This window comes from Pinus tabuliformis, chromosome 2_2 (genome assembly GCF_031772625.1).
Source record: "Pinus tabuliformis cultivar Carrire ecotype Pingquan chromosome 2_2, CPIR1, whole genome shotgun sequence".
NCBI classification, from domain to species: domain Eukaryota; kingdom Viridiplantae; phylum Streptophyta; class Pinopsida; order Pinales; family Pinaceae; genus Pinus; species Pinus tabuliformis.
In genome coordinates, this window is record NC_142300.1 from 733,684,493 (window position 1) to 733,756,581 (window position 72,089).

Genomic DNA, 72,089 nt, shown 5'->3' on the forward strand with positions numbered 1-72,089 from the left:
CTTTCTTCCACCCCACTATGTTCTTTTTTCAGAAACTGTGTGTTCTACAGGAGGCCCTATGTTTTCTATAGGAGGCTCATGTAGAAATCACCGAGAGTGAGAAATCGTTCCAAAAGCAGTACTGAGGGGCTGGGAAGCTTAATGAAGAGCATGTAAAACCTCCTACAACTATCCACTGTCCTTGCCATCCATCCCACACTTGCACCACATCATCATCATCATTTTTTCCTTCCTGTCACAGGGAAACACAGAAACCAATTTTTAGAAAAAAATACAAAAACTAAAGGGAGTAGCACCTCAAATCTCACCTGTAGCTTACCAAGTACCTCTCCATCTCCATCAGCATCTCTGGTATCATCCTCACCGCTCCTAGCAAAAAATGTCAACTAAAATTTTAAAGGGAGAAGCAGCTACAGGAGCCCCTATAGGAATTCCTCTAGCAACCGATCCCATTAAAATCAAGCCACATCAGCAAAACAAGTTCAACCATGAGATTGAAGGAGACATATGAAGCTAGATCCAGCCAAAGGATACCTACACAAAATAGCTAGCCACACATCAGGAAGTAGAAAGCATGCAGCAAAGGAAATACATGAATCTAGTAAAGGAAATACAAGCATGCAACAACAAAAGGAGCCAAAATTCCTCACAACACATACATTTGACTCATAGGTAAGTGACTAACCCACTCCTCTGTTGCATTGGTGTAATTGAAAAATATGCATAAGCGAATGAGATGGTTAGGTTTGAACGAGAAAAGGTGGCTAGCTAACTAGCCACCCTCATCCAGTTGACTACGTTCATCCGAAGTTGCCACCACACGTGCATTTAGTGAAACTCAGAGAAAAATCCCAAGGATAGGTAGTGGAGGGTTTTAAAACTCCGATGCAATGATAGAAGGTGATTGTGGGAAGAAAGCATGATGACAAGGTGAGTGGGGACCAACGGTCCAAATATGGAAACATACATTTTTGCAAGCTCACCCCCTCATCGGAAATATCTAAAAGAAGAAATAAGTACTCCTCGAAACTCCTTCACCACCTTTTCTTTCATTTCATCCTCATCCACTTAGTTGCAGCAAGCTCTTTGTCACCACCACAACCTCGAAACCATCATTCTCCATCGCTTTCATCCATCCTCCTACTATTGGCGCTCTACAGGAGTACTTACAGGTTCTATAGGAGCACCTGTAGGCAGTTCTACAAGTGGGGCAGTAAGCTATTTTTAAGGAGAAAACACGGGGTTTTTGCTTGATTTCTAGCTTGAAGAGGTAGGTTCTGTGCATACCCACCTTGATTATCAATATGTGCAAGGAATGATACAATTTTAAGGAGGAATTGAGTCCATAGAAGAAGAGGAATTACATAAAAAATAATTCTCCCTATTTTCTTAGAAAAAGAAAAAAAAAACACAGTTTTTCTCTATTTTCCTTTTTTCTTCAAAATTCTTGTCTCGATCATTTGGTGTGCAAAGGGGGTATAAGAAAAATGACAGGGGTATTCATGAGGAAGGAGTCCACAAATTCAACCGGGCTCCATGAACATCCCCAGCTAGTAGCCATATTCACCAAAGAAAATTGGATGCCATTCTTTGAGAAATTCTGAGGGTTTGATGAAGAAGTTACTAAGGAATTTTCCCTTTCTTTAGTTCCTCACCTAAGGACCCATGCCACTATTTCTTTTAGAGGTCTCTCCATGGAAATCACCCCAGAATTTATCAGTAGGGTTACTTCCCTTCCTCTTGGATTACCTTGGAGCAAAGATGAAAAACCAATTGGACAGTCTGCCAAAAAAACCTTCTTCAAAAACAATGAACATCTTGTAGAAGACAAAAATGGCATTAGAAGGACAAGCATACCCTACCCTTGGGATGAGGTCAGTTACCAAATCATCAAATATATTTCATGTGAAGGGAGGTATATCATAGTCTATGGCTACCATTTTAGACTTCTCCATGAGCTAAGATATGGCATCGACACTCCAACACCCCAGAAACTTAACATCCCCTATTTTCTCTTGCAGTCCCTCATAGAATCCAACATTAAGTTGAAGGCGGGAGGTCTACATCAGCTAGCTCACCATGCGTTAATTAAAATGTTAGTGGAAGAAGCCCTCCATACCTTCATAATCCCAATACCATGGGAGATTTTCCAAAACATGACAGCAAAAGATGACATAAAGGCCCTCACATATGATATCAGTCCTTCTAATAGTGGGGAGAAGGGGAATAAACTGAGGAACAAGAAGGAGAGGAGAAAGAAACCAAAACAAAACAGGAGGAAACAAAACTGACAGAGACAGAGAAAAAGAAAGAAGGAGGAGAGAAAGGGGAAGAAAAGACCGAGGTGTCTCCTGAGATCCTAGAGAGAGAGGCAGCAGCTACTCTCACTGCCCTCAGCACCCTAATTAAACCAAAACAAAGGAGGATGAGGAAGACCTCAATGTATTTCAGGGCTAGGAAGAGCACAATGATAAAACAAGGGAAACCCTAGAAGGATAGTCACATGGGAAGGAAGAAGCAACAGAGGCTCAAGAACCTAACCCCCAACCTAGTTTGGGCTCTTACTACAATCTTCTTGAGGGGTGAAGAATCATTCCACAAAAATTTGCAATCCCACTTTTCTTTGAGTTGGAGAAAGAAAGGATAAGAAGCCATAGGTGGATGAAAATTGCCAAATCCAAGGGAGTTGAGGATATTGGCCATATGGAGAATCAACTCAGAGAAATGGGTAGAGAACTACGTGCTATCAGACATAGAGAAGTAATCACAAGAACTCACCTTTAAACAAAAAATGAATTGCTAAAAAGATAGCTGCAAGAAAAAGAGACACAATTGGCATGCATAGCCAGCTGGTCCATGGAAGCACTGCAATGAAGAACACCAGCAAAATCATATGGATTATACCTCGAGGACCAATGGCTGCAATTTCAGATAAAGACTTTGGAACAGAGAGGCACAATGCCTTTCCAAGATTACAGATAGTTTATGGACCTATGTGACCAAAGTTCATCAGAAGACAAGGCAAAAATAGCAGAGTTCTATTTGCATAACATGGCCCTCACCGACATGAATGTGTGGGACCCCAATGCTAGGCTAGGGGACCTACAACTAATGGCCATGGCATCATGGATGAATCATGAGGAATTAAGGGTAGCAGAGATAAGGAAGTTGATGATAAAGGAGCAGAATGAGCCCATAATGATCAGAGCAGAACCATCAGATCCCATGGATCTCATCAGCATAGACTAGCTGCTTGCAAATAATCCCCAAATTTCCCCTAAGTATATCAATGATCAGGCTCAGGCCATTGCACATTTTTAGGACATGGAAAGGTTACTTGGGGATGACTCTATTCATGCTTGTATGAGGAGGTGGAACATCCTACCACACATTTTGTAGATTAGGGAGTATCACTCACCAACAAGGATGAAAGAAGCATTAAGGAGAGTGCCACTATACAAGCGCTCTATGCAAAATTTGAAGGTCAATTGGATTGGCCTCAAATTGAGTCACCCACTGCTGCTAGACGGAAAAAAAGAGGAAGAAGAGAAACAGTAGTGGGAAGAGGTGGACAGAAAGGTGGGATTCCATGAAAGAGAAGATGACCTCACATCAGAAGCATGGGATGTCAGGGAGGTCATCAGGGCCAGGAGATGGACTAAGTTGCTCAGAGGATGAGCAACACCTTTAGTAGGGGGTGATGATGAGCCCCATAAATGGGTAATTATATGGGCTCATTTTTCCTCCTAACATAGTTAAATAAACCATTCTCTTAGGTTATTACATGTTTTTTTATTATATTTATGCTTATGGAGTGAGTTGGGTTCGTTATGTTGCCATGGAGTCTAATATGTGTTTAATGCATATTTTTGTTGAATTTTGAAGACAAAGTCAAATATTTAATGGACAATTGTAAGAAATAATTTGAAGTGGACAAAGGAGAGGATTTATAGGAGGGTATCCCCCTCATTTATGACTCCCCACTTTGAATTCTCCTTCATGCAGCTCGGAGCATAAACAAATAAATCAATGCACTAGGAGGCAACCGAGCAAGTGGAGGATAACTTATGTTTATCTTGAGTTTTGGGAGCCAAGCCTCCGTAATTTTAAGGAAGCTATTGGGAGCTTCAGTTGTATAAGTAGAAAGGCCTAGGGCCTCATTCAGAAGTTAGTCAAATTATTGAATTTTTGTTGTAGCTTTGCTCTGCTCAACTTTGAGCTTACTTTTGTTGACAGTTTCATGTAATCCTATTATTATTTTGATAAAAAAGATGAGATCCTTTTTGAGCTAGCACTGAGTTACCTCAAAGGGTTGAAGCTCTTGTGTTAGGGCCTAATCCAAGCATCCAAGCTCCTCTTCTTTGTATTTCTATGCTTTTTTTCAATTTATGAATTAGTTGTTGTTAGATGAATTTCTTTCTTGGTAAAGAATATGTTGCTTTTGGTGATTTAGAAGGTTGTTTCCATTTGAGTTTTCCATAGCAGGTTGAACAGTGATATAAAGAAGATATAAAAGGCAATCAATAGAGCCTTGGCCTCCTTTCCTCCCTTTGGGACCATGAACTGAGGCCAAGACCCTCTTCCTGCCACAAAAAAACACAGATTTTGCTTCTGCATAGGATTTCTAGTGTTGCAGTTTGTTAGAAGGTTAATGCTTTACTTTAGATCTCTTTCAGCATTCTCATTTCTCTCTTGCAATAAGTTTCCTTCCATGCTTTCTCTCATTATAGCATTTTTCAGCATTTCTTTCCATAGCTCATAGTCTAGATTAGCTTGGTGCAAAATTCTGTTTTTGATGTACTTAATTTCCTTGCTTGATTGATCTCCTTATTTGATTTTTAGGTCCTTTTGTAGCAAATCTCTCTTCACAGCAAGTCTGCCTACTAGCCATCACATTCCCTCCCTAATCTATGCCCTATAGGTCACCCAAAAGTTCACCTCAAATCTGCCTTAGTTTTCTGTGTTTTTCCATGGAAATTCTTCCTCTCTCCCGACCATATTTTCCTCTCCTAACAATCCTTGGTGACCCTTAGATGCCTTAACACATCACCCCAGCCTTTAGCGACCCTTTCCACCCACTCTCACACCTTCAAAACCTTCAAAATTTCTCTCAGCATCCTCCTGTAGACCTCTTGTAGACCTCGTGTAGACTTCCTATAGATCCCCTGCAGCCTCCTCTAGATTTTCCTATAGGGTTCTTTTTGAAGTCCAATTGCAGGAAAAGCCTCCGGAAGGCCACTTGAGACCTCCTAGGACCCATCCACACCATCCTACATCCTATCAAGTCCCAAAACCGCCCTCCATTGCCACCTAATTGCTGCCACATTCACAATCAAATAAATTACATGCATGACAATTTCACATAAAAATGCAAAAAGATGTTTCTTTTCTCATTTACTTCTAGAAATAGCTTGAGTAGATGTTGTTTACTTCAGGAGTAGGTAATGGCATTCATTTTCATGGTTTTTCATCTCTCTTTCTGCAAAAGTAGGATTAGTTAGTTAAGTAGGGTTTGCTAGGTTTACTTTAGATTTCAGTCTTGTTTTCCTTTCTACAAGTAGAGTAGCCACTGTAGAGTAAGCTTTCCTTTCTTTCATCACATATAGAGCTTCTTCTGGAATTCATAGAAGTTGGCTTGAGCTCCTAGTGATATTGTGCCAGCTAACCAAGTGACAGCCTGCAGTAAGAACTAGTACTTGTGCATATAGCACCCTCGCTTCCATGTTTGTTACGAACTACTAGGTTGATAAGAGTAAAGTAGGAAGCCCAGGAGTTGTAGCATTATTGCTGCAATACTGGTGCTCACCAACAAGGTGCACATAATTGTTAAAAATATGAGATATTTTTGAAAGGTCTTGATGTTTTATTAACACTGGCCATAAGATGTTGTGTTGTAGGTCTAAACAAGCACTAAAAGGAAGAAGTGACATGAGTTAGATAGCCAACAATTTGCAAAAGAGAGGGAGCAGGTAGGCTCTTAGAAGCCAGGATGATTGTGAGAAAACCCAGAAGCAAGATGGATTGCTGAAGAAAGAGAGAGGATATAAAAAATTCTCTAAAGAGGGGATGAGCAGGTGAATTTGTAGAAACCTGACAACTTTCGACGCTGAGTCATAGTTGTGTTCTCGAGGAAGGAGGAGAGGTTCTACCACAAATAATGGGAAGAAGGATGATTTCCAAAAATTATCAGTTGGGTAGAAGTTGTTAGGGGGAAGTTCCATAGGTAGTGTGGGAAGAATTGCCAAGAAAAGGTTCTAGAGAAGGAATAAAAATACCAAAAGGCTAAGCTCAGGAGGAAGCTTGCTGAGGCATTGGTAGCAGGTTCAAATTTTGTTATGAGGTAAAGTCTAGTTGCATCTCACATGTGAACAATGATAATTTGAAAAGAGGAAGAAAGAAGAGGTCAAATGTCTACAGAACGCCATGAGATGGGTTCATAGATAGGTCACATTCAAGGAAGACTAGAGGCTGAGACAAATAGAAAAAGGAGAATGAGTGATGAAGAAATTAAGTAGGAGATAACTAAGATAAAAAAAAGAACACAGCCAAATGAAGCGGTAGTGACAAAAACAAACAAAGCGACTAGAGAAAGAATTGATGAAAGAGTTAAGAAATGGAATTCATGTTGGATGAGAAATGTAATCATAATTTTGTTAAAGACTATTAGAGAACCTAAACTTGAAGAAGAAATAGAGTGCATTTGTGCACCAGAACAAGGATCCATCCTTGGAGAGGATGATAGTGATGAAGATGATAAGATGGAACCTTTTGAGAGTCTCACACCATGTGTGGATAGTCAACATATAGGCCATGATGATTTTGATCTGAATAATGGGTGTGTGAATGCAGCAATTGGTACAGTTAAATTAAGAGGAATTGGTAATGTTCTATGAAGGGAGGATGAACAATCACTAAGAACTCTCCAACAGGTTGGAAAGAAGACAAAATTATCTTGGGAAAATTATCAAAGTGAAATTATGGAGGAAAAATAGATTGAAAATCATTTCTCTATAAACACTAATGATGTTGATGAGGAAGATGTTGTTGTAGAAGAAACATGTTTGATGAACTTCTTGAGGGTTTAAATGTTTTATGAGGGAAGGAGGCTAGAAGCAACAAAAGAGACTTCAAGGTCTCATATATTTAAGACTAATAATTGGTTTGTTTATATAGGTAATGAAGATATGCATGATACGTTGAGTTGGCTTGGTGATAACTTAAGTAATGAAGTATAAGGAGCTTTGGAGGAGGACATGCAAGGTGACAAAGAGGTGAACAAGAAAACATTGCAACAGAATTAAAAATTTTAGGACATTGGTTAGACAATCCAAAGACAGTTGATTGCAGAGTCCAAATGAGGACGAGTTCAAGCTTTCTATGGAAGTGTTGCAAAAAAAGATGAACAATAATGATGACATGTTCCAGTAGATAATGAAAGACATGATTAAAGAAACTCCAAGAAATTTTCATGTTGGTGTGTTAGTGGAGGACAACAACAAATTCCAGAAAAGAAATAATGATTTGTGCCAAACGGAGAATAGGATAGATATTCAAATAAGGGAAATGAGGAGGCCGATGAGGAAATATCCTCAACCTAAGAGGTATTTATGGCAGAGAAAAATGAAAGACAACATATTGCGGGTGGTGGAGCAAGTTTACGTCAACAAGGAAAGAGGACAACTATCACATAAAGTTTAGAATCTTGGAAGGGTGACGAAAACAACAACAAAGAATAAACATGCCAAATAGAAGGATCAACAACAACAACAACAAAAGGTATGGGATACAGGAAAATTTACTTCACCGGCACATGGTTAGGAGACCATGGTTTTCTCTTACATTTGAATAGGATACGAGTCTTGAATTTTGAGAAGAATATTCATTCTTCTATGTAAATAAATTTTATTTTCCCGATTCTAGAAGTTGAAGAGATACAATTACTTTTTTGGTCAACAAAATTCTAGGATTCTTGTTGAGGAATTATAGGATCCAAGAGTTATCTTAGGAGTTTTTTTAGAGACAAGTTAGAAAATTTCTAGGATTTGAGACAAATTCATGTTTCATCCTTGTTTCTATAAAGATATTGTAAACCTATTATGTAAAAATATGGCCAAATGTACAAAAATAAGGCTGGGGAAGGATAGACCATAACACAAGATGTTATGAGTATAAATGTAGCTAAAGGTTTTATTATTGAAATGAAGTTTAATGTGATTGTCTTTGTATTGTGGACTCCAAGTTTGTATAAGAATGTAGAACAAAGAATTGATTCATTAAGAATTATGTGAATGAATAATTAAAAAGGGTCTATCTATAAATAGACAATCAAGTTGATTTGTATGGATGGGATCGATTGAATTTGGTGGAAATCCTCATTGAATTAATAACAAAGGAAACCCTCAGTGGTCTAATTGAAGACTCATTGGGGATTATAACATCGTTGGTGAGAATTTCATGTAATAAAAGTTAAAAACAATAACCATAGATGAATGTGACACATATTCCAAGCTTAGTGTTGGGCTGGACATTATAGGGGGTGTTCATTTGGTTGTTTATGGATAAGGAAATTGTCAAAGGAAATGGCTAAGGCTTTGAAAAGGAAAAATGGTATTTTTGGCACAATTATTTATGAAACTAATGGAAACTAGGAGAAAAGGGATGTGAAAGGTCACAGACTTCATGTGAGGAGAGGAAAATGAAGGAAAATAATGAAAAATGAAGAAAATAGAGGCCTCATTCATAAAAAGGCTTCTGAGGGTCAGTTGGTAACCTTTTGTCAGTTCAGTTTTGGAGCACTCTCATTATTCTCTCTCTCTCATACTCTTGGATACTTAGAGTTTTTTCTTGGAGCACTTTGGCATTGGAGCAAGAGAGGAAATGAAGGCAAGATGAAGCAATAATCAACCAGGAGAAGGCAAGATCAAGCAGCTACAATGGGCTTCATTGTAGGTATCAACTTGCATGTGTATTTTCCTTACTAGGTTTGGCATGCGTGGTATTGCATATGGTTCTCTTCTTTCATGGCATGGGTTTTCCCAAGTGTAACAGTGTTTTTCAGCCTATCCTAGCCATTTCTAGACAATCATGGTTTGATGGGATTCTCATGTTTGGTTGAGCTGGATTGTTAAATGGATTTGAAGTTAAGTTAGGTGGATCTCTGAAATGATAGAGAACATGGCCTAATAACCCTTGAACTAGACTGTGGGTTGTGGTAAAGCCATATTTTGTGCTGCTTCAGATGGACTAGGAATCCTTGTTAGTGAATAGCAGGATATATGGTAAATCCGAGAGGTGGTTTTCTCTTTGTTGGGCCTAGTAATCCCCAGTTTAGGATATGTGATAAAGCCTAGAGAGAGGGTCCTGGTTTAGGGCCTAGTGATTCAGGTTTGGACAGCCGTAAAGCCTGATAGACTTGGAGATAGGAAAATTCCTCACAGTGTAGGTGGAGAAATCCAGTGGCATCCACACTTGTTTGACCTAGTGATTGGGTGGAGATCATTGTAAACCTTGTTATGATGTGTTCATTGTGTTGGCCTAGTGATCCAGGATGGATTACGATAAATCTTGTTTTTGTTGATGAGGGTGAGGTGGTTTAGCCTTGGTATGCCATGGTTGATTTCTTTTGGTTTGAGTCCCACATTCATGCTTGGAATATGGCACTAGGGTGAATGGATGAAGAGATATTTGGCTTAGCCATTCTAAGGTCGGGTGGAACGTGGTAGTCCCATCTCCAGTTGGTTCATTCCATTGATTAATGAGAAATTCATTCCCTTGATTTTCATGTGCAAATGTACTAGTGTATATAGGGATTTGATGGTTGATATGTTTATGGTATTTCTGTTCCTATTATGTTGGTTACATGCATATTTTATGAAAACAACTATGTATGGCTCTTAGCATGTTTTTACTTGTATATGAATGGATAATGTGTCTATGACCTAATAAGTGATAAGGAAGCAAATGACATGAGGAAACAATAGTTCATTGTGATTCTCAGATAAGTATGAGATCCCTACACTTAATTATGTTGTTTACACCTGTAGGTTTCATGTTGACAATATGTTTGATGAAATACCTGTCATGGCTAGTTGGGGTCTAGTTAAGTTCTTGATCAACTATTTACTTTTGCAACATATTTTCCTTGTACCTTACTTGATTTTGAACTTTCATTCCATTCTTGGCAATGGCCTGGGCTATGGGCCTGAAAAAGTGGCTTAAATCCCGAAATCATTAGTATAAAACTGGAAGCCTATGAGAGTGAATTTGGGTTTCTGGTCGCTCCCTTTCCCAAAGCATGAGAGTGTCTATAGCCTAAGAGGTCCATAACAATAATGGGACCTAGGGACAGGCTACCACAATGGCTAACTTGTCTCTTTAGGGTTCTATTTGATGAGGTTGGATGACTATATGTGATGTTTCGTTGATTCCACTTCCTTAAGGTCACCTAGGAGGTCAAATTTGATCATAGTAGTCTCTCCCCTCATGTTTAGCCCAACTGGCATGGTCTCTATGGATAGGCATAAGAGGAGGGTGTTACAGAGTGTTATCAGAGAATGGTTCAACTCTCAGACTGGATGGGTTGAATGTGTTGGTCATGCATGCATGTCAGATGCATGTGTGTCTCTTACACTTATATACTTGTTGCATTTTCTTGATGATGAATTAGGGTTGTAGTATGGTTATCATGGAGAATGTGATGTTGATCTTTCAGAACGTATTTGTCATAAGTGTGTAACTGATTTCATATGGATTACATGTCACTCACTTGTTGATTTTATGTCGCCTACTTACATCCTTGTATGTTAGGTTACATCCTTGAGTATTTTGATTACATGCTTAAGTCTTGTAGGTTGATTACAAGCATTGATCGATTATGCTGAGCTACATGCATTTATGCATAGCTGTAGTTGATTTGGCATTTCTTATGCATATTGTTGGTTTCATGTAACAAAGTGTATAATGGAGTAATGGAAGTTGTCATGCATGAAATCATGGCATGCATTGTTGATATGGCCATGCATTGATGACTGGATCCTAGTTAGAGTTATGTTTATGTGTTGAAACATTTACTTGCGTATGTCGATATGCTGTTATGATTATGTTATACATGTATCACATTGATTTGGTGATTTTGTAAACAAGGTATCCTCCCCGAGCTATACAAAGGTATGTTGGTTTATTGTGATTTGGTTTATCTTACATATTATGCATTGCAGGAAGAGAAAGATGAAATGGCTAGCAAAATGAATTTGAAGAGTAGTATGGTGTTGGGAACTCTTTATATTTGGCAGTTACATTGAGAAGTTTGGAGGAAGAGATAAGGAGTTGTAAGGTGTATAATCACCGGATCATATAGGCACAACAATAGTAATAAGGGTTACAATGACAATAGTAATGGGGGAATCACTACTATTATAGGGACCTAAAAATCCTTAACATGTCATTTATGGTACATATCTTATGGTATGCATACTATGTGTATTACTCTAAAGAGTATCACTTATGTACAATGTTTATGGGGAATCACTTAGTTGTGACACTTATGGATCTCTGGTATGGTGTATTGGGTATAAATTAGTCACAATGGTATAAAAAATAATTCCATTCCATCAAATTTTACATTACTAGCTTTTCAAATTCCACAAAATTAGGGTTTTGAAATTAAACAAATCGAGGGTTTTGATATTCCATTTCAGTAGAAATCAATGCACATTTCCAACTTGCAATGCAAGTTCAATATGGTATCTTTACCTATGTTTTCTAATTATGCACTCAAATTTGAACTCAATATGTTGGAGCTTTCACACTCCACACTACTAGGGTTTTCAAATTCCATAGAACTAATGTTCTCAAATTGCAAAAAACTAGGGTTCTCAAATTCCACAAACCTATATTTTTCATATTCCAAAAAGCTAAGGTTTTGAAACTCTAAAAATAGGTTTCTGAAATTGCACAACCAATTTTACACCATTATGGACAAAATTCACAAAATCTCCCTAAATGGCTCTTATAAGTGAGTTATAACTTTCTATAAAATTCAAACTATGACTTAAATGCAAAAAATGTTGTTAAAAAAATACTCTTGACCTTACAAAATTCATTTCCACTGCTATGTTTCACTTTCAAACCCACCAGAAAACTATCATAATATGTCCCTAAATTGATCCTAAAAGAAACTAATAACTCTCGATAAAATTCAAACTATGACTTGGATGGGAAAATTTTTAGTCCGATTTATCTCCTGACACTGTTATGGAAACCTCCCGATATGACTCCATAGGTTAAAAATATTTTTATTTGAGGAAATTGGGTTTGCGGTTTTGTTCAGTAAGGATCAATTTAAAATTTACAAAAGAGGTTGTATTTTGCAAAACATTCACTGAATAAATTGAGGGTAGTGTAATTTTATGGGCCTTAGAAATAACACAAATTCTTGATCTAATGAAACTTTCTTATGTTACTCAGTTCGGTTTTCATAATGTGTCCCTAAATGGCTCTTGGAAGCAAGTTGCAGTTTGCCATAAAATTCAAATCACAACATGGTTGAGAAAATTGTCAATTCTATTGGACTCTTAGCACTAAGTTATAGTTATATAAAGCCCCCACATGACTTCATACATTGTAAATTTATTTATTTTAGGATCTCTAGATCTAGGTTCATGTTCAGTAAAGAGAAATGTAAAATTGTCACAAGGAATGTGATATTATAAAATTCTTGATTGAGTAATCATGAATAGTGTGCTCACATGGGCCTTAACTAAACAAAAAATTCAAGTCTTATAAAACTTATTTTTTCTCCTCAATTTTGTTTTTATACCCATTGAAAAAAATTCAAAATGTCCCTAAATGTATCTTGGAAACGAGTTGAAACACACCATAAAATTCCTACTAGGACTTGAATATGAAAATTGTCAGTTCCATTAGACTTGTGGAATCGAGTTAATGGTATAGTCACTCCCCCAATGATTCCAATATAGATATAACATTTAATTATATGACGATCTTTAGATACAATATATTCTTAGTAAAGAAATTCAAAATTTTTACAACAGGGTGGATTTCGCAGGGTAGTGTGCTCACATGGGCCTTGACCAAAAATAAATTTTGGGCCTAAAGAAACTCATTTTGTCTACTTGGTTTACTTTTTATACCACTAGTAAAATTCAAAATATCCCAAAATGACCCTTTAAATTGATTTGGAATTCATTATAAAATTCATACTAAGTAAAATATGGGAAAACCTTTAGGTTAGTCAGACTCCTAACACCATGTGACAATTAGCAAATTTATGTTGGAAATACTGATATGGGGATGAATTAATATTGCTATTCAATTATTTCAATTTTACTTCATAAAGCATTAATTAGCAATCTGTAGGTGATACACTGAGCTAAAATTTAATTATGTGCCAAATGTCTTACATAATGTTCTCTAGAAATATCCTAAGAACTTATTATCTCTATCTGAAACAATACTCTTCACAATTCCATATAGTGGTATCACTTCTTTAAAGAATATATTAGCAACATGGCCAACATCAATAATCTTAACAAAAGGAATAAAATGAGCCATTTTTGGAAATCTATCTAAAACCATAAAGATAGAATTCTGAGTTCTTTGCAGTACCAAAACAATATCCATACTCACTAAATCCAAAGGCCTCTTTGGGATTGGAAATGGGGTATATAATCTAGTGTTCTTGATTCTTTCTTTAGCATATTGAGAGGTTTTGTATCTCTTTACAAAAGTATGCACATCAGTCCTCAAATTTGGCCAGTAATAATGTCTTTTCAATAGAACATAAGTCTTGCTCTATCCAAAATGTTCTCTAAGGCCTCCACTGTGTTTTTCCTTAATCAAATTATCCCTCGTGGAACAATTGGGAATACACATCTAGTTTTTCTTCAAGAGAAGTCCATATTGGATCCTATATTCAAGCCATTGGCTTCGATTTTGAGAAGCTCAGTTATTAGAAGTGTTAAAGGCTTCTTTGAAATCTACAGCCTTCGCATATAACTCCTTCATAAAATCAAATCCCAACACTTGAATTTGACTTTCCTGCAACAATAATTGTGTCATGCTCAAAACATATGTAATTTTATTAGATTATCCATTGATTCATTTTAAAACAAATGTAAAATTCTGCAAGTACTTGACACACTTAATGTGTTTTTTATTTAGTTTAGGATGTTGCACAATATATTGGAGGTCATGATTATAAGTATTTAAAATAAGTTTCGTATACAAAATATAATGCCTCCATTTCCTAAGAGAATGAACCAATGCATATAATTCCTTAGCATAGGTTGTATACTTCCTTCTTCCCTCACTTAATTTCTCACTCTAATAAGAAATTGGTCTTTCCTCCTGGCTGAGTACTACTCCAATCACATCATTGTTGGCATCACTTTTCACTTGGAAAGGCTTGTTAAAATATGGAAGTGCAAGGACTAGTTGTTATGTAATATTCTTCTTTAGCATCTGGAACCTCTTCTCAACTTTAGCAGTCCAACAAAATTGCTTTTTATTCTTCTTAATTGTCTCCACAATTGGTACACTTGTTTCGTTGAAGTTGTTGGTGAATTTCCTATAAAAACTTTCCAAACCATGAAAACTACTGACTTCAAAAATATTTCTGGGAGAGGGACATTAAACAATATCCTTTACCTTTCTTAGATCCAGCTTCAACCCTTCTTTGGAAATTACAAATCCTAAATATGCAAGTTCTCACTTTAAAGAAATAGTTCTTCAAATTTATAAGTAATGTTTCCTATTGTAATCTCACCAACACATGCATTAAGTGTCAAAGATGTTCCTCCTTTGACTTGTTGTAAACTAATATGTCATCAAGATAAAATATTGAAAACTTCCTTATGAATTTTTTCAATACATCATTCCTTAGTGTCATGAATGAACTAGGTGCATTGGACAATCCAAATGGCATGACCATTCATTCATATAGTCCCTCATTAGTTTTACGAGCATTTTCCCTCTCTGATTCTAATCTTATGGTATTCACTTTTCAAATCAATTTTTGAAAACCAACTGACACCACTTAAACAATCCAACAGATAAAAAATATGTGGCAAGGGAAAATGATACCTGATTGTAATTTTAATCAAGTGTCTGGAGTCTTTACACATGCACCATCCACCATCCTTCTTTGGACTCAATGTTATAATAATTGTGTATGGACTAAGACTCTCTCGAATGAGGCCTTTATCTAGTAGCTCTTGTACTTATTTCCTGACTTCCTCATTCTACTTAGGTGTCATGCAATAAGAAACATTATTAAGCATAATTTATCTTGGTATCAGATCAATATGATTGCTAATGCTTCTTATAGGCAGTAGCTCACTTCATAAGTCATCCAAAAAAAAATTCATGGTGTTCCTCCAACAATTCTTGAATCTTTAAAGGAAAATTAGAAATGGTATTGGAATTAATAACTATTCTTCTTTTGCAAATAATAACAAAATTTTCCTCCTCTCTCTTCAATTGTTGTAAAAAAAAATTCACGCTCATCAACAAGGATTTAGGATCATTGGTTACAGAAGTCCCTTCTTCTTGTAATGGAAGCAAGGTATGGTTGATGTCATTCGTCTAAAAATTATGTATTCTTCTTACCATCATGTACAAGACCTCTATCAAACTACCATGGCCTACCCAACAAAACATGACACACATCCATTGAAATCGCATCGCATAATATCTTATCCTTATAGCAACTAATCTATAGCTTTAATTCACATTTCGCGTTCACCAAAATTTGATGCCCTTCCTAAAACCAAGGCACCTTATAGGCTGTTGGATGCTTTTACTTCTTAAACTTAAACTTTTCTACAATCTATATAGACACCATGTTTTCAGTATTGGCATTGTCAATCACAACATTACGACACTTCCCTTGAACTTTGCAAGAAATTAAAAATAAGGCTATCCTATGTACTGGCTCAAAAACTTCTTTTCTCCTATTGAATAAATGCATTTTTCATCATCAAGGCCTCTCATGTCTCTCACACATTCTCATCTTCCTACACCTCTAATTTCACTTCCACTACCAAAGTAGCGATATCATTAATTTTGCCCATCTCTCTATTCTCTGGACAATCATACGCCATTTGTCTAAGGTTACACCATATGTAGCAATGAAACTCTCTTCCTTTGCCTCTTCCTCATCCTAAAGAAAAGGAGCTTAAAGCTTTGAATTCTCCCTCTTATTATCATTGTGGACTTGAGATACTAGCTCCATCTCTTGGTGCAGTAGATCTCCTTTTGTTTGTTTGTTTCCCTCTTCCTCTGACAACACTCGTACCTCTTCCAACTTGCTTCCTTGCAAGTTTTTCTTCAACCTTCATATCCAATTGATATTCCTTATCTAATGCCTTGAATGTGAGTACACTAATCTCATCTTGTATGTCTAGTCTAAGGCAATTTATATACCTTGTTGTATTCTCTCTAGACTCTTCTACATATCCTAACCTCATTTTCACCTTGTAGAATTTTTTTGTATACTCTTTGACTGTCATAGCTCTCTGCCTAAGGTTCTGCATACTCCTAAACAAGGTAAGCTAATAATACTTTGGCAAAACCTTTCCTCTGAGTTTCACCACCATCCTATCCCATCTTTTAGTCTTCTACTTTTTCTTTCTCCTTCCCTCTACCTATACACCATCCCACCAGAGAGTTGCATGAACCTTTAACTTACAAAAAACTTGACCTTCTTCTCCTCATCCATTTCTTCATATTCAAATATTCTTTTCATCTTTGTGATCCATTCCATAAGCTCCTCTAGATTCATCCTTCCTATGTAAGAAGACAAATCTGGTTTGGGTTTCCTAACAAATCCAAAAATTTCTTTCAACAATTTAGCATATACAGGTTCTTCTATTACTTCCTCTCATTAATATTCTTCCTCTTCTAGACTCACATAACCCACTTCGGGTTCTCTCTGCAAAACAGTCTCCCTGAAAATTATTCATGCCTCTAATTGCTGCATCTCCCGCAATATTTCTCTACTAGAGACTGGCCTTTGTATTTATCCTCTTGCACCTCATCCAAATCCTTTATCAACTCTAGGTGGCATGATTCCTTATTTTCCTAAAGCAGAAACAGTGTCTCCTCTGATACCACTTGATGCAAATATGAGTCAAATTTTCTTGGATTTGGCCCTATTGACGAACAATTTCAGAGAGAATTACCACAATTTTGCACTTCCTTCAATTATTTCAAGACTTAGATCTCATTAAAAATCATAGTGAAAGATCTATTAAAAGTGGGAGGAATCGAAGGGGTAGAAAACTTTGTTTGATTATGTATGAATCTAAATATAAGAATATTCTCCCTAATTTTATGCTCATATACCCATGACCTTGGAGCCTGATGCTTTATGAAAATTCCAATTTATAAAAGTTATGGGCTTCTAACCTTCTAGGTATGGGACCCATCGCATGGTTCCCAACTGACCCAACTTCCACTTCATCCACTTACAATGGATGCCCTTCTCTTACCCTTTCATTGAACCACTTTCCACTTGTCATCCACTTGTAATGAAAACCTCTGCCAACCAGATATTCACTTTTTGGTCCCACTATAATGTTGACTCCTAATTGAAATTACTTATGGGCTTTAACAATCTAGGGCAACTAGAAAATTCCCATATCATGCAGCTCTATCAACAAACAAATCTCTACTACCTGGAGGTTTTAAAAAAAAGGAAAATCGTAAATGTTATGGGATTATGAGCTTCTGGGATTTTGGACCTCTTCATTATCAGTTTTGTCCACTGCTACTCTACGGCTTCATTAAATGACAAACTTCATCAAAAACGAAAATTGACTAAGTTTTGGTTCCTTTAGTCTTATAAATATGTGGGGTTCTATACTCCAACTCTCCTCAACTCCTCTAATTCCTCTCACTTCTCTTGGACATGCGGCACTCTTTTGAGCTCCTCCTCTCTCTTCCTTCTCTCGTAGTCCTTTCTTCGCACCTCCTATAACCAAACAATATATAGATATATATATATATATATATATATATAGAGAGAGAGAGAGAGAGAGAGATTGTGTATTTCACTTTCCTATGATAATTAAACTTAGAAATAACTACTAGAGCATGCACATAATTTAGTATGTATATGAAAAAATATTGTAGAAGGATTGGCTAGAATTAAATCAAGAGCTTTCGCACACCACTCTCTATTGCATATTAATTAAAATCAAAGAAATATGAATATTACAAGTGGTTCAATCCAAATGCATAAATGTAGGATCTAAAAGACCAATTTAGAGAAAAAAAAAACTACAACAATTTTGCAACAATCTTCCTAATTAAAAAAATTACATAACGAATTAAATAAGTTCTCTCATAAAAAAATCACTCAATGAGAAACCAAGTCCTCTTGTAAATGCTTTTCACCCATTGGTCAATGAGAATAATGGATGCTCCTATATCATGCTTCCAAGGAACAAATATTTCATGACCTCATGTCCCTAAGTTCTTCATCATATTTGCCACATTTTGTATCAGTGTGGCCGTCATTCAGGTTCCATCTCAAATTGGAAGGTTTTCCCACTTAACTAAGAATTCAAAATAATCTTTGTCCCTGGTTTTCATCATAAATATCTTGTCCAAAATCCTTTCCGGCTACAAACTTGGTTCAGCTACTAATAACTTATTTTCCCAAAATAATGGTTGTTGGTTTGGATTATCATTTGTTGGTTGTTTTGTTTTAGGCTCATACCTGTAGAAATATGTTACATTAAATAGTGCTGAAATTTCAACTCCATGTGCCAATTCAAGTTCATAAGCATTAACAAAGAATTTATTCAAGATCTTGCAAGGTCCTATCTTCGTAGATTTTAATTTTTTGTACTCACCTTTTGAGAATTTTTTCTTTTACAACTATTCAAGTACAAAATCTCCCACTCCAAAATTATGCCCCCTTATACTAGGATCTATTTTTATCTTATATTTAAGACCGTTGTCAGGAATTTTCTGCTTTACCTGGTCATGGATTTCTCATATGGCTATATCAAAGTCTTCTCCTACTTCACTTCTCTTCTTTATTCTTCCTAAATTTATGAGCTCATGCACTCCTCTTGGGTTCATTCCATACACAATATGGAAATGGCTTTGTCGAATGCTTCTATTGGGAGTGTCATTTTATGCATATTCAACATGAGCTATATTTTTGTTCCACTATTTAGGATGATCTCCAATCAAACTGCGTAGAATGTTTCCATAACTTATTTTCAGTACTTCAGTCTAACCATCAATCTGTGGGTGATATGTTGAGATAAAATTCAATTTTGTGTCAAATTTCTTCCATCATGTTCTCTAGAAATGTCCCAAGAACCCAGTATCTTGGTCTGAAAGAATACTCTTGGGAATTCCATGTAGTCTTATGACTTCTTTAAAAAACAGATTAGTAACATCGATATCATCACTACGCTTAGCACAAGGAATAGAATGATCTGTTTTTGGAAATCTATCTACAACCATAAATATAAAATCATCATCTTTCTAAGTTCTTGGTAGCCCCAAAACAAAATCCATACTAAGTGAATAACAAGGCCTCTCTAGGATCGGCAATGGGGTATACAATCTAGTGTTCTAGTTTCTTCCATTGGCATATTGATAGATTTTTCATTTATTTACAAAATTCTTCACATCAATCCTCATATTTTTCTAGTAGTATTGTCTTTTCTATAGATAATAAGCCTTTACGTGCCAAAAATATCCCCCGAGGCCTCAACCGTGTCTTTCCTTAATTAAATTCTCCCTCATAGAACAATTGGTAATACACAATTATTTGTTATTAAAGAGAAGCCATCTTAGATAATATAATTAAGCCATGGACTTGGATTTTGTGAAGTTGGGTTCTTACAAGGTTCAAAGTCTTCTTTGACATATGTATCCTTCTCCTACAATTCCTTCATAAAATCAAATCCCAACACCTAAATTTGACTTTCTTGGAACAATAAATGTATACTATGCAAATCATATGCAATTTAATAGATTATCCATTGATGTGTTTTAAAATAAATGTAAAACTCTGCAAGTGATCTACCCACCTAATGTGGTTTTGATTTAGTTTAGGCTACTACAAAATATATTGGAGGCCTTGATTATGAATATATAAAATAAATTCCCTAGGAAATAAATAATGCCTCCATTTCTTAAGAGCTTGAACCACTACATAGAATTCCTTATCATAGGTTTTATACTTCCTCTTTGCCTCTGTTAAGAAACTAGCTCACAAAAAGATAGAAAAGTTAGATGAATGCCTTAGAAATCAGCCTCTTTGAGGGGGCAACCTCCTTTACATTACACATGAATAATTCTTAGATGATACAAACAAGAAGACCTTGTTTCTATCTATAGGAGTCTAAGGGGTCATAATATAATCAGAGCCGGCATAAAAATAATAATGTAAGGGCACAATAATAACAATATGGGGACTACATGGGGACAACAATATTATAAGGGGGCTATACTAATAACAACAAGGGGTTACACCAATAGTATAGGGACCTAACATGCCCCTCTCCTTGAAAAAGTGTTGTCCTCAATGCTTGAGTATTTCTTGATGCTTCTGTTAAGTCCCCATAATACTAGTGATGCCCCCATTAATATTGTAGTTGTATCCCTTATTAATAATGTTGTACCCCTATTGCCCCCATAAATTTATTAATGTGCCCCATAGAATCCCTCTATTGTTATTTTTGTACCTTTATATTATTATTATTAGATCGGCTTGGTTATATTGTGACCCCTTAGACTCCTATATATAGAAAGGAGGTTTTGTCATTTGAATCATTGAATAATTATTGTTTTGTGTAATGTAAAGGAGGTTTCCCCCTTGAAGAGGTTGAATTCTAAGGCGTTCAACTGTCTTTTCTATCTTTTTGTGAGCTGGTTTCATAACATTTGGTATCAGAGCTTTGGATTCTAGGGTTTCACTGCTCCAAATAGGTCATCGTGGAATTTTCGCTATAACTTTTTTTCTGCGACGCTTCATAAGTGAAAAATAAACCCATTTGAGACGAAATCGCACTGAACCTCGGGTCCGAATTTCAGAGCTTTGTGCACTATATTTGCAGAGATATGATCTGAGGAAGTTGGTCTTTTTGCAGACTCCTGAATTACATTCCAAATAGGTGACTGGGGGAAAATCATCATAAATTTCTCTCTGAGAATCGAATTGAAGTTCTGTAACAAGGTACAGAAAGAGGACGCACCATAGTTTCCTATATATATTTTTTAGAGCCAATGGTCAAAACAGTGACACGTGGAACTTCCTACAAGTTCGCTCTTCTAGAAAGGTCTATAATCAGGTCATCTTGGGAGATTGTGCATAACTCTTCTTTGGAGAATCCAATTTTGATCAGACTTGTGGCATTGGAAAGAGGATGCAGAGGGCTACTGCAAGTCGCAATTTCAGAACTGGATGATCTGAAATTACAGAGATACATCAGATTCAATATCAAGCTCCTACAAAGTGAAAAAAGGTGTGTAGTTTTTTTAAAATTTTTGCATAAGCTTGGTTTGAAAAAATAGTTTGAAGGAATTCAAAGGGCATAATAAAGCATTATTATCGGTAATTGATGCCCCGAGGAAAGAAAATGCAAACACCTAGTAAGCAACCTGAAAGCCCTAGCATGAATTATGAAGAAGAGGAAGAAATGCAACATGATATATCAAAATTATGAGACCAAGTGAAAAAAGTGTCACTTGCACAAAAAGTAAAAAAATCTAAGATGGATGGTTTAAAGAAAGACGTAGAAGCTAAGATGGATGGTTTAAAGAAAGGTGTAGAAGCTAAGATGGATTGTTTAAAGAAAAGCGTGGAAGCCAAGATGGATGGAATGGAAGCTAAGATCAATGGGATGGATGCTAAGATGAATGGCATGGATGCTAAAACGGATTGCATGGAGGATAAGATGGAAGAATTGAAGATAAATTTGAATAAGTTGCTACAAGAAATGGTCACTAATGGTGAAAGGGTAGTAAAGGAAACTCATGATGAGAACAAAAGAAATGTTAATCATGATTCCATAGACTCTAATGTTGGATCAAAGACCCACCATATTCCAAAAATCGATATGAGGAAGTTTGATGGCAAGGATCCAGCAACATGGATATTACAAATGCAGCAAATTTTTGATCTCAATAATGTGCAAAACACACAAAAGGTACATATTGCAACTTTAGATTTGGAACCAAATTAGTTTGTATGGTATCAATGGCTTTGCTCTTATAAACAAATTATCACTTGGGCAATTTTTACGGAAGAATTGACTGCACATTATGAGGATACAAAAATCAACACTTTTTTTAGCCAATTGATAAGTCTCAAACAAAAGGGTTCAATAATGGAGCACATTGAGGAGTTCCAAAAATTGAACATAAGGGTAAAAAATAGTCTAGAGGAGCATAGGATTGATGTGTTCATGAGGAATTTAAAGGATAATATCCAACACGATGTTCACCTTTGGGAACCTGATTCATTAGAGAAGGCATTCAGGTTAACAAGAAAAATGGAAAGCAAAATTATGGAAACCAAGAAGCAATTCACTCACAACTATGAATATGTAATTATTGTTGCCCCTAGCCTTGCACAACCTATAAGGTTGAAACCACAACAATTGGAAGAAAAAAGAGCAAAAGGGCTTTGTTACAGTTGTGATAACAAATACACTAAGGTCATAAGTGTGCTAAGAAGAAATTATTCTACATAGATTGTGAAGAGGAAGAAGAAAAGGAGAAAGAAAGGTCAAAAGAAGAGGATATACTCTAGAAACAAATCCTAGATAAAGAAGAAATGAATCTGACCATATCTTGTAATGCATTGTCTAGAATTACCACTCCTCAAACCATCAAGATAGAAGGACAAATCAAGAAGAAAAAGGTAATAGTGTTGATTGATTCACGAAGTACCCACAATTTTATTCATTGTAAGATAACAAAAGAATTGAATTGCTTCCTATATCTAGCACCAGAGTGTCAAGTGATGGTTGCAAATGGAGGAACGATAAATTTCTATGGAAAGTACCATAATATCAAGCTATCCATGGGAGAATATGTATTGAAAAGCCCAATGCTTTCCATTCCAATGGGAGGTCTTGATGTTGCACTAGGAGTCTAATGGCTACAATCCCTGGGTACAATAGCTTTTAACTTTCAAGAACTTTTCATGAAATTTTATGCGGAAGGAAAGGAAGTTGAATTAAGGGGTATTGCAGGGAAACTAGGAAAGATAATAAGCTCTAACGGTATGACAAAGCTTCTAAAAAATGAAAAACGAGGTGTAATTGCACAATTATGTTCACTAGATTTTTCCACATCAAAGTCATCTATTTCTCCAGATCTCCAAAAAGTCTTGGACAGTCATTCCAAGGTATTTGAGACTCCCAAAGGTCTACCACCTATTCGTGATCATGATCATGCTATTCATTTGATTTCAGAAAGTGTTCCTCCAAACATCAGGCCGTACAGATATCCCTATGCCCAAAAGAGTGAAATTGAACCTATGGTTGTAGAAATGCTTGAGGCTAGTATAATTCAACCTAGCCAAAGTTCTTTCTCTGCTCCAGTAGTATTGGTGCACAAGAAGGATGGATCATGGTGCATGTGTCCGGATTATATGGAACTCAACAAGCTCACTATTAAAGATAAGTTTCCCATTCCTGTCATTGATGAATTATTGGATGAATTGCATGGATCAATTTACTTCACCAAGTTAGATCTTCATTCAGGATATCATGAAATCAGAATCAAGACTCAAGACATTCTGAAAACAACATTTAGAACTCATGAGGGTCACTATGAGTTTTTGGTCATGCCTTTTGGCCTTACCAATGCACCTTCTACACTTCAAGGTTTGATGAACTCCATATTCAAACCCTTCCTTAGAAAATTTGTGTTAGTATATTTTGATGATATACTAATCTACAACAAGTCTTGGAAGGATCATGTTGAACACATTGACAGGGTGCTACAACTATTGGAGGAGAAACAATTAGATGCAAAAATATCCAAATATTTCTTTGGAGTACAAGACGTGGAATATCTGGGTCATGTTGTATCTCATAAAGGATTTAAGGTAGACCCTAGAAAAATTAAAACCATTAAGGAATGGGAAATCCCCACATCCATAAATCATTTGCAAGGATTTCTCAGGTTGACAAGGTATTATCGCAAGTTTGTTAAGAATTATGGGAAAATAGCAGCACCTCTAACAACATTGCTAAAGAAAGATGCATTTTCACGGACTCCAAAAGCAACAAAGGCCTTCGAATATCTTAAAGAGGCAATGTGCCAAGCACTGGTCTTAGCTACACTAGACTTCACAAAAACCTTTATTACGGAATGTGATGCTTCTGAAAATGGAATTGGTGCTATTTTAATGCAATATGAAAGACCCATTGCTTTTGAAAGTCGTCTAATCAAGGGAAAGTATTTACACAAAGCTATTTATGAGAAGGAAATGTTGGAAATACTACATGCACTTAAGAAATGGTGACCCTACCTAATGGGAAGACACTTCAAGGTAAAAACGGATCATGATATCCTTAAATACTTTTTAGAACAAAGATTATCCTCTGAAGAACAACAAAAATGGGTCACAAAGATGTCGGGTTATGACTTTGAAATCACATACAAAAAGGGAGGCAAAATGTTGTGGTAGATGCACTCTCAAGAAAGGATGAGGATGTGGAAGCATTGTTGTGTGCCATTTCTATTATCCAACTAGATTGGATAACTGAAGCAAGGGAGGAATGGAAGAATGACGAAGAAGTGTGGGAACTTATTCGAAAGTTACAACAAGATTCCAGTACATCTGATACATTTAGATGGAAAAATGATTCGTTATGGTACAAAGATTTCTTATACCTCTGTAAGAATTCCCAACTCAAACAAATGATTTCTATTATCCAACCAGATTGGATAACCGAAGCAAGGGAGGAATGGAAGAATGACGAAGAAGTGTGGGAACTTATTCGAAAGTTACAACAAGATTCCAGTACATCTGATACATTTAGATGGAAAAATGATTCGTTATGGTACAAAGATTTCTTATACCTCTGAAAGAATTCCCAACTCAAACAAAAGATTCTTCTATAATTGCACGCTTCTCCCTTAGGAGGGCACTTAGGATTTTTAAAAACTTACCACAGGGTTAAGAAGGAATTTTTTTGGGATGGCCTTAAATCGGATATTCAAAATTCTATGGTGGAATGTTTGGTATGCCAACAAAATAAAGTTGAAACAATTAAGACACCGTGTCTATTACAACCTTTATCCATTCCAAGCCAACGTTGGGAGGAGGTTTCAATGGATTTTATCACAGGTTTACCCAAGTCTGAGGGAAAGAGTGTCATCATGGTGGTAGTTGACAGACTTAACAAGTATGCACACTTTTGTGCATTATCACATCCATTTAAAGCCAGTACAGTTTCTATGGCATTTATGGAAACAATTCAAAAGCTACATGGAAACCCAAATATTATTGTAAGTGACAGAGATCACTTTTTTACAGGAAATTTTTGGACAAAATTATTTTCTTGTCTTGGTACTCATTTAACTCATAGCTCATCTTATCATCCTCAATCTGATGGGCAAACAGAGATAGTAAACAAATGTTTGGAAGGATATCTTTGTTGCTTTGTATCTGATAAAGAGACACAATGGGTCAAATGGTTGCCTCTGGCTGAATGGTGGTATAACACTTCCTTCCATACTGCAACAAAAATGACCACATTTATGGAACTTTATGGATATCATCCACCATCCATCACATCATATTTAAGAGAAAATTCTAAGGTGCAAGCAGTGGAATATCACATCGATCATCAACAACAAGTTCTCCAACTCTTAAAAGATAACCTCGTGTTGGCGCAGAATAGAATGAAACAACAGGCACATCAACATCGCAGTGAAAGAAGTTTTGATGTAGGCGATTGGGTATTCCTATGACTACAATCATATAAACAAATGTCCCTCAAGCAAGCTAAGAATGATAACAAATTATCACCAAAGTATTATGTTCTGTACAATGTGTTGCAAAATATTGGTACTATGGCATACAAATTGGAGCTTCCTGCAGCTTCTCGAGTGCACCCAGTTTTCCATGTTTCATGTTTAAAGAAGGTTATAGGCAACAAGCTCCCAGTTCAAACAATATTTCCAGAACTTGACGAGGAAGGAAAAATTATATTGGAACTGGAAGCAGTCATAGAAACAAGAACTTGACAACTATGAAATCGATCCATTTTAGAGTATCTCATCAAGTGGAAGAACTTCTCCGCTGAAAATTCCACATGGGAGGATGAGAATTTTATACTGAAGCGTCTAGAACTACTCAAGCGTTGAGGACAACACTTTCTTGAAGAAGAGATGCATGTTAGGTCCCTATAATACTAGTGATGTCCCCATTAATATTGTAGTTGTATCCCTTATTAATATTGTTGTGCCCCTATTGCTCCCATATTGTTATTATCGTGCCCCATAGAATCCCTCTATTGTTATTTTTGTGCCTTTATATTATTAATATTAGGTCGTCTTGGTTATATTGTGACCGCTTAGACTCCTATATATAAAAAGGAGGTTTTTTCATTTGAATCATTGAGGAATTGTTATTTTGTGTAATGTAAAGGAGTTTTCCTCCTCGAAGAGGCTGAATTCTAGGGTGTTCAACTATCCTTTCTATCTTTTTGTGAGCTGGTTTCATAACAGCTTCTGTATAAAATTCTTGTCCTCGCATGTGGAATCGTTAGCTGGTAAGTTCTTCCACTTGATGAGATACTCTGAAATTGATCTATTTCGTATCTGTTGATTTCTCGGTTCTGTGGTTGCTTCAGGTTCCAATATGATTTTTCCTTCCTTGTCAAGTTCTCACAATAATGTTTGAAATGGGATCTTCTACAACTATTGAATGAGTTCCCACTCCTTTGGGCACATGGATATATGTAAAGCCTAATGTTTAGAGGAACACTTCCTGGAATTAAATGAATACCATGATCATGATCACGAATAGGTTGGAGGCCTTTGGGAGTCTCAAATACCTTGGAATGATTGTCCAAAACGTTTTGAAGATCTGGAGAAATACATGATTTCAATGTGGGATCTTCTAGTGAACATAATTGTGCAATTACACCCTGTTGTTCTTTATTTAGAAACTTTTCATGTTGTTAGAGTTGATTATCATTCCAATTTTCCCTTCGATACCCCTCAATTCAACTTCCTTTCCTTCCCAAAAAAATTTCAAGAAAAGTTCTTGAAAATTAAAAGTTATCATACCCAAAGATTGTAGCCATTGGATTCCTAGTAAAACATTAGCACCACCCATTGGAATGGAAATCATTGGGCTATTCAATACACATTCTCCCATGGATAGCTTGATATTATGGCACTTTCTAGAGAAATTTATGGTTCCTCCACTTGCAAACATCACTTGACACTCTAGTGCTAGATATAGGAAGCAATTCAATTCCTTTGCTATCGTACAATGAATAAAATTATGGGTACTACCCGAATCAATCAACACTATTACATTTTTCTTCTTGATATGTCCTTCTATCTTGATAGTTTGAGGAGTGGTAATTTCTTCCAATGCATTACAAGATATGGTCAGATTCATTTCTTGATGCTCGATGTGATATTTCACTTCTTGAACATTTTTCTTCTTGATATATCCTTATATATTGATAGTTTGAGGAGTGGTAATTCCAGCCAATGCATTAGAAGATATGGTCAGATTCATTTCTTCTTTCTCGATGTGATATTTCACTTCTTGAACCTTTTTTTTCTTGATATGTCCTTTTATCTTGGGAGTCTGAGCAGTGGTCATTCTTTCCAGTGATTTACAAGATATGGTGGGATTCATTTCTTCTTTCTCCCGAGTGGGTTCCTGGTGTATATCCTCTTCTTTTGATGTTTCTTGATCCTTTTCTTCCTCCTCTTCATAATCTATGTAAAATAATTTCTTCTCAACACACTTATGTCCTTTAGTGTATTTGCTATCACAATTGTAACAAAGCCCTTTTTGTCTTTTTTCTTCCAATTTGTGTGGTGTAAACCTTGTAGGTTGTGGAAGGCTAGGAGAAAAAACACTTCCATAATTATAGTCATGAGTGGTGGGATTCCTTGTTTCTATAATTTCGCTTTCAATTTTTCTCGCCAACCTGAATGCCTTCTCCAATGAATCAGGTTCCCAAAGACGAACCTTGTGTTGAATGTTATCCTTTAAAGTCCCTATGAAGACATCAACAATTTTCTTCTCTGGAATATCATTTAACCTTTTATTCAATTTTTGGAAGTCCTCAATGTGCTCTGCCATTGAACCCTTTTGTTTGAGATTTATCAATTGGCTAAAGAAGGTGTTTCTCTTTATGTCATCATAATGTGCTATCATTTCCTCCGTGAAAATTGACCACGTGACAAGTGGTTTACTAGAACAAATCCATTTATATGATAAAAAATGATTTGGTTCTAAATAACTGGATGCAATATGTACCTCTTGTAATAATGGTACACCATGTAGATCAAAATATTTCTCCATCTATAGTATCCAATTTATCGGATATTTGCCATCAAAATTCCTCATCTTGCTTTTTCTTGATTTTAGGAGCTTGATCTTGAAATGACTATAACTCTGTACTTTCAGATTTTCCAATTCTGAAATTGCGACCTGTAGTATCCCTCTGCATCCTCTTTCCAATGCCACTAGTCTAATCGAAATTGGATTCTCCAAAAAGAGTTATGCACAATCTCCCAAGATGACCTGATTATATACCTCTTCGAAAGAGTGAACTTGTATGAAGTGCCACGTGTCATTGTTTTGAACTTCTGATCTGAAAAATATAAACAGGAAACTACAGTCCATCATCTTTCTGTAACTTCTATAAAATTTCAATCTAATGCTCAAAGAGAAAGTTATGACAATTTTCCCAAGGTCACTTGTTTAAGATGTAATTCGGGAGTTTGCAAAAACCTTAACTTCCTCAGATCATATATCATAAACTATAGTGAGACAAGATCTGAAATTCAGAACCAAATTTCATACCGCTTTCTTCTCAAACGTATTTCCTTTTTAGCTTCTTAAACATCGTCGTGAACACATTATTGCGAAATTCGATGATGACCTATTTTAGATGAAATTCTAGAGCTTGAAAAAAACCCTAACTTCCTCAGATAATATCGCCGAAAATAGAGCGAGAAAAGATCTGAAATTTGGACCTGAGGTTCAGTGAGATTTCCTCTCAAATGGGTTTTTTTGTTATCTTCTAAAATGTCACAGAAAAAAATTTATAGCAAAAATGCCACTATGACATGTTTGGAGGAGCGAAACCCTAGAATCCAAAGCTTTGATACCAAATGTTATGAAGCCATCTCACAAAAAGAAAGAAAAGATAGATGAACGCCTTAGAAATCAACCTCTTCGATGGGGCAACCTCCTTTACATTACACAAATGAATAATTCTTGGACGATACAAAGGAGAAGACCTCCTTTCTATATATAGGAGTTTAAGGGGTCATAATATAATCAGAGCTCACATAACAATAATAATGTAAGGGCACAATAATAACAATATGTGGACTACATTGGCATAACAATATAATAAGTGGGTTGTACTAATAACAACAAGGGGTTACACTAGTAGTATAGGGACCTAACAACCTCACTTAATTTCTCATGATAAAAAGTAATGGGTCTGTCCTCTTAGCTGAGTACTACTCCAATCACATTGTTGATGGCATTGTGTTTTACTTGTGAAGTTGGGTTCTTACAAGGTTCAAAGTCTTCTTTGACATATGTATCCTTCTCACGCAATTCCTTCATAAATCCAAATCCCAACACCTAGATTTGACTTTCTTGCAACAATAAATGTCTACTACTCAAAGAATATGCAATTTTAATAAATTATCCACTGATGTGTTTTAAAATAAATGTAAAACTCTGCAAGTATGCGACCCACTTAATGTGATTTTGATTTACTTTAGGTTTTTACAAAATATATTGGAGGCCATGATTATCAATATATAAAAAAATTCTCTAGGCAATAAATAATGCTTCCATTTCCTAAGAGATTGAATCACTGCATAGAATTCCTTATCATAGGTTTTATACTTCCTTCTGGCCTCACTTAATTTCTCACTATAATAAGAAATGGGTCTTACCTCTTAACTGAGTACTACTCGAATCACATCATTGCTGGTGCCACTTTTTATTGGAAAGGCATATTAAAATATGGAAGTGCAAGGATTGTTTGTTCTATAATATTCTTATTTATCATTTGGTGCCACTTCTCAGCTTCAATATTCCACCGAAATGGCTTTTGAATATTCTTAATTTTCTCCACAATTGATGTACTCATTTTGATGAGGTTCCCAATGAAAAATTGCTAAACCATGAAAACTTCTGACTTCAAAAACATTTCTCGGAGAGGGCCATTCAATAATATCCCTTACCTTTCCTGGATCCATATTCAACCCTTATTTTGAAATGAAAAATATTATATATACAATCTATCACTTTTAAAATGAACATGTCTTCAAATTTATAAATAACCTTTCCTGTTGTAATCTCTCCAACACATACCTTAATTGTCGTAGATTTCCCTATTATGACTAACTATAAACTAAGATATCATCCAGATAAATAATTACAAAATTCCCTATGAATTCTGTTAATACCTCATTCATCAGTCTCATGAATGTAAAGGGTATATTGGATAATCCAAATGGCGTGACCATCCATTCATACAGTCCCTCATTATTTTTAAAGGAAGTTTTCCACTCAACTCCCTCTGTGATTCTGAGCTAATGGTATCCACTTTTCAAATCAATTTTTTAAAATCAACTAATGCCACCTAAACAATCCAACAAATCATTAGTACATGCCAAGGTAAAACGATACCTAATTGTTATTTTATTCAAATATCTAGAGTCTATACACATGTTTCATCCACCATCCTTCATTGGACTAAACATTATAGGCAATGTGCATGGACTAATAATTTCTTGAATCAGAACTTTGTTTAGCATCTCTTGCACTTGTTTCCTGGAATTCACATTCTCCTAAGTTGTCACGCAATAAGAAACATTACTAGGTAAACTTACTCCTGGTATCAAATGATATGATGGTTGATGCTCCTTATAGGTGGTAGCTCACTTGGTGAATCATCCACAACAATGTCATGGTATTCCTCCAACTATTCTTAAATCTCTAAAGGAAAATCAAAAATAGTAATGGAAGTAAGAACTACTCTAGCTTTTCAAATAACAATAAAATTTACCTTCTCTCTCTTCAGTTACTGTAAAAACATTTCCCACCCGTCAACAAATATTTAGGATTACTTCCTTTAGAATTTCCTTCCTCTTATAATGGAAACAACGTGTGCTTGATGCCATCCTTTTGAAACTTATAATTATTCTTATTACCATCATGTACAACTCCTCTATCAAACTACCATAGCCTACCCAGCAAAATAAGACACATATCCTTTGGCATCACATTGCACAAAATCTTATCTTTATAGCTACCCATCTAAAGTTCTATTTCACATTGCTCATTCACCAAAATTTGATGCCCTTTCTATAGCCAAGACACCTTATAGGGTATTGGATGCTTTTTCTTCTTCAACTTCAACTTTTCTACAACCTCTGTATGTACAAGGTTCTCAATGCTACAGCTATTAGACACCACTTTACAACACTTCCCTTAAAATTTTCAAATAGTTCAAAATAAGGCTCTTCTCTAGACTAACTTAACAACTTCTTTCTCCAACTTAATCAATGTCATTTTATTCATCAAGGACTCTCCTATCTCTAGCACAATCTCGGCTTCTTGCACCTATTCTTTCACTTCCTCTACCATAGAAACAACATCATTCCTTTGACCTATTTCTCTATTCTCTAGGCAGGCATACACCATGTGTCCAAGCTTGCCACATTTGTGAAGGTGACCCTCTCTTCCTCTTCCTCTCCATCATTCTCTGGAAAATTATCTTTGGCCTCTAGATTCTCGCTTTTGGTGTCTTTGTGGACTTGATATATTACCTTCAGCTCTTGGTGCAATAGATCTCCCTTTGTATGTCTTTTTTCCTTTCCCTATGACAACATTCTCACCTCTGCCAACTTTCTTTCTTGCCAGTTTCTCTTCAAGATTCAAATCCAATTGATATGCCTCCTCTATTTTCTTGGGTGACAACACACTAATGTCATACTCTACGTCCAATCTAAGGACATTTATATACCTTGATGTCTTCTCTATAAAATCTTATACATATCCTACCTTGATGTTCACCTTGTTGAAATCTTCTTTATAATCTATAAATATCATAACTCTCTGCCTATGGTTCTATATACTCCTAAATAAGGTAAGCTGGGAATATTTTGGAAAGAGCTTATCTCTATGTTTTACCACCATCTTGTCCCAACTTTCAATCTTCTACTTATTATTTCTCCTTCTCTCTACCTATACACCATCCAACTAGAGAGATACATGAGCCTTTAATATAGTTACGACAAACTTGACCTCCTTCTCATGATCCATTTCATCATATTCAAATAATTTGTCCATCTCTGTGATCTAGCCAATAAGCTCCTCTGGATTCATGTTGCCTATATAAGAAGACAAATCTAGTTTGGGTTTCATAAAATATCCCAAAACTAATTTCAACACTTTATCTTCTACATGTTCCTCTACTAATTCTTCCTCTTTTGTACTCACATCTCCCACTTTTGGTTCTCTCCTCCATCACAGTCGTCCATTCCTCTAATTGTTGCATCACTCATAGTACTTCTCTATTAGCAACTAGCATTTTCCTTTCTCCTCTTGTGCCTCATCCAGTGCCTTGCTCAACTCTGGGTGACATGCTTCCTTATGTTCTTGAAGCAGATGTAGGGTCTACTCTGATACCACTTAATGCAAATATAAATCATATTTTCTCATATTTGACTTTATTGACACACAATATCTAAGTTAATTCTTCCAATTTGAAACTTCCTTCAATCCTTTCAGGAGTTAGATCCCATTAAAAATCAGAGTATGGAGATCTATTAAACTGGGAGGAATCAAAGGGGTATCCAACTCTATGTGAGTGTGGCCACATCCAAATATAACAATGTTCACCCCAACTCTATGCTAATATCCCTGCAACTTCAGAGCTTGATGATTTATTAAAATTCAAATTTATAAACATTATGGGCTTTCGGCCTTCAGAATATGGGACTCGTCACCTAGTTCTAGGCTGGCACACCTTCCAGTTTAGCCACTTACAATGGACTCCCTTCTCTTATCCTCTCGTTGTCCCACTCTCCACTTGTCGGCCACTTATAAAGAGAAAACTTTACCAACCACCTATTCGCTTATCAAACCCACTATAATGTATGAATTCTAACTGAAATTACTTATGAGCATTGATAGTCCACCACAATGGAAAAATTATTGTCTCTTGTACCTCTCTCAACAAACGGATCTCTGGTTCCTGAGGGTTTAAGAAAAAAGACAATTCGAAAATGTTATGGGATTATAGGCTTCTAGTCTTTGAGGCTTCCGAGCTTTTGGGCTTCGGCATTATGGGTTTCATTGACTGATGCTATTTTGTTTTGTTAAATAACATACTTCACCGAAAATGAAAATTGACTAAGTGTTGGTGCCTTCGGGTTATATAAATATGTGGGGTTCTCATACTCTAACTCTCTTCATCTCCTATGATTCCTCTCAATTCTCTTAGATTTACGACACTCTTATAAACTCGTCCTCTAAGTGCCTTCTCTCATAGTCCTTTGTCCGCTCATCCTACAACCCAACAATATATATCTATCTATATATATATATATATATATATATATATATATATCTATATATATATATATATATATATATATATATATATATATATATATATATATATATATATATATATATATATATATATATATATACATACATACATACATACATACATACATACATACATATATATATATATATATCTATATATATATATATATATATATATATATATATATATATATATATATATATATATATTTATCGTATTGCTCTTTCCCTTGACAGTTAAACTCAAAAATAACTACTAGAGCATGTGCATATTTTATTATGCATATGACAAGAGATTGTAGAAAGAATGGTTGAAATCAAATCGAGATCTCTCGTACACCATTCTCTCTTACTTATTTTATTAAAATCCAAGAAATTTAAATATTACAAGTGGTTTCGTCTAGATCCATAAATATAGGATCTAAAAGACCAATTTAGAGAAATTTAAACAAACTAAAATAATTTTGGAACAATCCGTGAAATTAAACAAATTACAGAACAATATAAATAAATTCTCTCCTAGCAAACCACTCAATAAAGAACCAACTCTTCTAGTAAATGTTTTTTACATATTGGTCAAAGAGAATCATTGATGCCCTTACATCAAACCCCCTATACAACCTGATTTTGACTTTCTAGGAGAGCTAAAGAACACATTTTTTAACATTCCACTATTTCAAGCCATTAAGGATGTTCTTTTTTATGAAAAATCAGGAGATACCAAGACATTCATGTCATTATGAATTATTGTATTTAATGTCAGGAAAATTGTTTACAGCAAAATATGGGGATCTTGGAAGCCCCATTGTTACTGTTAACATCAATAATCTCTCCATAGCCAATACCTTGATATATTTATGGGAATCCATAAAATTTCTGACTAAAGAGACCATAGAGAAACTTACATTACCAGGTCTAAAACCAAGCCCCAACATTCTTCAGCTGGCTAATCGATATAGTATTAAAACATAAGGGGCTGTGGAAGATATCATTGTTTCCGCATATTCATGGGAATACCTAGCTTAATTAATAATTCTTCAACCTAAAGCTAAACTTGGAGGCTACCTGCTAATTCTTGGAATACCATGGATGGCCAAATCAGATGCTTATATCGGCTGTAAGTCAGGAGATATAACAATTTCTCACAGAAATTCCATGAAAATACTTACTCTTTACCTTCCTACCAAATCTTCACTAGATTGAAAAAACTCTTTATGGTTTGAAGATAGCCATGAAGAGTCTACTAGACCTCTCTTGAATCTCGATCAAGCTTCCACTTTGAAACAAAATACTTAAGATGACCTAATTTGTACTCTCATAGAAAACCCTCATATTGACTACAATTCACCATATGATCAAGTTGTAGTGAAAAAATCCCAGTAAATATGTTCACCCACTGAAATAGCAAAAAAAATGGATGGAATAGCCCCATCAGACACTATTATATAAAACTAAATTAATCTAGTTAAAATTCATCCTAGGGAAGCTCTGAATATCAATCCCCATTTATAACACTCACAAAAAGTAACATATAGAGGTGCTTCAAATGAATAGTAGTGATTTTGCCTATGACTATAGTGATATTAAGGGAATCCTTTCCAACTTATGTACTAAGGTAATATTCCTAATCTATAACAAAACCCCATATGAGAATGAATCCAACATTACAGGACATTGTTAAGGAGGAGTTGCAAAAATTGTTGAATGAAAATTTTATTCATCCTACCGTTGACAATAAGTGGGGTCTCTTCTTAGTCATTTTTCCAAAAAAAATGGAAAATGGCGAGTCTGCATTGACTATTGATAATTAAATAAGGGTATCTTCAAAGATTATTTCCCCTTTCCCTTCATTGATCTAGTCCTAGATACTCGAGCTGGGAAGAAATTATTTTGCTATCTTGATGGATTGAATGGCTACAATCAGATCTAGGTAGCCCTCAAAAACCAAGAAAAGACAAAGTTTACCTATCCATGGAAAACCTATGCATATTGAGTACTTCTATTTACACTATGTAATGTTCGAACAACATTCCAATCTGTCATTCTCAAGATATTTTTTGACTTCACCAATGATTGCGTTGACATATATATGGATGACTTCACTGTATATGGTGAAATTTCAATGAAGCCTTAAATAATTTAGAGAATGTATTAATTTGATGTGAACAAAAAATCATCACTCTTAGTGACGTGAAATGTTAGATTCTCCTTGCTAATGGAATAATGTTAGGACGCCATGTTTCTTCCAAACGGATTAGGGTGGATCCCACTAAAATAGAAGTTATTCTCAAGCTAGCAACCCCAACTACACAAAAGTTCCACAAATTTCTAAGTGATGTGGGATACTATCAAATATTTATAAATTTTTTTACTAAGATAACCTCCCTATTGTTCCATCTCTTAACGAACGTTGTATACTTCCCTTGGAATGATTAGTGTGAACTAGCCTTTGATACACTCAAAGAAAATCTATCCATTGCTCTTACTTTGCAAGGTCCTAATTAATCCCTATAATTTCACATCCTGTTGTAGCCACTACAATAGCACCCAAAATATTTTCCTATTACCAAATTTTTGTGTCCGCCTCCCCACTTGTCCAAGGTCCTAAGGGTCATGCTAATGTTGTTGAATTATCCTAGTTTTCAATGACCAGTCTTTGTCAAACACTATTGACAATCATGATTTCTTGATGAATATTTATCATGTCTACTATTTTCATCCTGAATCCCATCATATGATATGGTTTTGGGTTTGGTGAGTTATCATTATCATGATTCCCTTTCAACCACAATGTTCCCGCCTTGATGTTTCAATCTATAGGAACATTGCATGGCACGTCAAGTCATATCAATGACATTTTCTTATTACGAACTAGACTCCACATCAATCCCATTATGTCAGATAATGAGCATTGAGTACTGGACTCGTTGCAAGCTTGATCTTATCAACAATATTGGTGCAACTCTTAATACCTTATGTCATTGTGTGTCACATTATAAAATTTTCAATGATGGTACAATATTGAAACTCGGGTGGTTTCTTTGACAATCAATAGGTAAGAAGGATTGTTTATGACACACCAAATACCACCCCTTCAACTTATGGAACATTTTTTTGCATATGTATATGAAGTTCATAAAGCTCATTATTAGAAGACATGAACTCTTACTTTGTGATGAGAGACATGCCTTGTATAAAGAAATTGTTCCATATGATTTTGACTTACCAAGTATATATATTATAGGTGAAACATCATGAGACATTGAGAAATTACAAATAGTGGGAACAAATTATTACATTATGAAGAAAAACATCAATACACATAGCATTGAAAACCATCATATTGTATCTGAGTCTTGTATGTAGATAATTATCTATATATAATTATTAAAAACCATGTGGCCACCATATAAACTAGCCCGCACTCCAACGTCATGCACAAAGCACAAATGGCAAAGAGTGTTGAGAGTTATTTTTAAACACGTTAAAGGTCATTGTGAGAAAGCTCAAATGGTGTTTTGTAGGATTTTTGTTTCACTATCCTAACCAACATGACACGTTTGATAATAAATTAAAAGGTAGACTTAGAAGGCCTCCTATATCAACATATTTAAGCATGGGTAGAAGGATACATGATGCCATGTGCTGAAGATACTATATAAGTCATTTGATGGATCATTAATATGCAATATAGAGTTAACTATAACCAAGCATAATCAGGAATACAACTTTTGAAATCCTTCCAAAGGTTGCATCTCCCAAATGCGACCTACGAAATTCTAACTGCATTGTACACGAAATTCTAACTGCATTGTATGTACAAGTCACAAATCACATTGAAAGGATACAATGACTTAGAACTATGAGTTGTAATCGTGAATTTCTACCTCCATTGATTCCATCACACCTTATAGAATTACCACACACTTCGCCAATGTAACAGCCACTAGAGCTATAAGATGCGATTGGCAATAGATATGATGATGCAATTAGCCAACCTTCCTTGTGGAAGAAATGTGGACCAGTCCTACTCTTTCTATCACAGGTCGTACTTACAGGTTGTAGACTACCACTTGAAATAATGATTAATACTAATTCTATAAATGCAACTCACACTGATTTGTGAAAGAAATGGTCATAAGATAAGTAAATGCCACATCGAATAGATTTTTTTAACATCCTTTGATTGTGATGTAAGAAGATTTGGATCAAGGGGTGACATCATTCTTCATATCCTTGCCATACTTTAGGATCTAGAAAGGATTTATTAAAAAATACTCTATGGAATATTTTCCTTATTCAAATATGGAATATCCTCTTCATGATTAATATATGAACAAATCGAGCTATCTACTATGGCATCCTTGTTTGGAGATGAGTATCTAGTACTACTCTAAATTCCATCAAATATTATTAGTTTGAGGAGGGGAATTTTCTTTTCTTTATCTATGGCTAATGCATTTGGGTCTAAAGTAAACATGGTTTCCACCTCTCTTGATAGTAGAGAGAAGCTACTATAGTTTTATAATTCATCCCATGAAACACTCTCAAAGTTGGAAAGGCTTGGAGCACTGATATTGCATGGTGTTGATGTAACCACAATGGAGGGGCACCACATCATAAGGAAGATGAAGTTCCATAAAATTTTCTACAACTTCTTTCATGCAAGATTTTGTGGAAACGAATATGATTCAATAGTTACCAAAAAACACAACAACTTGTCAAAGATATTTTTCAAGAATGCACAATTACTCACAAAGATAAATAACCATACATAAGTGGGAATTATTGAACAAGCCGAGGAATAAAGCTTACTTTTGAAATAGTTAATTAACATTTCAAAGGAAGATTATCTTGGCTATGTTAATAGAAGAGGAGCTTTGCTTAGAGCTGGTGGAACATTCTCCTTAGGGGAGTGTCAAACATATATGTTTGTCCTATCTCTAGACATTCTTTACAAGCACAAAATAATGGCCATACAAGCAGTATTACCAAACATTTCTTTGGAAAACTCTACAGAAAAATTTAAGATAGCTATTTTGGAACCAGAATTTTGAAGGCAAGTGAATATGGCAGGTGAAATGGCAAAGGAAGTTGCAGAGCCTTTAGCTAATTACATGAAGATGCTTGAAGACAAATAATTTTCAAGTCAAATGATTGACACCTTCCATCAAATTGCACAAGCTTGGAGAGTAAAAGTAAGAATTTCCAAACAATTAGATGTGGCTTTAGAGATTTAAAGAAGATGTAATTCTGAGAAAAGAGGCATGCTTTAAGGAAACTATTTTGGAGCTTGAATCTAAAAGATGAGAGGGAGGCTTCAATAACTTTTCCCAAGTATATACGATGAAATAAATTGGTCAAAGATTCATATGAAAGGACAAAATACATAACTCTGCAAAGGAAATGATGGTGGGAAACGTAGTTATCAACATACACTAGATACAATGTGATGCAATGCACAATAATGAAAGATTTGTTGAAAACGATTCAATAGAAAAACTATGTTGTGATGTTACATAGGTCACATTTTTTAAATCACATAATATCACCTCCAGGTTGTGACTTGAGTTAGGTCGCACCTCCGAATGTGACTTGAAAAATAACTCCTTGAAACACAGTTCGCATTTGCGACAGCTAGTTGGGTAAAGCTTGAAGCTCTGACTAGCTATGGAGAACGTAATCTATTTTGCATTTGAGAAGTGCAACCATTCATGAACCAAATCTATGACTATACCATCGCATTAACATTCTAGAATGTAAAATCACAATTGTGAGTGATAACAATGTAACAAGGAAATACAAAAGTGCTACATTGCAACTATGTGAGTTTCCTTGTGGGTCATATTTGTGACTAAGACCAAGTCACAAATAGCATGTTCAACCCTAAGCATTGAAAGTTGCAATTGTGACTAGCCTAGAAACAAAAACATGTAACTTTCCCATCAACTCTCACTAAGAACCTACGTTTTGGCTGGAGATTAGGCTCACGATTTCCATGAGGAATTGTCACTTGCAAGGCACAAATTTTACTTACAACTTCTAGTGGAACTAGCACTAACAAATCCTATTAAGCCAAAATACACCAACATTATTTTTTTGGTGGCCATAAATTACATTATACAAATCTATTAAAGGATCAATATAGCCCATTGCATAATTTTTTCATCACATGTGGAGCTTCTTATAATTGCTTTAAAGATGCACAAAAAGTGATTATAATGGGAATAGGATCATCAAGGCAAAGTTTCTCCTCAATATTCACTCTTGTGCAATATGAAGAATTATATGCTAAAGAAAAAATTCCTCTCTTGAATCTACATAGAGCTAAAAGAATATCTATGCAACAAATTTGATGCTAAAAGGACTCATTTCATTTTAAATCTATGGCAGGTTATAGATATTAGAAAATGTGATAACAATTGCACATTGCTGGAAAATTTTCCAAAATAGTTCAGAAATTTATCAAAAGGGTGAAATATAGCAGTTGCTAAGATACAATAAATTCCCAATCCTTGGTTAGCTTGAGCAGCTTCAAGTGGTTAGTGAAGACTCCCATACTTAAGCTACAATTATCAAAGTCTACTTTCATAACTCTTGTGATACCACAATGTGGAGATAAAATGAGATTGTCTTGCACATTTGCTAAGAGATTAGCATATCCATGAAATAACTAGACAAGGCATCCAGGGCAGTTCTATAAGGTTATCCATACGATACCTTTCCATATCAACTCAAATGTGGACTTTGAAATGATGCATAAAGTTGTAAGGGGTATGACTAACAAACAATCTAATACTGAGAAGAATGTGAGCTATCTCAATATGATAAAACATTTGAGGCATTCTAATAAGAAGAAGCAACAACCTATGTTTAATTGGAAATGAAATTCACTTGAATAATTCATGGAGCACCACAATTGAATTTTGAGGGAATTGAATCATTTGTAGAAGAACAAGATAACAATGTTTTACATAAAGTAGGGTGAATCATATGGAACAAGAATGGAGTATGGGATTGAGTTGAAGGTTGTGCAATTATGGTTTTAACAAATAGGAAAATTGGCTCCACATAGCTTCCCAGACATTGTGTCAGCCTTCATGGAAAATGTAGTAACAGTAAAATAAAAATGTAATACAACAAATATATCACAACCCTACTCAACATATCATCATGACTTCACAACATTATTAGGGTTTCCAAAAACCACCTTTATTCTCTTCACAACTTCTCTTCTATCAAAATGTAAATTATTCTCATCATATTGTCAACAAATATAAATATATTAATTGAACATGTAATAGTCATTAGACATGAGAGAGTTGTGAAGAATTTCGTGTCATGAGGGTAGATGAAAGGCCATGGGAGAAGGTGAAAGGTCAACCTCCTTATATGTATAAATATACCCTCAGGCCTCATTGGTAAGGGGACTTTAGAACTTGAGCTAGGCTAGTTGTAGGAAGCTTTTACGTGTTTAAGGAGCTAGAGGCACTCAACTCTTGGCAACTAGTAAGGTGAGTTGCGATAAGGCTAGGGTTTTTCTTTGTGAAATTATATGAGCAACCCATGTTTCGCCACTGGGCCTCAATGGCTTGGATGACTTGTACTTGTATTTGAAGCAACATTAATACAAATTTATTTACTTTCAGTATGTATTTCCATGCATATTTATGATGGTTGTACTCAGTTTCTTATATTTCCATCCTGTTTGTATTTGTGCTTTCATGGGGGCGTAGGTTAATGAACTAGTTCTAAACTTATCACTTTCATGTTTGCTTTTAGTCCTTATCTTTTTATTCCATACCATGCCGATAACGTATTGTGAAATGATTTACAATTAACCTCTAACATGTTCCTATTAATGTATGTTTGATGTGGTTTGACTTCACTAACCATCGTGTTGCATGCTTCTTCTTATTTTTTTGTTGTTACATTCTTGTTTTCTATTCTATAGATTTTGAATCATGGGTTTACATCATTTCCATTATTTGAGCATTTCATTCTTGTCCTCATGTAGACATCTCCTCATTTGAAAGCCTAGAGAAAAATCAATATGACAATTTTTGGGCCTACATACTAAATGGGGCTATTATCCCAAACGGAGTGAGAGTCTAATTTGGACTTCACACCGAGGAGACCCCCTAGTTATCGATAATACGTTCCAACCCATCAATAAATGTTTGCCACAAGAAGGAGGACTAGATGACAAGTTGAGCTCATTAAGCCTTTATTCTAACTTCATATCTTTAAATGGATCCATCCCAAATCTTTATTTCGGGTTTTTTTTTTAAGTTTAATCTTTCATTTCCTATGGAAATAGTTCATCACTTTTCAAAGAATAATCTTTTTAGGGAGGGTGGAATATCTGTGTTTAAACACACATGTCAATTTCTTCAATTTTGTGTTTCTAATGAAGTACATTTTGAAGATGCAACTTGCATACTTTTCACCCTTACTCCTAAAGGTCATGTTAAGAAATGGTGCAAAACATTGCTAACTACATCCGTCCATTCTTTTGTGAAGTTCATCAAGGAACTACATGACACTTTTGAGAGTTATGATTTTCAAAGTTTGTTTGAAAGGATCAATGATTGTATATGGAAATCTGAGGAATCACTGAAGGATTTTGTTGATATGTTTGTTCATATTTATTATGAATCTCCTGAAAAATAAGTGCATTGGATGTATTTGATTCAAAAATTTCAGTGATTGGTTTGTCTATCTCTACAATATTTTTCATCTAAGATGAACCTTGAATCTGGTGGTAATTCTGGTAATCTACAAATTACAAATTTGCGAGATCTTTTCCTTGATTTTATTTTTCCCATTTCTATGAGTCAGGAAAATCCTCTAACCTATGAGGAGAATATTACCACTTGTGAAATTCGTCATTCTCGTACATCTTGATTACCTAATGAAATTTAAATCATTAACAATTTGGGTGATAAATAGTGTTTGTAGGGTAAGGAACCATTTTGTTTAGCATCTGACACTCTCATACATGCCTCAGAAATCGGAAAACCTAAAAATAAAGTTGATGAAGAACCTTTACCTATTTGTAAGATCCAACTTGAGGCCATCAAGCATCTGCCTGAATCTGTCACTAAACCCCCTCATATTATTGATGCATGAAAAATATTATTTTCCTATCAAATGTATCTATTCCAGATTTTGCATTCCCTTTGTCAATGATCAAGAGCATCACTATTATCAATTAGTCATTTTGTATCAAATATGTACATAAATATACCCAGATTCATATAACTTATAACAACTGTGATTTCTTATCAACCCAACTAGAATTGTAATCATCTATTAAGGCTATTAGCATTCAACTTGCTCCCAAAACTTCTAGTATTTTCGTTTAAAATTTCCATGTCTAATATCACTCATCTATATTTTTATAAACTTGTAGCATCAACTCCAGTTTCCTACAATTAACACAATAGGTTTTTCTTTCTACTATCAACAAACCATTATCTACAGAAAGGTGGACTATAATTTGAAATGTTATACCCAACTCCTTGTTGGATTCCTATCTCCGAATGATGATATGTCAACGAATATCAACATGCATTCTATTAGCAACCAACTTACATCTATTCTACTAGAAAAAACAATCAACCTCTTTTCATCTATCCACACAAAAAACATTTCAACAAGCTCCTTCAAACTCCAACTATTTTTGTTTGTGCTCCAACATATTTAAAATTATAACAACAATGAACTCCTACCTCTTAGCATATTTCCAACTTTTCAACAAAGACCCTTTGAGTCCTTGTGGATTGTTCTTCTTCCAATGCTATTTAAATCTATATTCTTGGTCAGATCTATAACATTGTTCCTGTAAATGGTTTGAACCTTTGATCATTTTAAGACCCTAAACTTTGTGACAACCCAATCATTATATTTGAACCCTTCCATTGGATATGCGTTAAACATTTTGTCTTAAGAACTCGAATCATTGTGTACAACAATTCATTCTTAATGTTCCTATTATTAATCTACAATTTAGGGAAATTCCCCAAACAATCTAACTTTACAATGAATAACTTCCTTCAACTATTGATACAATTGGTTGGAATTCCAAAATAACATGTAATGATGGATACCCATTCATTTCTGCACACTAATTTCAAATTCTTTGGTCAATGATTACATGTATGCATAGCTATCAAAAGCAACTTACAACACACACCATTAGTGAGTTATATACAATGCAATCACAACCTAAAGAATCTATTTCCTATGGCCTTGAAACACTTGAAATAATATTTTCCTACCTAACATGTGCTCTTCCAAAACTCCATGTTAGGGCTATTCCTTCTTACTTAGTGACTCCATCTCACTTACCTTGTCTTCTCTATAACGATATCCCTCAAAGGTTTTCTAACATAGATACTAACTCTGTAAACATGTGCATTCGTAAATGAATTTATTCCCAATGAGATTTCAATTATACTACTAAAGGTTTCCTCTGTTATTAATTCAATGATGATTTCCACCAAATGCAGTTGATCCCATCCATATGAATCAACTGGATTATATATTTCCACATAGACCCTTTCCAATTATTCATTCACTTAATTCTTAAACAATCAATCCTTTGTTCTACATTCTTATATAGACTTAGAGTCCACAATACAAATACAATCACATTAAACATCATTTCAATAATAAAACTATATCTACATTTATACTCAGAACATCTCATGTTCTGATATATCCTTCTTAGGCTTGATTTTCATACATTTGGCAATATTTGTACATAGTAGGTTTACAATATATGTATACAAACAATGATGAAACATGAATTTGTTTCAAATCTTATAAATTTTCTAACTTGTCTCTAAACAAACTCTTAATATAACTCTTAGATCCTACAATCCCTCAATAAGACTCCTAGAATTATGTTCACAAGAAAAATAATTATATCTCTTCAACTTCCAACAGTGTGACTTATTCTATTATAAAATAGATTTATTTACATATAAGAATGAACATTCTTCTCAAAATTCAAGACTCCTATCCTAGTAAAAATGTTTTTTGACTAGGGCTACGATTCTACAACATCACACTCCAAAGCTAGATACCATGTGCTACTTAAGTAAATATTCATGCATCCCATAATTTATTTGTTGATTGATCCTTCTATTTGGAATGTTGTTGTTCCGCTACAATCTTTGTCATCCTTCGAGGCTTCCAAACTCTATGTTGTAGTTTTCCTCTTTCTTTCTTGATTTAAACTTGCTCCACTACCTATAATATGTTGTGTTTAATTTTTCTCTTCCCTAAATACCTGTTCGGCTAAGGTTCCTTCCTCATCATCTTCTTAATTTCCTTTATTTCAATATCGAACCTATTCTTTGGTTAGAAGAAATCATCATTTCTTTACTGGAATTTGTTTTTTTAATCCACTAACAAATCAAGATGTCAATTGGTTTGAGTTTCTTTGATCATCTCCTGCATTACCTGTTGGAGTATATCATCACTATTTTTCAATTTTTGTTGCAACTCTTCCATTGAAAACTTGAACTCATGCTCATTTTCACTATTGCAATGGACTATCTTTGGATTATCCAAATAGTCTTCTAAAAATTTTAATTTTGCTGTAATGATTTCCATGTTCACCTCTTTTTCACCTTGCATGTCCTCCTCCAAAGTTCCTTACACTTAATTTCTTGAATTATTTCCTATTCAACTCATTGTATCTTGCATATCTTCATTACCTATAGACACAAAACAATTGTTAGCTTTAAGAATATGAGACCCTGAAGTCTCTTTTGTTGCTTCTAGTATCCTTCCCTCATACAGCATTGAAATCCTCAAGTGGTTCATCAAATATGCTTCTTTCGCAGCAACATCTTCATGCTCAACATCATTAGTGTTTACACACACGTGCTTTTCAATCTCAAGTTCCTCCATAATTTCATTTTGATCATTTTCCTAAGACAATTTTGTCTTCTTTCTGACCTGACTGATAGTTCTTAGTGATTGATCCTCCTCTCTACACAAAACATAACTAATGCCTCTTCCTTTACCTGTAGCAAATCTTGCATTCACACACCCATTGTTGAGATCAAATTCATCATGGAGTATATGTTGACTATCTACACAACTTGTGAGACTCTCAAAATATTTCATCGCAACATCTTAATCATTTTCATCCTCTACAAGAATGTATCCTTATTCTGGTGTACAAATGCACTCTATTTGTTCATCGGGTTCAAGCTCTCTGAGCATCCTTAATGAATTTCTTATTAGATTTATCTTCCACATTCTATGATTTCTAGCATGCAATTTCTTAACTAGACATTGAACTCCTTCTCCAACATAAATTCCATTCCTCAACTCTTTCATCAATTCTTTCTATAGTCGTTTTGTTTGTTTTTGTCACTGACGCTTCATTTTGTTGAGTTATTTTTTTATCTTAGTTATCTCCTGCTTTCTTTCTTCATCACTCATTCTTGTTTTGTCAGTTGTCTTAGCCTCTAGTCTTCGTTGAATATGACCTATCTTTGAACCCATCTCATTATTGTCTACAACCATTTTACCTCTTATTTCTTCCTCTTGTGAACTTCTCCTTGTTCACATGTGAGTTCCAACTAACCTTTACCTTGTAACAAACTTTGTATTTTCTACCAATACCTCTCCAAGATTCCTCCTAAACTTAACCTTTTTGTATTTTTTATTCCCTCTATGGAACATTTTCCTAGCGATTCGACCCACTCTAATTGTGAAACTTCCCTCTAACAACTTATACCCAAATGATACTTGTTGGAAGTCATCCTTCTTCTCATTCTTTGTGGTAGAACCTCTCCTCCTTCCTCTACATCACACCCACTCCTCGGATTCAAAAGTTTTTAAGCTATTGAAGTTTCACTTGCTCATCGTATATTTAGAGAAAAAAAAATTTTCCTCTCTCTTTCTTCAACAATCCATATTGTTGTAGGGTTCCCTCACAATCCTCCTTTCTTATGAGATCCTACTTTCTCGCTCTTCTCTTTTTCAGCATTGATGCCTATATAATTAGTGTCACTTCTTCCTTTTAATTTGTGTTTAAACCTTAAACACAATACCTTATGTCTAGTTTAAATAAAGCATCAATACCTGTCAAGATATTTCCCCAAGATCTCGTCCTTTCAACAATTTTTTTCACCCTGTCTCTTGACATACACTTTGTAGATATTTCTTCATATTAAGATCATTTAAACCTGCTCCAACCTATACAATTTCTAACATAACTTTTTGGAAATCAAATTCCTATTCAACTGCAATCCTTCAAACGAGCATCTTCCAATCCAAAACAAAATATTCACTATACCTAAAGAACATCGAGGTCCTTTCTATAATCAAACAAGACAATATTCAAACCAATATTTCTACTTTTTTTCTTTTCTAGTAGCTTTAGTATATTTTTGGCTCTTCCTTACTCTTGCAGTATTAACTATTCTTAGAACATTTTTTTCTCAAAATATTCAATGTTTTTCCTCAAGATCCACCATGTATTTGTTAATCTTCAATCTCAACATAAATTGCAAAATAAAAATAATTTACCTTTCTAGATCTCTGCTCAATCCAATTCTGATGTACCTCTGGGTATTCAAGTGTCCATTGTCTTTTAATATTCCTTTAGAGGTGTCCTATCTGTTTCCTTCAAAAAAAAAAATCCTTGTCCACATTTTTTTCATTTTTTTCTGGGTTCAAAGCTTTTAAAGTCTTTGATACCATTTGATGTAGGAAAATTATTCTTTTCCTTCCAAATCTATCTCTTCCAGATATTAAAATCCCTTTGTTAATGAGGACAAGGGTCATTGTTATCAATTAGTCCTTTCGTATCAAATATGCACATAAACATACCTAGATTCATATAACTTATAACAATTTTGACTCCTTATCAATAGCACTAGAATCCTAGTCAACTATTAAAGTTATCAACATTCAACTTTCTCCCAATAATTCTAGTTTTTTCTTTCTAAAATTTCCATGTCCAATCTCACTCATCTATAGTTGTATAAACTTGGAGTATAAACTCCACTATTCTGCAATTCATGTAATAGATTTATCTTTCTACTATTAACAACCCATTATCTATAGGAAGGTGGACAATAATTTGAAGCCTTATATTACACTCCTTATATTCAAGGAGTGACAGATAAGATAGCTAAAATCCTGAGAAAGAAAGACATAATCACGCAATTCTCAGCACCTAGAACTATTAGGCAAGGTATGAGGTCTGTCAAAGATAATATTGATAGACATCAACTTAAGGGAGTATATAAAATAAATTGTTCATGTGGAAAAAGTTACATTGGTGCAACAGGTCGCTCCTTGCAGACAAGACTCAAGGAACATGGAATTGATATTAGGAGTGAAAGGTCTCGTTCTTCGGCCCTGGTAGAGAATTCCTCAAAAGCTAAGCACCATATCTGTTTGGAAAATGCCTCAATTTTTGCAAGAGAAGAACAACATCATAGGCAAAAGATTAGAGAATCTCTTGAGATTATCAAACATCCACATAATCTGAACAAGGACAATGGTATTGAGATTAGTGGAAGTTGGCTTCCCTTAATCAGAGAAATTAAGATCACCAATACATCTCACATATAGTGCTCAGTGGGTAGATATCTCCCTCTCCTATTCCAATATTTAATAGTGTTACTATCATTGTCTCTCTTAAAATAATTTTCAAAACTATTAAGTATGATAATAATAAGAATTATTATTATTATTTAATTATAACATTTACAATAATAATTATGATAATAACTATTACTATTATCCTTAATTATTATTATGAATTGTTATTATTAATTATTAATTAAGATCTATTAACAAATAATAAAAAATATTAAATAATAAGTATTATTACATAATAATTATTAAATAATATTTAGTATTTAGTATTTAGTAAATAATAATTAATAATTAGTATTTAACTATAACATTTACAATAATAATTATGATAATAACTATTACTATTATCATTAATTATTATTATGAATCGTTATTATTAATTAAGATCTATTAATAATTCATTTAACTATCTATGATTTAATATAGATTAAAAAAAAAATTAAGAACAAATAAAAATTATCTAATCATTGATATTTAATCAATAATTATAATAATTATTATTATTTTTGTTATTAAACAATTATTATTTATAAATAACTAAGATCTATTAATTAATTAAACTATTAATAAAAATTAAACATTTAGTGGTAAATATTTATAATAATGATTAATATTTTTAATTATTAATATTAATTATTAAGATTATTATTATTAATCAATATTAAGATTTAGTTATACTAAGATTAAGGATTAAGTATTTATTTAATATTCCATTAATAATTGGATTTAATAATAATAATTTTTAATACTTTAAAATTAATAAATTAACTCTTCAATAATTATTCAAAAACTATTCAAAATTACAATAAAAATTTAAAATTTAAAAAAGATAATAATAAATATTATTAATCAAGTCGACCTTCATCTCATCCTTAAATCAACTCATGTCATAACTATTTAAATCTCTCAGTTAAGCTCCTCTACTATCAACATTCAAGAAGTCCTGATGATGGATCCCTGTTGGGATTTGAAACATTGACGAAAACTGGTTTTTACTGTGGGTTCTCTGGTAACTAAGTCAAAAGATATAAACCACAAATGTCTAAAATCTAGAATCATTACACTCCTTGTTGGATTCCTATCTCTAACTGATGATCTCAAGCAAATATCAACATATCAACATGCATTCTATTAGCAACCAAATTACATCTATTATACTAGCAACAAAAATCAACCTTAGTTCAACTCTGCACACAATCATTTCAACAAGTGCCTTCAAACTCCAACCATCTTTGTTTCTACTCCAATTCATTTAAAATTCTAACACCAATGAACTTCTACCTATGAGTATATTTAAAATTTTGCAATGAAGTCCAATTCACTCCTTGTGGATTGTTATTCTCCAAATGATGTTTAAATTCATGTTCTAGATCAAATATAAAAAATTGTTCCTCTAAATGGTTCGATCCTTGCATCGTTTTAAGACGCTAAGCTTTCTGAGAGCTCAATCATTAGATACGAACCCTGCCTTTAACTTTGAGTTCAACATTTTGTCTCCAAGAACTAGAATCGTTGAGTCCAACAATTGATTCTCAATGCTCTTTCTATCGATCTGCAATTTTCGAAATTTCCCCAAACAATCTAACTTACAAGGAATCACTTGTTGGCATTATGACTCATGCGTTGTCCTTGATGGTAACCTACTTAATGAGTTGTATTTTGATGGCAACCTACTTGATGAATATGTCAACATAACATGTCTACATATGACAAATAGTTTGGACAAAGGAATAGTTTTTCAGAGATAGAGGAGGCTGAAGGGGATATTTTGATAGGTACATGCAGGTTTTACACAGGTGGGTATGAAGAAGAAAAGGAACGTACAATTTCTGTACCATGGTATTCTAAATACCAAGGGTATTTACCATGGTATTGACCCATAGTATTGAAACAATAGATATTTGATCATGTTAAAGAATACCATCGACATTGGTGTGGTTTTGACCTGTAATATTGGCTAAGGGCTAAGATATATAAGGAGATGAAGGTCAAAGTGTTTGGTTGTGCAAGTGATGAATATTTCATGAATAGTTAGATCTAAAGAAAGTGTGTATGTAATGGTTTATTAATGGATTGTTTGATCGAAAACTACATATGCACCAGGGAATTTGATGATGGGCTAGATCCAATAGACTTGAAATGAATATATTGATAATGGATTGGTTTGATCTATAATATTATGTATGGCACATGTTTTACTATATATGCCAAGAAATGGGTTTGTTATGAAGGCTTGATGTGCAACAAATCTATAAGTCAATAGTTGTAGATTTGTACACAGGTTTGATAACCTGAAAGGCATGTACATACGCAGTTTTAATGCTGGTAAGGCGCATGTTGATTCTTGAAAAGCATGTATACATGTGGAAGTGTTTTATGGAAAGTGTATATATAAGATAGGGTTTTTCTTAATAAGATGTCTGATAATTCTAATTAGTTTTGTTGTGTTTATGTTGTTTGTCAATGAAAAATTACTTGATGATCTTCGTTTAACAATGATGATTGAAGTTGAATTGATTGATTGAAGAGTGATGATGTTGCTAGTTATATGTGATTGAAGATTTGTGATGGTTTTTTGATTTTTTCAGAGTAATTTAATGGTTCAAGGAGTAACGCAGAGTTTGTTTCAGAATGACAGTGATTTAGTTTCAAGGTTCAATGTTTTCAAATTGGTACATAGCTATGCTTCAGGGAAGTCTCATATACACACAAATTTGCTAAAGTAAAGAATTGCATATATTCTAACATTTTATTGATCAGTGTTTTCATTTGGTTCAGTGATTTGTTGATTCAATTGCTTCAACAATTGAGTGATATTTTGTAGTGACCAGTTTCATTTTGAATATTTGGTATTCGGCTTAAATGATGGTAGTGGTTCCAATATGAATATTTGATGAAAAATGGCCTACAAGTTGTGATGTTCTGTATTTGGTTTATCCAATGTGAAAATTTATGAAACATGGTCATCAGGGATGTTGAGGGTTGGATTTTACAGTGAGGAAGTCAAAGCTTCCTTCCAGTTGTAGCTTCTAAATTTGATCAGGGGGTTGGATCTCCCTTCTGGTGGATTTTCATAAACGAGATCAGGGGGTTGGAGCTCCCTTCCAGAGGGTGCTGGATAATGAGAGAAGGTTGTAGCCTTTTGTACATGTGACCCTACGTGCTGATATGAGTTTGCACTAGTACATTATTATAAGATGTTTTATTTATAATAAAAGATAAAGATAGAGACGATAGCAATGGTGGCTTTTTCCCATGTCGAGTTTCCACCTAAAAATCCTAGTGTTCATGTGTGTTGATGTATTTCTTATGTGTGATGGTTTATTTTTTTCTTACTTCAAATGGTTATTGTTTAATCAATGTCTAAAGAAGTAAAGATGCACTGGTTCAAGTTAAACAAATGATGAATTAACTAAAAAGTTAAGTTAGCTGGATATATGCTAGTTGTTTGCATAACAGTCACATACATATGCATGCTTACTTAATTATAGTCACGTACAGAAATGAGAATAAGAAATTGAAAGGTTTTAGTGAGTAATAAAATACTAATTCACTGACCCACCCACCCCCACGGCTCTCAGTATTTCTCTCAATAATTGGTATCAGAGCAGACCCCTCAGAAGAAGCTTGATCACTTGAAGGAGATCAGTTAAGATGAGTAGTAAAGAAGGAGTATTTTATATCATGACACCTTTATTTAATGGAACTAAATTTGTCTTTTGGAAATTACGATGAGAGCATACTTAAAGTCATTGGGAGATAATGTATGGGAAATTGTTGAAAGTGGATACAAATGTCCAGTTGCCATTCCCATAGATACTATACAAAAGAAATGGTCTAAAATCAATGCAAAGGTTGTCAATGTCATCTTGGGAAGTCTGGCCAAAACCGAGTTCATGAAATTAATGCACTTGAAGACAACAAAGGACATGTAGGATAATCTTATCCATAGTTATGAAGGTGACACCAAGGTAAAAAGTGCTAAACTCCAAACATTCAGAATATAGTATGAGACACTGAAAATGCATGATGATGAAAGAATTGCAGTATTTTTCCTTAGAGTAGATGAAATTGTTAATTCCATGAGAAATCTTCATGACGAAATAAAATATGCTACTCTTGTTGAGAATATTTTGAGATCACTAACTCCAAATTTCGATTGAAAAGTATCGGCTAATGAAGAAATGAAAGATTTGAAAACTATCGCACTTGATCTACTCCATGGAATATTGACAACATTTGAGATGAGGAAAAGTGGTTCTTCAGACATGAGAGAAGAAACCTTCAAAGCCACATATAAAGGGGAAAAAAGGAAGCACCCAAAGACACAAGCTACATATCAGATGAGGAAGAAGCAAACTCTATGAGAAAGTTGGAAATGGTACTAGAAGATTGAAAGGTAAGGCTCCCTTTAAGTGTTTTTCGTATGGAAGGGTAGGCCATTATGCATCTAGATGTCTTTATAGAGAAAATCATAAACAGAATGGAAATAATGTTGCTATAAGGAAGTTCTATGATAAGAAAATATTTTACTATAGTGAAGAAAGTCATAGAAAATTTGATGATCAAGAAAATTATGATTTAGATTCTAACAATTCTTATCTAGTACTCATGGCTCTTCAAGATCATTCAATTAATGAATCAGATAGTTGTGAGATAGATGATTTGATGAAAACTCTAAGGAAGAATGATAAACTCAGGATTGTTAAAAAATAATTGGAATCAAAAGGAAATAGTATGATTGAAGAAATAAACAGGTTAAAAATAGAATTAGAAACAACTAATAAATGAATAGAAAGCATAAGAAAACAACTCCAAGAAAAGGAAAAGAAATGTGAAACATTAGAATCCAAAAATATGACCCTAAAGGAATATTATGGGAAGATCAACAAATGGGTAAAAGCTTATGAGTCTCTAAAGAATATTGTTGATGAAAAATTCTCTCCTTTGATCAAGGTTGGCATTGGGTATGATCATAGAAAATGTGATGGAAAAAATGAGTACAGTGTTGTGCAAAGCAAGGTTGAATAGAATCACTCATCTATAAGAAAATATCCTAGATCAAGGTCAAGATCAGTCCCTAAGCACAAAGGATGGTGTGATGGATATTGTTTCTCTTGTAACTCATTTGGACATAAGGCCACTTACTGCAGGTCAAGTGTACATAACAGAACCAGGAGATGGGATTAATTTCAGCACATAATCATAAACTGCAAGAAGATATGGAGGAAGAAGGAACCCCACTCAAAAGCATAGGGAAGATTGTCCTTACTGTAGTTCATTGATTCTTGAAGCTTACCTCTCACAGTGACTATAGAAGTGATATGAGTTACATTACCTCATAAGAGAAGAAGATGATTATCAAGTCCTCAAGATCAGTGATGTATAATCTCAGTGGGAGCAATACATGTTTTGTCTTGATGATTATTCTCATGATTGTTTTGATATTCATGTTTCTCATATTACTAACAATCCATCTAGTGTAGTAACAGTGAACATGTACATATAGTACAGGCTCAGGGGAAGCTGAAGTTGTGAAGTTTCAATATTATAATTTATGTACGTGGATCTTATGAAGACAAGCCGTGTATATACATGAGTTTTGATATGAACAGTCATGTATGTTTTGCTATGATGAATAAATATTGGGACAAACATAGGAAAAGTCTTTGTTATGCTTCATAAAATTATTATTTGGCTTTCTTGTTCTGATGATTGATGGTTACAGTATGTTGATGCTATTTAGAAGTGGTTTTGGCTTTTATATGTTGTTTATGCCTTGATGGATAACTAATTGATGAAGATACTTTGATGTCCTTACTGATATATGAGATGGTATGATCAGATATGATAGTCAACAGTTGGCACAAGTTCTGGGGGGGCATTTTCTATGCTTATAATAATGCATTGTTGGCATTATGTTTATTTTAGAATTCCTTGGTACATAATGATGCTTATCAATGGTGATGTTTCTTATGTTGCTGAAGTTATTGAATGATGATGCATGATTAGCTAATTATGTTTGATGATTATCAGATGTGGGATGATAGAAAACTCTCTAGTGATGATACATGTATGATATGTTGGGGATTGTTGTGGAAAGAACATGTAGACCTTGCTATGATTATTTAATGATGATTTTTTTGTCATGGATGATGCCTATGGTGCTTACACGAGCTATATGTACATGATATGATGCAAATGGTTTTGTGAAGATATGGTTATAGATATTGTACTTCTATATCTATTGGATTATACTTGGAGACATGGCATATGCTTGGTTGATGCATGAAAATATATCTTTCTTTGATGAACATTGATTGAGGCTATTCCTACTAAGGGAAAGAGCAAGTTGACCTTAATGAGGTCAAGAGGATGAGTTGATAGCAGATCTCTATGGAAAATATTATGCTGCATACTTGGTCGTAGGTTGATGATATTAAAGCTACATTGTCTTATCTGGGAAATTGACGATGAAAATGTACATGTTTTTGTTCATGTTACTGTTGACAAATTATTATAGTACATATCCTATATGGTGTATGATAGTCGTTGATGACTATCATGGTCTTACTGAGGTATTTTTTTGTTATAAATTCCATATCTATCTCTTGATGTAAAGGTCATGTAAATACCTACATTATAAATCCTCGTAAAATTTAGTCATGTATGGACTATTGTGGTCAAGTCAAGTAATCCCAGGTTTGTGGGCATGTGATGCAATTTGTAGCCCCACTGTGTTGGGTGATCAATGTAAGCATGAGTAATTGGTGATAGGAAAGGTCATGTCTAGTTGAGTCATATAGTCATCTATGTTGGGTGTGTGTTATATTCTTTCCGCAACTAGTCGCACGTGCGAGAGGGTCATAGGGGGAAATACCCCCTATTAGTTGTGTCAGGTGCAACAGGGGGTTTGCAGTCCCCCCTATTGGGGGGTTTGTCGGGGGTGGTATCCCCCCTATATGGGGTTTGGGGAAGTGCACCAAGAAAATTTTTTTGGACGCTATATTAGGTGGGTGGTCCTACCTTTGGTTTTGTGCATGGGTTTTGCACATGGTTTTGGGCATGATGGTTTTTTGCCCTTGGTACTTTGTAGTTCCATTCAAGGTAACTATGATTCTGCTCTAATCTAAGGTTAATGGATTGGGTTTATGAATTCTTTAACATGTATATATATGTATTGTGACATTTAAAGGAACATAATGGAAAATCAAATGGGTAGTCCCAGTTTTGGGATCTAAGGGAAAATCTATGTGTATTTGTTTTGTGTTTCTCCCTATTGTATATTTTCTATTTTTAAGAATTCGTTTGCAGCTAATTTATGTAAAAGGTTAAAACCTACATTTGGTATCACGGTTGTTTCAACTTCAAGGGGATGCCTTTGCTGCTTAGGGGTTTTGCTCAGGCCTATGGTAGACCCTATTCGATAAGAGATATGTGGGTTCGATTCTTGTGGTGAAAGAAGATAATGAGCAGTGGAAAGATAGAGATCGAGAAATTTAATGGTCATAGTTTTAAATTGTGGAAGCTCAAGATGGAGGATCTATTGGTGGATAATGATCAGTGGAGTGTTGTAGATATGGGTACTAAACCAACGACAATGTCATTATAAGACTGGGTGAACTTGGATCGAAAGGAAAAGAGAGAAATATAGTTGTGTATCTCAGATTTAGTATTGTTGAATGTATGAGGGGAAGCTACAGTGAAGGATTTTTTGGTCATGTTAGGGACTTTGTACCAATCTAAGTCTCTTGTGAACAAATTGTTCCTATGAAAAAAGTTATATAGCCTGAGGATGAGGGATGGAGACTCAGTAGCATAGAATATAAACACCTTTAATACTATGGTAAGCCACTTTTTATTTGTTGATATTAAAATTTCAGATGAATATAAGTGCATCAGTTTGTTGTGTTCTCCACCAAATTTGTGGGATAGTCTGGTTGTTGCAATAGGTAGAAATACAACTACCTTGAAGTTTTATGAAATAATCTAATCCTTGTTGTTAGAGGATCTGAGACATAAAAATATGGAGAGCTAGAATGGAGATGCCTTGTCTGTACGAGGACAGTCCCAGAACAAAAATAAAAATAACTCCTCGAGTGTGAGATATAAATCTAGAGCGAGATATAAATATCCAGGAAAAACCTATAAAGGTATGCTTGAAATGTAGAAAGGTATGGAAATTCAAAAAGGAATGTAGATCTAAAGCTCCTAAGAAAGGAAAGGGATCCAATGATGCTCCTTCTGCAAAGGAAAAAAACCACCTCAGATGAAGGTGGGGATGTGTGCTTAGCTTCTTCCTCAAGTACATAAGTAGATCATGAAGCATGGTTGATTGTCAGGTACATCCTTTCACTTCACTCCCCATAGGGAGTGGTTTTCCGAGTATGAGAAATATGATGGTGGTGGTGTCTTCTTAGTGGATGACAGGAGGGCTAGAATTATCAGACGTGGAAAATTAAATCTTGATTTGCAAGGTGGAAGGATTAGAACACTTCCAGGTGTTCTGCAGATTCCTGCATTGGCTAGAAATCTAACTTTTGTAAGCAAGATGGATGATGCAGGTGTAAAAACAATGTTCGAGAAAGATATATACAAGATGGTTCTAGGAGAACTGATAATGATGTGGGGAGATCATATTGGAACTCTATACAAGCTTCGAGGTATCACTGTTATTTATGGGTGCAATAGTTCCTTGATTCCTAAAAGTGGAAGATAAAATCTAGTGGTCTCTAGAGAGAATACCATGATATGGCATCAAAGACTTATGTTGGGTTGTGTTATATTCTTTCCACGACTAGCCCACGTAGTTAACTGGGGGGTTAGAAGGGGGTCAGAGCCCACCCTTCATTGTGTCAATTGCATAATGGGGGGGGGCATCACAGGGGGTTTGAGGGGTGCAGGTGACCCCACTCTATTGGGTCCAGTGTAGCACCATGGAAAATTTCGTTTTTGGACCCTATATTAGGTTAGGCAGACCTACCTATGGTTTTGTGCATGATTTTTCACACATGTTTTTGGACGCGATGGTTTTCGGTCCATGCTTTTTGACGCGATGGTTTTCGATCCATGGTAGTGGATGCTTCGGCATGTATAAATATGTATTGTAACATTGAAATGAACATAATGAAAAATCAAGCTGGTAGTCCCGGTATTAAGATCCAAGGGAAAATCTCTGTGTATATGTGTTTTATGTGTTATGCTCTCGCATTGTTTATTTTATGTGTTTTAGAATTCGTATGCAGGTAATTTCTATATGAGGTTAAAACCTAGATTTGGTATCAGAGCTATTTTGGCTTCAAGGGGATGCCTTTATTGTTAATGGGTTTTGTGCGGGCCTGTGGTAGACCCTGTTCAGTGGGAGATCTACAAGATTGATTCTGGTGGTGAAGGAAGATGGTGAGCAATGGAAAGATAGAGATCGAGAAACTTAATGGTAAAACTTTTGAGTTTTGGAAACCCAATATGGAGGATCTGTTGGTGGAAAAAGATCAGTGGATCACAGTAGATTTGGGTACTAAACCAACAAGAGTGTCCAATGAAGAATGGAAGAAGTTGGATCAGAATGCAAAGAGCACAATACAATTGTGTGTCTTAGATTTAGTATTGCTAAATGTATCAGGGGAAGCTATGGCTAAGGCTTTGTGGGACAAGTTAGGGAATTTGTACCAATCTACGTCTCTAGTGAATAAACTGTATCTACGGAAAAAGATGTATAACCTGAGGATGAAAGATGGAGACATGGTGACAGAGCATCTGAACACATTTAATATTGTGGTAAGTCAGTTATCATCTATTGATATTAAAATTACAGGTGAAGATAAGTGCATCAGTTTTTTGTGTTCTCTACCATATTTGTGGGATAGTCTGGTTATCACAATAGGTAGCAATGCAATTGCCTTGCAGTTTGATGAAATAGTCTCATCCTTGCTGATGGAGGAGATGAGACAGAAAAATATGGAGAGCCAAAATGGTGATGCCTTGTCTATACGAGGATAGTCCCAGAATAGAAACAAAAATAAGTCATCGAGTGGGAGATCTAAATCTAGAGGGAGATCTAAATCTCCAGGAAATCCTATAAAGGTGGTGTGCTGGAAATGCGGAAAGGAAGGGCACTACAAAAGGGACTGTAAATCTAAAGTTCCTGAAAAAGGAAAGGGATCTGATGATGCACCTTCTACAGAGCCAAAAACCTCCTCAGATGAAGGTGGGGATGTGTACTTGGCTTCTTCAAGTACACATGTAGCTCATCAGGCATGGTTGATTAACTCAGGTGCATCCCTTCACTTCAGTCCCCATAGAGAGTGGTTCTGCAAGTATGAAAAATATGATGGTGGTGATGTCTTCTTAGGGGATGATAGGAAGGCTAGAATCATTGGTTGCGGAAAAGTAAAGTTGAAGTTGCAAGGTGGAAGGGCTAGCACACTTCTGGGTGTTCTGCATATTCCTGCATTAGCCAGAAATCTGATTTCTATAAGAAAGTTGGATGATGTAGGTGTAAAACCAATGTTCGAGAAGGATACCTACAAGATGGTTCAGGGAGTACTGGTATTGATGCGAGGAGTTCAAATTGGAACTCTATACAAGCTGCAAGGTAGCACTATTGTTGATGGGTGCAACAGTTCTGTGGTTCTTGAAAGTGGAGCAGAAAATCTAGTGGTCTCTAGAGAAAAGACCAGCTATGGCCTCAAAGGCTTGGACATATTGGATAGAAGGGCCTTTAAATACTTCATGGTAAAGGTATGGTAGAAGGTATGGCTAATATCTATCTAGATTTTGATTTTTGTGAAAATTTTGTATATGGGAAGCAGAATCAGGTGAGTTTCCCCTTTGGTGGTAAGAGGTTGAAACATATATTAGAGCTTGTGCACAGTGATGTGTTTAGATCTGTGAAGGTTCCATTACTGGGTAATTTTGTGTACTATGTATCAATTATAGATGACTTCTCAAGGAATACATGGATATATTTCCTTAAGAAGAAATCTGAAGTCTTTTATAGGTTTAAAGAATTTAAGGCTCTGGTGGAAAACTAGACAGAGAAGAAGATAAAAGTGTTGAGGATAGATAACGATGGAGAGTTTTGCAGTAAGGAATTTGAAGAATTCTATAAGAAGTGTGGCATAGCATGGAAGAAGACTACTCCATATACACCTCAGCAAAAAGGAGTTGCAAAAAGAATGAATAAGATGTTGACGGAAAGGGTAAGAAGCATGCTCAGTGGTGGCGGGCTAGGACAAGAATTCTAGGTAGAGGCAGTGGAGACTACATGTTACCTGGTCAATAGATCACTTTCATTAGCATTGGACTATAAGACTCCATAAGAGGTATGGACTGGTAAGAAACCTTCTCTTTCACATCTGAGGCTATTTGGATGTGATGGATATGTACATGTTCCAAAGGAGAAAAGAACCAAGTTGGATAGTAAAACTGAAAAGTGCATCTTTATTGGGTATAAGGATGGTTTAAAGGGTTATAAGCTTTGGAACCCAGTAACAAGGAGGGTTGTGTACAACCGAGATGTGGTGTTCAGAGAGGTGAAATATGTTATTAAACATTAAGTCCAACCGAAGGAACCTGAGAAGATAAAGATTAAGCTAAAGGAGGAAGAATCAGACTCTACAGCAGAGGAGGAATCAGAATATGAAGAGCCAGATCAGCTCGAGAAAGAAGGCAGCCAAAAAGGTATAGTCCATCTGCTTTCTTTTCAAATTTTGCTTTATCTATTACTGATGATGATCCCATAACTGTGAAGGAAGCAGTAGATTCATAGGATGGAAAACTTTGCAAAGAGGACACGGTTGATGAAATGGCATCTTTGCACAAAAATGAGGCTTAGGATCTTGTGGAGTTGCCGGCTGGAAGGAAACCCATTGGCAGGAAATGGGTTTTCAAGAAGAAGAGAAATGCAGAAGGAAAGGTGGAGAAATACCAAGCTTAGTTGGTAGCAAAAGGTTATTCCTAGGTGTTGGGAATTGATTTTGGTGATATTTTTTCTCCTATTGCCAAGGTAACCTTTATTAGATTACTTTTATCTGTTGCTGCTGCTTTTGATTTTGAGGTAGAATAGATGGATGTGAAGACAACATTTCTTCACGGGGATCTAGAAGACAAGATCTACATGAAGCAACCTGAAGGTTTTGCGATGAAGGGTAAGAAACAACTGGTATGCAAGTTAAAGAAGTCTTTGTATGGGTTAAAACAGTCACCAAGGATGTGGTATCAGAAATTTGATACATTTATATGGGGACGTGGCTTCACCAGAAGCAAAGCAGATCATTGTGTGTATTTTAAATTAATTGGTGACTGTGTTATTTATCTAGTCTTGTATGTGGATGATATGTTGTTGGTTGGAAGTGACAAAGAAATTATCCAGGATTCGATGGCCTAATTGTCCTCCAAATTAGATATGAAAGATCTTGGTTCTGTAAACTATATTTTGGGCATGGAAATTAAAATATACTGGGAAGAGAGGAACCTCTGGTTAAACCAGAGGAAGTATGTCGAGAGAATATTGCAGAGGTTTAATATGTAGGACAGTAAACCGGTGAAGGTTCATATTCCTGTAGGTGTGAGGTTATCTACTGAACAGTGTCCCAAGACACAAGAAGAGGAAGAGGACATGTCTCGTGTTCCATATGCAAGTGCAGTTGGTAGCCTAATGTATGCAATGGTCTATACTAGACCAGACATTGCACATGCAGTGGGAGTATTGAGCAGGTTTATGTCAAAACCAATGAAGGAGCACTGGATAGTAGTGAAGCGGGTTTTCAAGTATTTGTGTGGCACTAGTGATAATGGCTTGTGCTACCAAGGAAGACCAGGATTGGACAGAGTGTTGGATAATCATGGCTTTGTTCATGCAGACAGGGCTGGAGATCTGGTTTAGAGAAGATCTACAAGTGGGTATGTGTTTAACCTATTTGTAGGTGTAGTCAGTTGGATGAGTAAGAAACAATTTGTAGTGGCACTATCAACTATAGACACAGAATACATGGTAGCCTCTCATGGAAGCAAGGAAGCAGTTTGGTTGTAGAAATTGTGTTCAAGTATGGGGTTAGTACAAGGAGCTATAAGGATAGACTGTGATAGCAAAAGTGCAATTTTCTTACCAAAGAACCTTGCATATCAGTTAAAGACAAACCGTATTGATGTTCAATATCACTTCGTGAGGGATAGGATAGAAGACAAAAAGGTGTTGCTGGTAAAGGTGGACACTTTGAAGAATACTACAGATGCATTAACAAAATCTGTGAACTTTGAGAAGTTCTCTTGGTGTAGAGAAACAATGGGCATTGTAGGGCTGGATAAATGACTAAGCTCTCTTGTGGCCCCCCATGGAAAGAAAACAACAAGTGGGAGAATTTTGGGTTGTGTTATATTCTTTCCATGACTAGCCCACGTAGTTAACTAGGGGGTTAGAAGGGGGATGGAGCCACCCTTTTGTTGCGCCGATTGCGTAGCAGGGGGGGTGGGTCACAGGGTGTTTGAGGGGTGTAGGTAACCCCACTCTAGGGGGTTTGGGGCAGCTCCCCAAAAAATTTTGGTTTTGGAACCTATATTAGGTTGGGCGGACCTACCTATGGTTTTGTGCATGATTTTTCACACATGGTTTTGGATGTGATGGTTTTCAGTCCATGGTTTTAGACGTGATGGTTTTCAGTCCATGGTATTGGATGCTTTGGCATGTATAAATATGTATTGTAACATTGAAAGGAACATAATGAAAAATCAAGTTGGTAGTCCCGGTTTTGGGATCCAGGGGAAAATCTCTGTGTATATGTGTTTCATGTGTTATGCTCTCACATTTTTTATTTTCTGTGTTTTAGAATTCATATGCAGGTAATTTCTATACAAGGTTAAAACTTACAACTTGGACATGTTGGAGACAAGGGCCTTCAAATACTTCATGGTACTGGTATGGTAGATGGTATGTATAATTTCTCTCTGGATTTTGATTTCCTTGAACATTGTGTATATGGGAAGTAGAATCAGGTGAGTTTCCCCTCTGGTGCTAAGAGGGTAAAAGGGATATTAGAGCTTGTGCACAGTCATGTGTTTGGACCTATTTCAGTTCCATCGTTGGGTAAGCCTATGTACTATGTATCATTTATAGATGAATTCTCAATCAATAAATTGATATATTTCCTTAAAAAGACCTCTGATGTCTTTGAAAAAGATAAAGGTTTTGAGGACAGATAATGCTAGAGAGTTCTGCAAGAAGGAATTTGGAGAGTTCTCTAAGAAGTGTAGTAGTGACACGATAGAAGAATACTCCATAAACTCCTCAGAAAAATAGAGTTGCAGAAAGAATGAACAAGAGGTTGATGGAAAAGGCAAGAAGCATACTCAGTGGTGTTGGGTTAGGACAAGAATTCTGGGTAGAGGCGATGGAGACTGCATGTTACCGAGTCAACAATTCATCTTCATTAGCATTGGAGGATAAGACTCCATGTGAGGTATGGACTGGTAAGAAAACCTATCTTTCACATCTGAGGGTATTTGGTTGTGATGCATATGTACATGTTTCGATGGAGAAAAGAACCAAGTTGGATAGTAAATTTGAAAGGTGCATCTTTATTGGGTACAAGGATGGTTTAAGAGGTTATAAGCTTTGGAACCCAGGGACAAGGAAGGTTGTGTAGAGCCAAGATGTGGTGTTTAGAGAGGTTAAATATATTATTAAACATGAAGTGCTACCAAAGGAACCTGAGAAGATAGAATCTGAGCTAAAGGAGGAAGAATCAGACTCTATAGCAGAACAAGAACGAGAAGATGAAGAGCCACAAACTCAAATTATGAGAAGATTAGTTCGGGAAAGTAGGCATCCAAAAAATTATAGTCCATATGCTTTCTATTCAAAATTTTCTTTATATATTACTAATGATGATACTAGAACTATTAGGGAGGCAGTAGATTTAGAAGATGGAAAACTCTGAAAAGAGGCCATAGTTGATGAAAGCATATCTTTGGAAAAAAATGAGGCTTGTGCTCTGGTGTAGTTGTTGGTTGGAAGGAAACCCATTGGAAGAAAATGGGTGTTTAAGAAGAATATGAATGCAGAAGGCAAGGTGGAGAAATAAAAATCTCGGTTGGTAGAAAGAGGTTATTCTCAAGTGTGGGTAATTGATTTTAATGATATTTTTTCTCCTATTGCAAGATAGCTTCTATTAGATTACTTTTATCTGTTGTTGTTGCTTTTTATTTTGAGGTAGAACAGATGGATGTGAAGACAACATTTCTTCACGGGGATATGGAATAAGAGATCTAAATGAAGAAACCTAGAGGCTTTGTGGTTAAAGGGTAAGAAAGAACTAGTATGCAGGTTAAAAAGGTCTCTGTATGGATTAAAATAGTCACCAAGGATGTGGTATCAGAAATTTGATACATATATATGGGGACTTGGCTTCACCAGAAGAAAAGAGGATCACTCTGTGTATTTTAAATTAATTGGTGATAGTGTTATTTATCTGGTCTTGTATCTAGATGATATGTTGATGATTGGAAATGACAAGGAAATTTTCCAGTATTTTAAAACTTGATTGTCCTCCAAATTCTACATGAAGGATCTCGATGTTGCAAACTATATTTGAGGCATGGAAATTAAATGAGATCAGGCAAAGAGGAAGATCTAGTTAAACAAAAGGAAGTATGTCGAGATAGTATTGCAGAGGTTTAATATGTAGGATAGTAAATCAGTGAAGGTTCCTGTTCCTGCAAGTGTAAAGTTATATGTTGAACAGTGTCCCAAGACACAAGAAGAGGAAGATCACATGTCCCGTGTTCCATACACAAGTGCAGTCAATAGCCTAATGTATGTAATAGTCTGTACTAGACCATACATTACACATGAAGTGGGAGTATCAAGTAGGTTTATGTCAAAACCAGGGAAGTAGAATTGGACAACAACAAATTAGGTTTTTAGGTATTTGCGTGGAACTAGTGATTATCATTTGTGCTACCAAGGAAGACCAATATTGGACAGAGTTGTGGACATTCATGGCTTTGTTGATGTAGACTAGGTTGGATATATGGATAAGAGAATATCTACAAGTGGGTATGTATTTAACCTATTTGGAGGAGTAGTTAGTTGGATAGATAGAGATAGTTTGTAGTGGCATTTTCAACTATAGAGGAAAAATACATGGCAACCACTCATGCAAGCAACGAAGAAATTTGGTTGTAGAGATTGTGTTCAAGTATGGGGTTAGTAAAATTATCTATAAGGATAGACTATGATAGCCAAAGTGAAATTTTCTTGGGAAAGAACCCTACTTATCATTCAAAAACAAAGCACATTGATGTTCAGTATCACTTTCCAAGGGATATGGTTGAGGACAAAAAGGTGTTGCAGGTAAAGTTGGACACTTTGAAAAATGATGTAGATGCATTGACGAAGTCTATGATCACTGAGAAGTTTTCTTGATGTAGGGAAACAATGGGAATTACAGGGTTGGATGAATGACTAAGCTCCCTTGTGACCCCCTATGTGAAAAATAAAACAAGTGGGAGAATTTTGGGTGTGTGTTATATTATTTCCATGACTAGTCGCACGTGCCAGAGGGTGGATGGGGGGGGCAAAAACCCCCCCTTTTCGTTGTTCCAGGCGTAGGAGCGGGGTCACGGGGGGGGCACATCCCTCTGTGTTAGGGGGTTTCACAAGGGCAGTATCCCCCCTATACGGGGTTCGGGGCAGCACCCCAAGAATTTTTTTTAGACCATATATTAGGTGCGAACCTACCTATGGTTTGTGCATGGGTTTTGCACATCGTTTTGGGCATGATGATTTTCTACCCATGGTATTTTGTATATCTAGTCAAGGGAAGTACAGTTATGCTCTAATCCATGGTTAATGGATTGGGGTTTATGAATGTTTCAACATGTATATATCTATATATATATATATATATATATATTGTAACATTGAAAGGAACATAATGAAAAATAAATCTAGTAGTCACAGTTTTGGGATACCGGGGAAAATATCTGTGTATTTGTTTTTTTTTTCTCACCATTATATATTTTCTATTTTTAAGAATTATTTTGCAGGTAATTTTTATACAGGGTTAAAACCTACAATGTACTTCTTTGTATATCTTTAGAAAATTCAACATGTTCTTGGGGGGGCATGGTTATTATTCAATATTCATACTCAACAAATCAAATCTACAATTCTCATGTCAACAAAGGAAGATAAGCCTTCATTCAAATTGGCCAACCCTTTGCCCTTGATGTCAAATCGGGAGAGTAACTCGGTGCTTAAGTTGCCATCAAATCCAAAGGGGGAGATTGTTGGCATTATGACTAATGTGTTTTCCTTGATGGCAACCTACTTGATGAGTTGTATTTTTATGGAAACCTACTTGATGAAGATGTCAACATAATGTGTCAACATATGAGAGGGAATTTGGAGAAAGGAATAACGGTTCAGAGATAGAGCAATGTTGAAGGGGATGTTTTGATAGGTACATGTGGGTTCTGTGAAGAAAATTTGCATACACACGCAGGTATAAAGAAGAAAAGTTGTGTACATTTTCCACACCATGATATTTCAAATACCAAGGGTCTTTACCATGGTATTGGCCCATAGTACTGAGCCCATAAACAAATATTTGATCAGGTCAAAGATTACCATCAGCATTAGTGTGGTTTTGACATGTGGTATTGGCTAAGGGCTAAGCTATATAAGGAGATGAAGATAAAAGTGTTTGGGTGTGCAAGTGACGAATATTTCATGAATAGTTAGATTTAAAGAAAGTGTTCATGTAATGGGCTATTAATGAATTATCTGGTCTCAAACTACATATGCACTCAGGAATTTGATGATGGATTAGATCCAATAGGTCTGAAATTACTATATTGATAATGGATTGGTTTGATCTGTGATATTATGTCTGATGCATGTTTTACTATGAATGCCCATAAATGTGTTTGTTATGAATGTCTGATGTGCAGAAAAGCTATAATTCGATAGTTGCATATCTATATGTGGGTTTGATAACCTGAAAGGCTCTTACAGACACAAGTTTAATGCTGGTAAGTCGCTTATTGATTTTGCACTTTGGATAGATCTGTATGCGGGTTTAATTCCTGAAAAGTGTGTATACACATGAAAGTGTTGTGAGGAAAGCACATATATAAGTTAGGGTTTTGTTGAATAAGATGTTTGATCAGTCTAATCAGTCTTGTTGTGTTTCTATTTTCTTTCAATGAATTCTTACTTGATCATTTGGGTTTAACAATGATTATTGAAGTTGAATTGATTGATTGAAGAGTGATGATTCTATTAGTTGTATGTGATTGAAGATCTATGATGTTTCTATTACTATTTTAGATTAATTCAATGGTTCAGGGTGTAAATCAGTGTTTGTTTCAAAATGACAGTGATTTAGTTTCAGGGTTCAATGTTTTGATATCTCTACACAGGTATTCTTCAAGGAAGTTGTGTATACACATGGGTGTTCTAAAGAAAAGTATCATATATATTATAACATTTTATTGATCAGGGTTTTCATTTGGTTCAATGATTGTTTGATTCATTTGGTTCAATGATTGAGTGATTTTTTGTAGTGATCAGTTTCAGTTTTAATATTTTGTATTGGGCTTAATTGATGGTAGTGGGTCTAGTTTGAAATTTTGATGAAAATTTGCCTACAAGTTGTGATGTATTTTATTAGGTGGATCCAGTGTGAAAATTTATGAAACATGGTCCACGGAGATGTTGAGGGTTAGAGCCTTAAGTGAGGAACTCAAAGTTTCCTTCCAGTGGTAGCTGATAAATCTGATCAGGTGGTTGGACCTCCCTTCTGGTGGGTACCCATAAATGAGATCAGGGGGTTGGAGCTCCCTTCCAGTGGGTGCTGGAAAACAAGAGAGGGTGGCAGCCTTCTGAGGTGGTTGCTTGCGTGTTGATATGATTCTATGTTGTAAGATGTTTTCTTTATAATAAAATATAGATATAGAGATGACAACAACGGTGGTTTTTTCCCACATTGTGTTTCCACTTAAAAAACTTGGTGTTCATGTGTGTTGATTTATTGCTTGTGTTTGATGGTTTATTTTGTTCTTACTACACATGGTTGCTCTTTAATTAATGTCAAAAGGAGCACTGATGCACAGGTTCAAGTTAAACATATGATGAATTAACTGAGAAGGTAATTTAACTAAATATACGCTAGTTGTTTGCATAATAGTTGTGTACATATGCAAGTTTAATTCATTATAGTCGCATACATAAATGAGAATAAGAAATTGAAAGGCTTTAATGAGTTTTAAAATGCTTATTAAACCCCCCCTGGTTAGTATTTTTCCCAACATTGCTTCGTTCAACTACTGATACAACTGGTTGGGATTTCCAAAATTGCATGTAACGATGGCTACCCATTTGCATCCGCACACTAATTGGGAACACCTTTCTCAATGATTCCATTTATACATATCTATCAAAAGCGACTTACAATGCACATCGTTAATGACTTCTATACAATGAAATCACCACCCCGATACTTGATTTCCCACAACTTTCAATGACTTGAAAGAATTTTTTCCTAACTAACTTTTTCTCTTCCAAAGCTCCACACTAGGGCTCAGCCTCATTACTTAGTGACTAAATCTCACTTATCTCGTGTTCTCTATAATGAGATACCTCGAAGTTCTTCTAACACAGAGGCTAACTCTATAAGCTTGGGCATTTATAAATGAATGTATTCCTCTAACACCCTCCTCACAAGCCTACCCAAAGTAACCTTGCCAATCGGGGTAAACATGAGATGAGAGGCTACTATGATCAGATTCAATCTCCTAAGTGACCTTAAGGAAGTGTAATCGATGGAACATCACATACAGTCATCCAATATCACTAATAAAATCCTTCAGGAGACAAGTCAGCCACTATGAAAACATGTCCCTGGGTCCCACTATTATTATTAACCTCCTAGGCCATAGTCACTATCATGCTATGGGAAAGGGAGTGACCAGAAACCTGTTAATGGTGCTGGACCCATCAAAATTCAGGGGATGACCGTGGTATGAATTCCAAACTAGACCTCACACTGTTTGGTGTGGGAGTCCCATCCGGTATGATGGCCCAATTTCCATTATCTTAAAGATTTGCCTCAACTCTTGCTTGTGAGCACAGGAGAGTGGTCTGCTTTGTCTTACGAGAAGTGAGGTTTGTGCTCCTCATGATTGTAAGTGTCTCTTGTGTCAATTGTTCTTTTACTATAGAGGGATAGGGTGGGAGTGAGTCCCAAGTCAGTTGGGAGAAGTCCCAACTCTGCCAGGAACACACAACACAACCAAACGTGCACAGCACCTGGTAGAACAGTCCACACAAATGCGGCAGTCACAACACACAAGGGAATATAACACGTATCACACTTAGCAAATTAGTCCATGCGAATACAATGATTGTTATAGAAAATTTTATGTGAAAGGTCTGTCTGACGTCCAGGAGAGTAGTCTACATGGGTGAGACAATGTTAACAGCATATACAACACATTTTCATTAACATATATGTATTACAACAAGTGAATTAGTTCAAGTGTTAAACACATGTTAAAGCAAAATGCATTACAAGTGTTAAGGATTAGTCTTACAACAGTTACTATACATGTGTGAAAATGTGCTGCCCTGTTAGTAGGCTTCTGAATTAAGCAAAATTTCCAAGAAACATTGTTACACCGTACATCACTAACCTTGCGTGCAGGACATTGGAGCCATTGCCTATTCCTCAAAGAAAATATTACAGACTCTCAAGGTTATGGCAGAGGAGCTGAGGTGAAAAGTCCTTTGCATGTACAAATGAGGGGGTATTTATAGCCAAGGGTGAAACTGACCCTTGTGGTTGTTCGACTACCGTCATGACTGTTTGTCTTCCATGACTTTTCGATTTTATGTGACTCTTCATACAACAAGTGGGTCTCTTGGACTTCCACGTTACATTACATTGATTGATAGTATGGCCCACAGTAGAGATGTGGATGACATGACTCATGACATGACTCCACATGAGAGTGTTGGTATACTTGTGCTGCTATTGGTGTGCATGTCGAGTTGCAGTGCTGTTGGGTGATGGATGTCCTCATGGTGTGTCACAACTTCACCTTGGCATGGAAAAGTGCACGCAGTCTTCAATGGTCATTGGTTCGCTTGATGTTGCATTTAGACATTGCTCCTTGCTTGTATGTTGGTAAGCTTGACAAGTTCGTCCATTCATGAAAGGTGCATGTTCATCTGTCCATCTGTCCGTGAACACATATTGCAAGTTTGCTCATTCATCCATCCACGAGCACATATTTGTAGGATCATAAATTCGCGAGAATATCTCTTTGCATGCATTATCTGTTCATCTGTTAGTGAACTTTTCCTTATTCATGTGCTCCCTTCATTCATCCCATCCTTCATCGTGTCATGTTTGTTTGTGTACCTGTATCTACAGTCACTCATGATGAAACAACATCAAATCCGAAAAACCTCCTAGTCTACCATGATGAATGATCATTTCGGATGCAAGTGACCCGAAGAGGTGACAAGGTTGTGAGGCGGGATGGAGGCTCCGGGCATTGCTGATCGAAACTGTGCAGGAGTCACTAGGTGATGAATATGGGAAATTTGGATTGATAGTGACTTTCGACAGGGTTTGGCTCAGCTGGAGGACAAAACTGTGTAGTTTTTGGGAGGAACAGTCTATGGTACAAAAGGCTTGGCAGGAAAATATTGCACAATTTTTGGAACAAGCGGGCACTGGGAGCTTGGCAGCAAAAATTACGCAATTCCTGAGGGGAACTAGTAGTCAGATGTTGGGTCACTGGCAGCAAAAACTACACAATTCCTTAGAGGAACTAGCATTAAGCCTCCAGGTTCTTGGCAGCAAAAACTGCACAATTCCTGGAGGGAACTGGTAATCAGCTATTAGAGCTTGGTAGCAAAAACTACACAATTCTTGATGGGAATTGTCAGTTGGATCCCGGGAGCTGCTAGCAGGAAAACCTGCACTGGTGCTGGGAGGCTGGCCTGATGGTCACCTCTGCATAGTTTATGAGCTGAGTGGACACCTAAGCAACATAGGACTTCCTCATGAAAATTGCGCAATTTTCTGGATGAGCAACCAGTCAACTGTCGGGAGGGTTGGCTACAAAAAGTGCGCAATTTTCTGAGGGAGACAGGGTTGGACACTTGGTGTCTATCTAGCCTATCTTTGTAATTTTCTCAGCCAGTGGAGCAAGCAAGTTCAGCAACCTCTGTGCAATATTTTATGGGAGTCAGTTCGGGGTCGTTGCTAGGTCAAACTCTTTGGTTGACCAGCATGAAGGTTGATTGATTTTCTTGCAGGTAGCATAGCTTGAAATGGCTTGCTTGGTGCTTTTGTGCTATTCTGGGTGATAGTCGATCGATTCGATGGCGGGGTGATGGTAATACTATCAGAGGGGGATCCAGTCATCATAAATTTGGAAAAGTGACTAAGTGTGTGAAAAAGCGAAAGATGCATACGTGATCTTGCAAACACACACTTGCATGACTTGACGAGATGACTCAAACCATCCAGACACACATGCTCAACAATACCAACCGACGGTGTAAGCGACAAGCACCACAGTTGTGATTGATTGTTGGTCTCTTGTGCAATAATGTATGTGACTCCGTGTGTGAGTGTGATAGATGTGCAATAATGTGATGTGACTCCATAGATGTACTTGTACGAACACAACAAGTACACACGAAGTGAAGACCTTGAGTATGACCAGAACATGGTCACAAGAATGACATTGATATCAACATGCAAAATTTTGGGTGAAATGATCAAGCAAGGTGGTGCAAAGACTCACACGAGCTCACAGAGTGAACCTCAATGTGTGTAGTCATCAAGTGAAACTCTCAAGGGAGGCTTGCAAGCCAAAATTTTGGAGGGTGGTTGTAGCCGCTACAACACTTGGCGACACACAAGTAGAACTCCAGCTTCTCTGTTTCAGTTCATTGATAGCACATGGCCTTGGTCTCTTAGGGAGTATTGAATTATTGTGTGGGTTACTTTAGCTCCCCACTTACCCCATGGACACACATGGTTCAGATTTTTCCATCTCAGTCAAACACAATCAAAATTTTAGCTTGATCATAGTGTTTCGAAATCGGGAAGGGTAGTTTGGCTCGCGAGTTGAATATTTTCAGAGTATAAGTTGTCATCTCTAGTGTTGCTCCACTACCAGCAGGCCTAAACAGTACCCTGGTGGAGTCACGTAGGAACACACGCATTTCTCCACTTCCAGTGAGCTTGGTCAGTACCCTGGTGGAGTTGCATGCTTCACCTCTCTGTGCAGGAAGCCTTTCTCTTCTTTCACCTTTGTATTTTTTAAAGAACATTGTGCATAGGAACTTATTTATTTTTGGGGCAGAAGAGGGATCCCGACTTATTGACTGTAGAAGAGGTTCTCCCTCTAGAGGAGCATGTAAGACCTTTGAGATAGGTTTTCTCATGTAGATTTCCCCCTTCTCCATTTCTACTAGTTGGATGAACTTGAACACACAGAGTAGAAAGATGAGTATAAACATGAGGCTTCCTATTGTGGACACAGGTTCATGGTTGGACCAAAAATTCCCTTGCAA